The 72,089-nt window shown below is 37.6% G+C and overlaps 1 protein-coding gene across 9 annotated transcripts; it reads right to left on the bottom strand.

The window, feature by feature from the left end:
- Positions 1-16,963: 16,963 nt before the first annotated feature.
- VGLL3 (vestigial like family member 3) lies at positions 16,964-64,085 on the bottom strand. Of its 9 annotated transcripts, none has more exons than XR_006742101.1 (5): positions 63,280-64,023; positions 50,325-50,610; positions 40,769-41,302; positions 23,258-23,539; positions 16,964-21,927 (listed from the first exon to the last, which is right to left on the bottom strand). XR_006742101.1 is itself a non-coding variant. In XM_045584059.1 (5 exons), the coding sequence occupies exons 3-5, from the start codon at positions 50,584-50,586 to the stop codon at positions 21,884-21,886; spliced, it is 840 nt and encodes a 279-aa protein (XP_045440015.1). In that variant the 5' UTR covers positions 50,587-50,610; positions 61,415-61,490; positions 63,280-63,416; the 3' UTR covers positions 16,964-21,883. The 9 variants fall into 9 exon arrangements, 8 of the variants coding, with proteins under 8 accessions (XP_045440015.1, XP_045440010.1, XP_036301107.1 ...); XM_045584059.1 differs by lacking the exon at positions 23,258-23,539 and adding an exon at positions 61,415-61,490 and having other exon boundaries at positions 63,280-63,416; XM_045584054.1 differs by lacking the exon at positions 23,258-23,539 and having other exon boundaries at positions 50,325-50,442; positions 63,280-64,015.
- Positions 64,086-72,089: the final 8,004 nt, after the last annotated feature.

Genomic DNA, 72,089 nt, shown 5'->3' with positions numbered 1-72,089 from the left:
CTCTCAAACTATTCCAAAATATTCAACAGGAAGGAACATTTTCAAGCTCTTTTTACAAAGCCAACATGATCCTAATTCTAAATCCAGATAAAACACTTACAAAGAAAGAAAATTACAGGCCAATATTCCTGATATACACAGATGTTAAAATTGGATCTAGCAATGTATTAAAAAGATCATATGCCATGATGAGGTGGAATTTACAGAGATGTAAAGCAGTTACAATATTCACAAATCAGTAAACAAATTGAAAATAAAAATCACATGATTATATCAATAGATGCAGAAAAAGCATTCAAAAAAATACAGTAATCTCTCTCTCTCTCTTTCTCTCTCTCTCTCTCTCTCTCTCTCTCTCTCTATATATATATATATATATATATATATATATATATATATATATATATATAAGCATTCAAGTGGGAATAGAGACATCATACCTGAGCATAATAAAGGCCATCTATGACAAACCTACAGTCAACATAATACTCAGTGGGCAAAAACTAAAGTACTTTCTTTAAGAACAGGAATAAGAAAAAGATATACGCTTTCACCACTCTTATTCAGCCTACTACTGGAAGTTCTAGCCATAGCAATCAGACAAGAAGAGATAAAAGGCATCCAAATTGGAAAGAATGAAGTAAAACTCATTATTCACAGATGATATGATATTGTTCATAGCAAACCCTAAGACTCCACCAGGAAACCAGGAAACTACTAGTCTTAATAAATGAATTTGGCAAGGTAGCAGGATATAAAATCAACATCCACAAATCAATGGCATTTTTATACACCAATAATGAACTTTCAGAAAGAGAAACTGAAAAAACAATCCCATTTACCATTGTAAAAAAAAAAAAATACTTAGGAATAAACTTAACCAAGAAGATAAAAGACCTGTACTTGGAAAACTATAGGGATTGAAAAAAGAAATAGAGGAAGATACAAACAATTGGAAGCATATACCATGTTCAGGGATTGAAAGAATTAACATTACTAAAATGTCTATATTACCCAAAGCAATCTACAGAATCAATACAATCCCTGTTAAAATACTAATGGCATACTTCACAGAGCTAGAACAAGTACTCCAAAAATTTATATGGAACCATAAAAGAACTCGAATAGCTGCAGCAATCTAGAAAAACAAAGTTGGAGGGATCACAATTCTGAATATCAAGCTATACTACAAAGCTGTTATAACCAAAACAGCCTGGTACTGGCACAAGAATATGCATATAGACCAATGGATCAGAACAGAGTCCCCAAAAAATGGACCCAATCCTTTATGCTCAATAATATTTGACAAAGGAGGCAAAAGCAAACAATGGAGTAAAAACAGCCTCTTCAACAAATGGTGCTGGGAAAATTGACAGACATAGGCGCAAAGGTGAGACTATACCACCAACTTACACCATACATAAGAATAAACTTACGGTGGATAAAAGACTTAAATGTAAGGCATGAAACCATACAAATCTTAGAAGAGAACATAGTCAGAAAAATCTTAGCCATCTCAGGTAGCAATACATTTATGGATACATCTCCTACGGCAACTAAGGAGAAAATAAACAAATGGGACTCCATCAAAATAAAGCTTCTTCACGGCAAAACAAAACAAACAAACACCATCAAATTGAAAAGGGAATGCACTGAATGGGAGAACATATTTGCCAATGATACATCTGATAAGGGGTTAATATCCAAAATATATAAAGTACTCCTGCAACTCAACAAAAAGAAGATAATCCAATTAAAAATGGGCAGAATATCTGAATAGACTTTTCTCCAAAGAGGACATACAAATGGCTAAGAAACACATGAAAAAACAAACAAAACAAAAAAAAGCTCAAAGTCATTAATCATCAGAGAAATTCAAATTAAAACCACAATGAGATATCACCTCACACCTTTCTGAATGGCTGTCAGTGGAGAAAAGGTAACACTAGTTCACTGTTGGTGGCAATGCAGATTGGTACAGACACTATGGAAAACAGTATGGAGTTTCCTCAAAAAATTAAAAATTAAAATTCCAATTGATCCAGCAATCCCAGTTCTGGGAATATATCCTAAAAACCCAAAAACACCTATTAGAAAGCATATATGCACTCTTTTATTCATCACATTATTATTCATCAGCATTGTTTACCTAAGTGCCCATCAGTAGTGGAATGAATTAAAAAGCTGTGGGACATTTACACTATGACTATGCAGCTGTAAAAAAGATGGATCTTCTACCCTTGGGGTAGCATGGATGGACCTGGAAAATATTATGCTAATTGGAATAAGCTAAACTGAGAAAGACAAATATCACATGATTTCATGTATTTGTGGAATTTAATAAACAAATTTGTGGAATTGACCAACAAAATAAGACCAAAGCAGGGAGGCATGGAACAGATTGATATACCTCCTTGTGGGATGGGCTGGATAAGAACAGAGAAGCCAAGGGAGGGTGACCAGCAGAGCAATCGGGGAGAGGAGAGTGGTGGCACTGGCACCCACCTTAGCTGACCTGGGGGCAGCTCCTGTGTTGAGCATCTGCTCCCTGGTGGTCCGTAGGCATCATAGTGACCTGTTGTTCCATAGTCATTCCGTAAGTTGAATATTAGGCTCTTATTATATAAGATATGCATAGCCCCTGGACATGGGCAATTGAGTGGTGAAGACCTGGGTCAGGGGGTGAGTAGGGGCTGGGAGAAGGGGGCAAAAGGGGATGAAAATGGGAGATACCTGTAATACTATCAACAATTTAAAAAAATATTTGAAAAAATATATAGAGCCTTTCTTTTCATAGTGGTCAATACAGGCATCTGTCATTTTCTTAATCCAACTATGTAATCAGGAACTGGGAAAATAATCAAAGCATAGATCCATTGATCCTATAGCTCCACTGTGAGATAGACTTAAGCCCAAACTCCATTCACCAGTGAACTTCCATAAGCTGTAGTGAACCATAATGGCATTTCAGATCTACAGGGATCAGTGTCTGGGCTTTTCTCTTTCTCTAGTGCAGAGTCATGGGCAAAATGGCCACATGTCCCTTCAGAGGATGCTTGGAGGAAGATTTACAGTCTGTACGCACAATAGTGTTGTAGGAGCTTCCTCAAGGGGACCATGTCTCCCCTTCATTTAAGGAGTTCAGGTTTATGGACTAGTTTAGGGGAAGGTATTGGGTGAGAGGCCATGACTTCTTATACATGGCAACAACTCAAATATGATTTCTGCTCCCCAGATTAAGTTCATTCCCTGTAATATATATGAAGTAATATTTTATGATTGTTTATTTTGTTTATAGAACCCTATGACCAATTTGTCATGCCCAAGATCAATAGAGGCTAAAATACTCTGAATGGCAGTTCATCCTTACAGTCAGTTATGGTAATTGAGCCTTCTTATCACTGATATTTAAGTGCTGACATCTGCCCTCTGTCTTCCTGGAACCCTACAATTTCCATTAAAAGCATTTATACTCTGTCAAGAGTGGCAACTCCCACCATCATCCCCATTCTATAATCATAGCCAAACCAAGTTTTTAGAGATTTTGCTATTTTCTTCACAATATATTTCTCAATGCCCCAGGGATGGGAATGTTTTCTGTAACTTTCGGGCAACATTGTCCTAGGAAGAGAAAGCAAGTTGCACAAGGTAATTTTAGTTTAACATTACCAATGTTGTAAGTTTGTTGATTACTTCCTCTAAACAATTACAGGAAAGTTCTGGCATCTTGACCTTATTAACCATGGCCCTTTGTACAATCCAGGCTTTAGTCAGTCAAGCAAGTACCATGTTAGAGCCGTTTCTAGCTGATGAACTTGGTACATTAAATCCTGTATCCAACATACAGACAAACTCACTTTCTACCCCAACCCCTTAGTCTAACATATACATGCTCTCAAGTTCCAAATGATAAACATGAGCAAGTTCTTGCAATCCCTGTGTTGTGTAGGCTATCTTTGCCCAAGATAACTAGTGATTTCTCCCCTAGGTCTTAGTGGAATCTAACACTAGTTTTGTGTCAAAAACAATGTGGTGTGAAGTGGGTAGATGATGAAAAAAAGGCTAGTTTTCTCAGAAAGAGTAAGGGAATTGTTTCAACTGGCAAATAAATTTTGGAATTCAATTAGGGGTTTTGTTTAATTATTAATATGTGGATCCAGGGTTTCCAGCTTATCTAAGAACATTCTTATGTTTCTATCCATATCTAAGGGAATCATTCCTTCTTCACTAAGAAACTTGGCAAAGATGTCTGACCCATCTGCTTCACTATTCTCCGAACTCTACTATACAATTTCAGCCCTGCTCTTCAACCATGTCTACCCTGTCTCTTCAATGATTTTTTTTTCATTTAAAGGTTTCATGAAGTTCTCTGTTTTCCTACCTATATCCTAAGCTAATAATTCATAATCTTGAATTGATTCTTTAAAAAAAAAATTCAGTGCTGTCTCAAATAATTTCTAACCTCCACAATTCCTGTAACCATTACCACCCCCACAGCAGCCAAGTTCAGCAGATTACTTGGTGTCTCAGAGCCCTGACACACTTCAGGTGATTATGATGTCATTGCATACCATGAATTACTAAAATTATCCTTTCTGCCTTCTAGAGGGTCATTCCTACACTCAGGCTTTAACAAGTGAATGACTATGCCACAATCCATCTGGAGGGTTTGTTTCCTGGGACAATTCCTTATAGGCAAAAGATTATGTGCTACTTTCCAACCAGGTGAATGAAAACCACCTATAATTTCAGGTTCGGTGCAGCAAATTGGTGGCACAGTGACGACAAAGCTAAGGAGATGAAGGCGTTGGTGGTATAGATGAAGGTTGGTGAGCATAGCTGCCTTCCAAAGCTAAGGAGATGGTGAAGCAAACCAGATTAGCAACATCTGGGAGCCACTCCCAAATAAAAATGAAGAGCCGAGAGGGAGACAGAGGCCAAGAGTATCTGACAGGATCAGGAATTATGGCAGGAGCTGAGACCACAGAGAAACCTAGTCACTGCTGCAGACATGGCAGCTACTAGAAATACCCAAAGAAAAGGGAGAGTAAGAACAATATTTTGCTTTCTGCCTACCTCCCAGCCTCACAGGCCAATCTCTTCCCAGTGCCAAGGTTAATCTTCCAGTGCTACTGAGTATAACATTGGAAATTACAGGAAGAGCTCTGATAGCAAACAGTCCCCAGAGTTGCAAAGAAACAAATGTGGTTACCCTTTCCAGAAAAGAAAGGTTTACTCAGGATGATAAATAATTCCTCCCTCCACCTTGGGATAGACTGCTCTGGCACCTACCTGCATTCAGTGGAGAGGGCACCAGGCTCCATGTGCCAGTTGACCTATAATAAAACTATTAGGAAAGTGAGAACTGACCAGGAATTCATTAGGACAGCTGCCAGGAGGAAGAAATTGAGGAAAAACAGACATTTATGAGAGATGAAGAAAATCAAATTCATTTGGCAAAACTGTTAACAAAGACAACAGGATAGAAATCCTAACACATGCCATAGCCAGACCAAAGAGGTTGAGGATGCTTATAAGAGCTCAGGGATTGTATGTCTTTAACTTGTTTTATTCAACATGTGAGATGGCATCGCACGGAGGTGGCAAGTGATAAATTGTCTTGCTGATGGAAATGCGAAGGACTGTAAGCAATTAAATGAAACTTAGACACTCAGAAATTAAGTGCCAACCAATGTTCACTGATATTGAAATGTACTCAATTATTAGTTTCCCACATAGAAGTCATAGAAGGCAACATGGATTGTTAGATGAAGGACAAATCATGAGGATTTTGTTTTTAAAACCATGTAAAGTGAGTAGGGGTAAGGCTGTTATGTCTTTAATAGTACATGTCTGTTACTTTGTCTCCAGGGTTGAACATAATTAGTAATAGGAATGCTCTGTGTGTGTGTGTGTTTTTTTAATTCTACATTTCTATTTTCCACCACTGAGTAATTCAAACCAGCATGTGAAACACATGGGATGAGCAAAAAAGTCTAAATTATACACAGGTTTAAATATTGGCTCCTTGAGGAATAAACTGTGTTAAAAATACAAATTCCAGGGTTTCAAATTCCTAAGGGAATCGTGTGTCTTTTCCCCGCCTCCCTTCAGATTACATACATGGCATGGCATTTGCTGCAAAGAGATTCGTTGGAATTTTTCTTTGTTTCACTCTACAACATTGTCATTATTGAATGTTTATAGCTCAGACTTCCATAGACATCTGAACTTGTCAAATAATCTTGTCAATTATGTTCACCTTTCAAAGGTGTTGTAGCTCCAGGAAAATAGTAATTCTGATGTCTAAATTGTTTACAGTATTATTTTATTTAAAGAAAATACATGTATAATCAAGGAAAATTTAGAACTAGAAGGAGTCTTAGATGTTGTCTACTTTTATTGTCCCAAGTTTATAGATGAGAAACCCATAAAGGAAATTTAATAATTATTTTTTCCAGAAACACATAGGTTGTTAATGACAGAACTAGGTCAGTAATCCCCCCCCCCCCCAGATAATCTAAGAAAGCATTCTTTCAGAAATGCTTTAGTTATACAGTAAGACTTCATTCATGTGTTATAGTTCTGGTTTGAGGTCATAAATAGTTATAAACATCATATCTCCTTTTTATTCTTAAAAGGAATAAGACTGCTTTGTTTCTTTGCTTTATAACTCATACCTCACTGTTCCCAGCTTCAGGTTATTAGCACATAAATTTTTCAGTTCAGAGTCATCTTGCAAATTGTTTTTTCCTTGTTTGTCCCTATTGAATTCCTTCCAATTTTTTTTTCAGCTTTCCCTTCTGCCTCACTCTCTCAACTTGAAATCTTTTTAAATCTTGACTATTCAGTATGGAATTCTCTTATTATCTTTGGGTTTGTACTTTAAGGTACTGCAACAGATAGAAACCAGAAAATTAAAAATATAAGGCCACACACCAATGCTTTTGTAAGTAGGCCTTCCTTTTTTACTGTGGGCTTCCTTTTTTACATGTTTGAGTGCCTTGTGCATAGGTAGATCTGCACTGAACTAAGGAGACTAAAGCTTCAGGGTCCCTTAATTGCACAAACCCCTCCCAAAGTCTTGAAATAAATCCTAATATTCATATGGTTCAATAATTTTAACAAATGACCTACTTTAACTATAATAATGTAAGAACATTCTCTCTTTCACTCAGATGTTTCTTCCATCACACCTTCCCTTGTGCAGTGGTAGGAATTCAGCTAAGAAAAACTGAGTTGGTAGATGCATCTAGCTAGATTTATAACATTCTCAAACATGTCCAGGTATCCTATCTAATAAAATAGTAATATGCAAATTGACCATATATACACTATACCCACAAAGCCACACTCACCAACCAATCAGGAGTGAGTATGCAAATTAACCCAGCCAAGATGGCTGTGGCCACAGAGTGAGCAGGAGGCTTGGGTTTCCCTGGCAATGGAGGATGCCAAATTTCTCACCACCCTGGTTGGCCCAGGCCTCCACTCAAGGATACAATGTTTCAATTATAGAAGATAAATAAATCTGAAAAAAATGGTGTCAGTCATGGAACTGAAGAGAGCAGGAGGCTTGGGTTGCCCCCAGTGATAGAAGAGGCCAAGCTTCTTCAGCCCTGGGCGACCTTGGGCTCCTCTCAAGGCTACAAAGTTTTAATTATAGAAGATAAATAAATTCCAGATAACAGGGCCTCTGCTTGGGTTGCCAGGGGGCGTGGCTGGCCTGCAAACCACCACAAGCCCCTTGCCCAGGCCACACCACACCCCAAGGGAATCCCCACCCTCATCTGGGACACCCTTCAGGGAAAACCAGCTGGCTCCCACCCTGCACCAGGCCTCTATCCTATATAATAAAAGAGTATATGCAAATTGAGCATCACTCCAACATACAAGATGGCTACCCCCATGTGGTCAAAGATGGCTTCCCCCATGTGGACACAAGATGGTCACCACAAGATGGCCAGCAGGGGAGGGCAGTTGGGAGAGACCAGGCCTGTAAGGGAGAGCCATTGGGGGCAATCAATCCTGCAGGGAAGGGCAGTTAGTGGTGACCAGGCCAGCAGAGGAGGGAAGTTGGGGTAACCAGGCCTGCAGGGAAGGGCAGTTGGGGGGGACCCAGGCCTGCAGGGGAGGGCAGTTAGGGGCAAACAGGTTGGCAGGGGAAGAGTTAGGCATCAATCAGGCTGGCAGAGGAGTGGTTAGGTGGTGATCAGACTGGCAGGCAGAAGTGGTTAGGGGCAATCAGGAAGGCAGGCAGGCAAGCAGTTGGGACCCAGCAGTCCTGGATTATGAGAAGGATGTCCGACTGCCCATTTAGGCCTGATCCCAATAGGCACTCGAACATCCCTCCAGGAGTCCCAGATTGGAGAGGCTTTGCTGAGGGACACACACACACACTCCCCTGTATGAATTTCATGTACCTGGCCTCTAGTAATTAAATAATCATGTCCTAGTATATGACCAGCATCTGGAAATGTTTTGATCCCTCACTGAACTGATTTATATTACTCTCTGAACAGGTCCTATGAGTGTTCTACCAGCAAATGTAAGAGGATAGTGAAAAAGAAGCACATTGAACTGTTAAGACAGAAGTAAGCTGTTACATTATACATGTGTCTTAAGCAGATAATTCATATGGCTTTTGTGTTTACAGTATCCATCAACTTTTCCAAATTGTTAGTTCTGGTCTCTCATTCTTTTAAAAAAATATTTTAAAAATATATTTTATTGATTTCAGAGAGAAGGAAGAGGGAAAGGGAGAGAGAAACATCAATGTTGAAAGAGAATCATTGATTGGATGCCTCCTGTACATCCAGCCACAACCCAGGCATGTGCCCTTGACCAGAATCAAACCTGGAATCCTTCAGTCACAGACCAACACTCTATCCACTGAAATAAACCTGCTAGGGCTGATCTCTCATTCTAGATGGCCATCAGCAGATGATTGGATCAAAAAACTATGGTACATCTACCCAATGGAATATTATGCTGCCATAAAAAAGGAGGAATTCTCATCATTTGCAGCAATGTGGATGGATTTGGAGAACATCATGCTGAGTGAAATAAGCCAGTCAATGAAAGAGAAACACCACATGACCTCACTCATTTATGGATAATAAAGAACACTATAAACTGATGAACCAAAAGATAGATATAGAGACACTAAAGCAATAAGCAGACTGTCAAATTACAGCAGGGAGGGGAGAGAGATCTGGGGAAGATAAGAGATCAACCGAAGGACTTGTATACATGCATATAAGTACAACCAATGGACACAAAACTCTGGGGAGGGACGGCATGTATGGTAGAGGGAGGGCAATGGTATGTGTACACAGATAATAATTTAATTTTAAAAATTAAAATTAAAAATAAATAAAGATTTAGTTTTATACATAACAAGATTCATTTGTGTATTATTTTATTTATTTTTTGTTAATCCTAATCCAAGAATTGTTTTTTTAAGTTGTTTTTCTTTGTCTTTTATTGTTTGTTTTTGTGAGGGAGTGGAGGAGACATAGGGAAGAGGAAAGAAAGAGAGGAGAGAGAAACATTAATGAATGTGAGAGAGAGACACATTCACATAGATTGGTTGCTCCTGCACCTGCCCCAACCAGATCAGGGATTGAACCTGCAACCCCAGTATATGCCTTTAACCAGGAATCAAATCCAAGACCTGTCAGTGCACAAACCAATGCTCTAACCACTGGGAACACCAGCCACAGATGCATTCTTTTTCTCTTAAATACCCCTTCCCCCACAACTTTTATGAGTTTTAGGCCCAAACTCCCCTGGGTGATTAACTTTTCCAAAGTTATTTCTTCCAAGCTTCAGGCAGCCTGATCCAGGTTCATTCTAGGAGCCGGGGCTCAGCAGGACTGTACAGAAAAGACCTATTATGAGCAAAATGGGTAAATACCTCTTCTGGGCAGAGCAATTAAAAGATCAATATCAGAGATCTTAAAGGGATAATCATGGGGGCAGAAAAAAAGAAAAGTTTGGAAGCCTCACATGCCCAAACACACAGCAGAGAGCAAGAAGCAGTGTTTGCACCTAAGAATATTTCTATGAAAAAGCTGACATTTCCAAGACTTGCTTTATGAATGCCCACTGCCTAATAGTTTGTCTTATTTCAACTAGTCAGTAAAGACATCATATTGTCAAATTGTCAAAGGAAAGGATTTATTATTCATATGACTTCAAGACCACAGCCCTTAGGGATTTAAATCTCTATTTTAGTAATATTAGTACTGTTAGAATATACAGTTGACTTTGTAAGAAAACTAAATGGAGAGAAAAAATATGTTATACAAACACATACTTTAAGTTCTGGGGTTCTAAGAGCTGGGAGATTTCTCCTGCTTTATTTCCATGGAATTTGAAATAAGAGAAAGGGATTTCTCTATTCCACAAATTTATGATAACCTGATTTCTGAGGCAGAAATTGGACTAGATTTTCCAATTACTCATCATGATATCTTAGTCATAAAATTAATTGACTTGTAATTTAGTTCAGTGAGCATAGCTCATTAGTGGTATAAGAAGCTTAGATGCCAGGTATCCAATCACTCAGAGTAGGGTCTTTGTACTCTCACTGAAACTTCACATGGAATTGAGAGCAAACTGAATGTAGTCAATATTAATTGTTTAGTAGGTTGAAAGGCAACTTGTCACAGTGGAAAAGGCCATGAGCTTTGAAGTTACACAGACTGAGCATTCATTCCTGATTCTGATTTGGGAAAATCATTTAAAATCTCTACAACTCAGTTTTCTCATCTGTAATGTAGGAATAAGAAAGTCCCTATGGATAAGTCAATCAGAGAAAGATAAGCACCATGTGATTTCACATATATGTGGAATCTAATAAACAGAATAAGCTAATAAATAAAATAAAAACAGACTCATAGGTATAGTGAACAGACTGACAGCTGTCAAAAGGAGGGAGTAGAAGGGGTCTAGGTGAAAAAGATGAAGAGATTAAACAAAAAATATATATATTTTTTCTGTTTTTTCAAAATGTTGATTAATATAATATTACCTGTGAATTAAAGTTAAATTGTTAATAGAAAAATGAAAAACTCCCTTGGGAAATTGTGCTGAAGATTCAGTGAGGCAACTTTTGTATAGTTTCTTCTCATGGGTGCCTAACACACTGGGACCATTAGTAATTGCCATGTAAAATCCCAAGCTGCCCAAGAAGTCCAGCATTTAACAGACTTTGTACATAAAGTCACTTAATCTACATATCTATAATATAGGTATTACTATATATGTTTTATTAATGGAGAAGAGTCATTTTATTTACACTAAACAACTGACAAAGTGGGGGGGGGTAAGAAGATTAAAACCAAATATTTAAAAATATTTTTTATTGATTTTAGGGAGAAAGAAAGAGGGAAGGAGGGAGAAAAACATCAATGTGACCGAGAAACATCGAACCAACGACGTTTGGGTGCACATGATGACATTCAACCAACATTTATACAGACCAAATATTCTTTCAACATCTTAGCTTTCTGATAGGGAAGCTGTTCAGGATAATAAATTTTTTAAATGATTTATCACTTTTAGTCTAACTCCAACAAATGTTCAGGGTGTGTGAAATGAGGATACTTCACAAACATTACTATTATTATAAAAATAAATCAGAATTAAAATATAATTTTGATTTATTAAGCAGACAAAACAAGAAATCATCAGTGAAGATATTGGGTAGTTGACATTCTCAGATGAAAAAATAAGATGTCAAAACAAAATGTTATAATTCTTCCAACCTAATATTCATTGTTTGAAAGATATTTGAAGTTGACTGGAAAAATAACCATGATATCTCAGACCAGAATATGTTGAATTAGTTGATTCTGTAGCCAAAATTTATAAAGAATGTCTGAAATCGCAAAATCTGTCATAGCTCTATTTGGCTCATCTCAACCACATTACTCTTGCTCACTCTTCTAATGTTCCTTTCCCTTTCTGGCTACTGTCAGTTCCTCCAAGTGAGCATTAAAATATGTTCATAGAAAATACTTTCAGATGAACTATAGCAACAACTTTGGGGAAGGGGCATTATGATGTTCTAAGATTTTTGTGGGGTTTTTTGTTGTTGTTAAAATGATGGAATCTTGACTCTGTCACTTGTAGACTTGGGCAAGTGTTTGATGATTTCCTTGATACTCAAAATTACTAATAAAACAAGATTAATAAAATAGTATTAACTTAATGGTAAATAATTCATATACTTTAATACCATAACAACTCTATTAAGTAGTTACTTTAATATTTTTATTTTACAGGTGAACACACAGATTTTGAGAAGTTAAGAAAATCATTCAAGGACATACAGCTTCAAGTAGCATTGCTAAATCTCAAATCTTCTTTTTATGTTGCTAACTGCCTCTCAAATAATGCTATCTACATATTGCTATTGGTAAGAATTCTTTTAAGTTCATATAACGTTCATTGTATATAGATTTTGAATAAATGTCAGCTCCTATCTTTGTATCTATTTAGTAATTCCTGTTTTCTCAAAACAGCTGTTATTTATCATTATATATGATTTTTACCTGACAAATATGGAAACTGAGGAAATATGGGACTGAATAATATCAACAAATTACCAGAAGAACTGGTCTGAGGAACCAGGGTCTCTCTCCTCACATCTGCTTCTTTTTCCTCTACAAACCTGTCAAAGTCCTGCAAGAAGAGACTTTTCATTTTTCTCTTGAGTCCTTCCTTCTTTTTGGCTCTAGGCAGGAAGGCATATGCTTATTTTCATAAATGGATGAGCCTCTTTACATTACAGAACCTGATGCCGCACACTTAAAATGATTGTTCTATGACCTTTGGGATCATCATGGCAGAAGGCCACTCTCAACTAGACTGCTGCTCCCCTGCAATGACAAGCCCCGATGGAATCTGGCCTGCAGAGTGTCTGGGCTGTGTACGGGCTGGTGTCAGAGCAAGTGCAAGCAAGTTCCTCCAAGCTCAGCCTTTACTACATTGTGTAACTCACACATTCCTTCAGGACACAGCCCACCTTTTCCAGCGGGACCTGCTGCCCTGATTCCCTTGGAGGCAGTGTAGACATAGGGGGGAGGGAAAAGGAGGGGAAGTATGTGCTTTTGGAGGATATTGTGGAAGGGGAAGTGGGTGGAGACAAAAGGGATAGGGACTGACAAGCCAGGATGGAAAAAATAAGCACCACTGCCACCAAAATATTCTGCTCGAGGATGAGAGAGTACACCCTACAGCTGTTAGCAGTGTTCAGCATATTTTGCATATTTACATATACCAAGTATTTCCAAACAGCTTTGTGTTTGTTTTAAAATCCCACACAGAGATGTCTTGGTAAAGCTGTTACTGTGGAAAGTTTATTTTCTTGGTGGTATTTGCAAAACTGTTTTAAAATTTTGTATATACATCATAAGTGGAGCAGAAGAATCAGTCATTACCCACATTGTAGAGAAATCTGGATCAGTCCATCTACCACTCAGACAACATTCAGAGCAAAACACTTTTGTTCTAAGAAAAGAAGGCATCTTGTTGGTAAAATTCATTTTTTAATTTAATTTTTCCATCAGCATTTATCCCCTCTATGACCTCTTCCACCTCTATCCACCCACCCCTGCAATCACCACACTACTGTCCATGTCCATGAATTCTCACTTTCTTTTCTCTTTTTTATTCAATCTCTCCATCCTCCCCCCACCAACTTCCACCCCCACCCCTCAGAGCTGTCTGCCTGCTCTCTATCTTTAGTCTATGGCCATACCGCCCTGAACATGCCTGATCTTGTCTATCTTAAAATTGTTATTTTTGGTTCAATACAAAATGAAACAGAGATAATCATGCAGAGATCCTTGGTTATTCCTGAAGCCACCAAAGTATTGCTATTGACTCTCACCTTTGATTTATAACATTTTGTGTGTGGGTTTTGTTTTGTTTTGTTTTGCTTTGTTTTGTTTTTGATTAAAAAAAAAGTAACACTGGATAGAACCATTTTCCTTTGGAAATGTAAAACTCCATAAAACCACACAGAGTCCATTTGTAAAAGATTAGAAAACTTCCAGCAGAAGGAATGGGGTTGTTTAAAGCTATATTTTCCTTTTAGCAAGATCCACAAGAAAAGGATAGAGTGTCGTGCTTAAAAGGGAACAGATTTTGTATTTTTTGGCAAGATATTAAATCCTCTGGTTGCTATATTTGGCTCCCTGCAAACAGTCTCTTGTGCAAGTGCAAGGAAAAGATCAATGCTGGTGTTCATTCAGCCACAGCCAAAGTTGGTAGGGAAAGTAAAGCCGTTGTGCTTGAGTGTTGTTTTTAAGAGAGTCTAGCTCAAGTATTGATCAACAGCATTTTAGAGTACAGGCACCTACTTTACACATTCAATGGATCAAAACATGTTTGCTTTCCATAGCAGTTTTTCCACTGCTTAACTGATAACAGATGCAATGATTCAATCTAGACCGAAATATAAAAGCTTTACCATGTCAATGTGGTCATATATAGAGATATTTAGTCGAATGTGTATAAGCAAGTCAAATGAGATGCTTGGAGACTTAGAACATCACATAATGGGCATATGTTCCCCAAAAAGGAAGCAAAAACAATTAAATGGTAGTGATTGTCCCCAAAGAAAACACACTTCAGCTAGGAGGAATCTGCACCAGATGTCCTGCTCTCCACCCCCCTGAGTGCCTGTCTGAAATAAATACCACATAACCCTTTGAATCCCAAGGCGCTGTAATAACCACGTGGGATGTTTAATAAAGCACCAGGAATTTCCTTCATATGAAGTTATTTAATTGAAGATGAATCTTGCACAAATGACCATTGAAAACGTGGAACAAGCCTTGCTAGTTCCAGTGATACAGTAAATTCCCAAAACTGATGAAAAAAATTATTGAAATCTGTAAACATGTTGCCTAGCATTTAAGGACTTTGTAGGTGGAATTAAGTCAAGGACTCTGAAATGGGGAGATTATTCTGGGTTATCCAGGTAAAGCCAATATAATTACAAAAGTCCATAAATGTGTAAGAAGGCAGAAGAGGGTCAGAGCGATACCGTATTAGAAGGGCTTGACCAGAGATTGCTGGCTTTGAAGATGGAGGAAGGGGGCCATTAGCCAAGGACTTGAGATCCTAAAAAACAGCACCAAAACAGATTCTTACTTGGAATAGCCAGAAGGAATTCAGCTGACACTTTCACTTTAGCTTTAGTGCCAAATGTCTGACCTATAGAGCCAGAAGATAACACATGTTTTAAGCCATTGAATTTGTGGTAATTTTTATAGCATCCTTAGAAAACCTATGACACTAGTCTAGTCTAAAAATATGCAGACTGTTAAAAAGACTGTGCCAAGTTATTTCACCTGTAATCCTGGAGGCATTACTGATTTCAATATTGATTTTCAAACTTTGCACTTTCACGTTTAGTACTCATTTAATAAGGAAACAGAAGTCTCAGGTAGGGAAATTCTAGCTTCCTTTAAAAATATCAGGTCTTGTACTTCCTTCTAGGTACATTTCAAAGAATTGTTGGGTTTGGGAAAGTTTGGTTTCTTTTTCCACACTGCTCATCTGTATCAACAAATGTAAAAAAATAAAATGAAATAAAATAAATGCCTTCTCCCAAAGAGTCTATCTATAACTTTAGAAATATTGTATTAAGATATTCATAAGCTTCCCAAGATTATGTAATACAGCCCATTTCACTTGCTGGTCCATTATTGACAATGGTTTTATAACCTATTTCCTCTCTGTAATATATTTCTTGGCTCTAAAAATTAACTAAACCTCATTAAAAAAAAACCTATGATATTTTAATTTCCAAATATATTTATAAGTTGCTTATTAAATAAAAAGAAAAAAGCTTTAGTTAAGAATCAAGAAATACAAATGAAACCAAAATGCTACATTAAATATAAACATTGAGTTCACATTAAATTATTTATTGAACAAATTGAAGATGACATTTATTTTTATTACAAAGTCCTCCATTATCTTACATCATCAACACATAGCCATGAGACCTGCATTTGAAAAGTGAATAGAAATATGAAACGCCTCTCTCCACAACCCCAAGAAAAACAGGGGGAAAATATGATTTTATAATTAGTTTTAAAGCACAAAGTTTTATGAATTATATCTAGTTTTTGTAAATAATGACAACATAGCTAAGATTCATTTGTCTTGCTGGAATTGTAAAATTAAGATAGCATAAAATTGCTCATAAAACTAACAAATCTGGAATTTCACTGTATTTCAAGACTGTGAGATATTTCTAGCATTAATTTTCAGGTTACCTAACCAAATAACAAATATAAGTTTCACATACTATGTATTTTTTTATAAAAGTACATCTTACTTAGATTTATATGATGAAAACAAAGCAAATCTGTGTTTTCCTTTCAATATGCACTTTAAAATGATACAAATAATTCACATGAAAACCTTTCCCTATGTTGTTAATCTGTTAAAATATATGGAATAGTATTTTAAGTCAAATATAATATCCAAGATTGTAAATATCCTAAGAAATTAAATCAAGTATGTAAATAATCATTAATTTTTGCCCTTGCCACAGCATAGGAAAAAATGTACATCTCTATTAGTATAAAGAGATATCATTTAAAAAGTTCACATCTTATGCACATACCAAAAAAGCTAAATAAAGAATCGTGAGTAGTAAAAGAATTATCCTTAAGTCGAAATTTAGTAGTCCAGAAACAGTTTGAAAGAAAGCTAATTAATGGCGACCTGCACTTTTCTAGAAAGTGTGGTTGTTTACTTATACAATGGAATTGGCAAATTACACTTACTATTTCTTGGAATTTTAAAAAGGTGATAGACCAATTTATTGGACTAAATTCATTTGCAATTTCAGGATAAATAGTTTTATCAATTATTTGGAACTATAAAAATATTTTTCACACAAACAAAAAAAGCACAATGGACAATATAAGAAATAAGAAAAGTATGATAGTTGAATAATAATGACTATTTCTATACTTTGGAAAAGTGTACATGGAGATATTCCCAGAGAGCACTAAAAGAAAGGAAAGCCTACAGGAAAATTCTGAAAGTCTGTTCTGTGACCACATTACTAAGATGACGTGTTGTGGCTATTGAGACTGAGGTCTCTCTCCTTGCAGGCCCACAGGTACCCTAATCTCAGAGTCATCCACCTTTGTATCATTTTGAGATTCACCTACAATATACATCATTGAACAAAAACTTTAACCTAACTTTTCTAAAACAACTTTAATAATAGTTTTAATGCATTAATACTAGATTTAAAGGGTTCTTGGGCCATGATTTTAGGAAATACATTTTTATTTCTCTCTCAAACAAGGCTTACATTTTCTCAAGGATGTGTTTTTTATTCTAGATAAAAGAATAAAACAAAACAAAACTGCATCCTTGGGCGCTGCCTATTAAAATTGGCAGGCTGATTTCAGTCTCAGTCTCAAAGTTTCTGCTTTCTGCTGTCCTTCTGTCTGTGGTGAAGGTGATCAATCACAGGAATTCTAACTGCCATCAATACCCCTTTGTAACTGCGATGGTTCAACTGAACTCTTTCCATCTTCAATAACCGACACAGTGTCAACAGCTGCTTCCAATAAAGTTGTTTCTTTTTTTCTCAAGCAGAGTAAATCTGCTGACTGAGATCTTAAAGTGTTCTGCATTTTATTTTTTTCTCCCTTTTACATGCAGACCATTTTTTTCCACCATATCTTGCAGTTTTTCCTCCATGGCAAGAAGGGAAAAAAAATGAATAATGTCAAAAAAGATGTTTTTATTCCAGGTACTAAGGAAGCCCCAAATATAACTGAAAAATATTAACGTTGGTGATTTAATAAACCTGTTGCCTTAATTTTGGAGAAGAAAATACACAGGGTCCTGGATGAATCCAATTTTGGAATATATAAGAAAACTCAGAGTTGAACAGAGATACCATTGAGAGGTTATTTTCCTTCATAAATGGTACACTCCAATAATAGGGATAACTAAGAATTTTACATTTTATCTTCAACACCTAGTAGAAGGCAAAGATTCTTTTGCATTAATTTGTTATGGAAAAGCATGATGATATATCTACTGCTACAGAGATGGCTATAGGAAGTAAAGAGAGAGGACATTTGGGAACTCAGTTTTATGACCTACTCACTCAACTGATAGACATGTATGGTAGCTGTTATTTATTAAACATTACTATGACCTGATGATGGATTTTATATACATATGTATGATTTTCACCCTTCACAGCCTGCCAGTAGGTATTATTATCCCATTTATTCATGAGATAAATAAATAAATCCCCAAATCACATCTATATAATTGTGGCTAAGCCAGAAGTCAGAGAATAACTTAATGCCCAACACAATGCTCTTTTCCATTAATTCGTTCTACTTTTCAATTAATATCCTCATTAGAACTCTAACATAGATTCTTTCCTTTTCTACCAGTTAATGCCACTGTCCCATTGACTTAATTCAGCATATATTATCTAACAAAGGGATGCTCAGTAAGAAATATAATGCAGTTCCTTGAAATACAGTTTCTGATTGCCCCTTTAAATTACAAATGTAATATTAAACCAGAGAGTAAATGTAAAAGTGAGATGGGTTCTGTCATGTATTCTATAGGTCTCACTTAGAGTAGGAATGGGCAAATACTATGTGCATAATGAATAATGAATTTCTTAACAACACATTTTAAGCTAGTACCTGGAATGTGTTGTTTTTAAAGTTTCTTATGAAGTTAAAGAAATTAATTCTTCAACTCCTAATTTGTCATCCACTAGTTCTCATTCGCAAAATTCAAAATAATAGCGGCCACTTTTGCTTAAAATAATATTGTAAGGTAATTTTAAGAGGAAAGAGAAATAAGAGAAAATAGGAGTGGATGGTTAACCTTCTTAAGAAGAAACACTGTTGTTGTTTTTTTTGAAGTTTAGTACTCTTTTCAAATAAACAATGAGGGGCCAATAACCAGTTAGGATCGACTTGTCACTATTAGGTTGTTTCTTAGCTCATGATAGTTTAGGTGGAAGCATAGATTAGATGCCAACTAAATCAGGTCATTTTCTAGGGGCTAGCTCACAGATCTTTAGAAAACTTGAATAATTTGTAAAATAGTCAAAGATAGAGTGGTTCCATGTGAAGTTGAGGAGGGAGGGGGCAGCCCTCAGTAAAGCAGTTTGGAAGTTCAACCAAATCATTTTGATGTTAGCAAACCAGACCCAGAGTGTGCTAGCATTTTAAACCTAAAATAAATTCAGAACACTGTGCTAAATTACAACTGATCCCTTTTTATAACCTCTGCTGGTAATGATAATGTCATCATAGTAAGGGGTGCCAGACAATTATAGACATGCACTCATTCTCTTTTCACGTAGACTGGGTCCACTCCTTGCATATGCAAAAATCTAACACTTGCTGTTCCAACAACACCTAAGCCCTTTCTCACTTACAAATCTTTCCTGTATACAGCAGAATTTAGGTCCCTAACTTTTCTTAGGCCCCCAGAACCAAGAAATATTTTATCCTATAGTTGCCAGGAGTGACACAGAACACAGTCTCAATTTAGAGTGAAGCTATCTAATTGCTCTCTCTCCTTCAATTCAATTCAGCGGAGAATAAGGAAAAGAGCAGAGGGTTAACACTTTTCTTCTCTTAACTGGAAAAATCCAATTGAACGATTTAAATGGCTTGATGCACTATACCATTCTCAGAGACACTGAAAAGGAAGTTAATAGGTCCAAGGGAAGAAGAGAAAAATAAATAATCCCCAGTGAGTCTTCCCATGGGAATACCAAATACTTGTCTTTGAAAACTCAGGAGGATACAAATGAAACCAATTTTATCGATACATTCAATTCTGTGCTCCACAGACTTTGGCAAAATTACTTACTGTAATACATCAAATTATAAATCAAAATGTAGATCATTTACCTGAGCCAGGCCCTAAAAATATAAGTTCATGTCATTAGTAAGTGGCAGATACCTTAAGTTTGGGCCTCAAATTAGGTAACAATGTGCATACTGTGCTAAGGAGAGTCTGGCTAAGAAGAAGCAATGTATGGAGTGATAAGAATACCACAAGACAGCCTATTCCTCATGAGATGCTCCAGACAAGAAAATTAATACATGAAATACAGGTAAGGAACATATTTGAGAATTACCTGTGAGAACTCTGCCTAGCTAAGTAGAGGTTTCTTATTCTTATATCTAAAATGTTCACATACATAATATACACAATTTATGATGAAAAATGGTCTTTCACTAAACATTGTATTCCATATGGGTGAAGAGAGGGATGGAAAAAATTTGAGAAATTGTTTTACCAAACAAAAAAACTTCTCTATAACATTAACTTTTTAACATGACCCATTTCTGAAAAGACCCAGAAAAAAGAATGGACTTTGCATTAAAAGTCCTTTAACTATCATTAACTGCTACTTTCATAATATTTTTCTAAAAGGCTCTTAATAATTCCAGCTTTACCTTATTTACATTATGATGGTCAGTCAACTTGAATTGGGGTTTCCAAAAATAAATTTTAAATAACAAATTGTCAAATTCTTAATCCAATTTCAGTAATTGTGGTATAAATTCAAACTAAAATTTCATTTTTCTCTAAGTGTCTTTCTTATAAAGAATTAAATCACCTAAACTCAGATTAAAAACAAAAAACTCGCAAAATCCTATGTTTAAAATATTGCACATGCACTATATTAGTTTTCAATTCACAATGATAGGTAACATGATCAGAAAGAGTCATGGAATTAAAGGCTTTGTAATATGTCTTGTAATTTCCCAAAGAGTATCTCTTCAAACTATGTCAAGGAAAAGAACTCCACTTAAAATATGACCTTAAAAATTGCCATGAATGAGAAAAATAAGTAACTGGCACTCAAAGGTAGCACGGTTAAATGCAATTTGTTTCCAGTAGTTGGATATCACCTCAGATTCCACTTATCAAACTCAGATGGACTACAAAGAGAATTACATATTCTATGCAAATTCTTCATTTGATTGCAGGTTTATGCAAAACTTTTTAAATCAACCTACAAGTACTCATTGGGAGAAATCAAAGTAATCAAATATTCTTTCTCTAGTGTGTTCATTAAAAAACTTCCTTTTCAAGCTATACATATTACTCAAAGCAAAGTAAGGTAGCACGGAATTCAATCTTCACTGAGATTTAATGTAATGCAACACTATATTGGCTTGGCTATGGTGCTACTTCTGTAAAAAGGGGTAAACTATCAAACACTTGAGGTAACCTAGAAAGCACAGAGCATATCACAGACATCTTAAAAGACAAGCATTTTAAACATTTTTTTTTTGCCAGTGCTTCTCTAAGAGCAAGTTCTTTAAACAGAACTTAATGATTTTTTACAATATTAAAAAAAATACATCCCTCAAAAATAGCCCATCAATGCTAAATCAAACTTTCTGTATTTCTACAAAAATAGATACACATAGAGCTATAAAATTTTATTCCTGAAAGAATGAGCATATTCATTTGTGATTCATCTTTTCCTGACAAGGTGGTTGGCTAAAAAGGAAATCAAAATGAAACAAAAATTAAACCATGTATTGAGATAAAAGCAAGACTGAAAAAAGAAAAAAAAAAAGAGTTGCACAGTTGGCAAAGGCTCAGATGAGGGGGAAAATAAACAAAAATGCTTTTCTTCATTGTCTAGGACCCACTGTGCTTTCTCGATAAAAGGCTCCAATGCAAAGTCAGCTGGCTGGCACTCCTCTTCTCCTCCATGTCTATTGTGTCCAATCGCAGAGTGGAAAATCCTAGAAGCATCTATTCCCAGTGGGCCCGAGGACTCAAGCTCCAATTGGACTTATTAATACCATGCATTTCAGTACCATGGTGATTCCTTGCTCTTGTCTTGGTGCTGTAGACCTAGAAAACGTGACAATGAGATCAATGAAAACCATTAATATATGTCACACTAAAAGAATAGGCATCATCTACAATGCACAAGATACAGGAACCAAAAAGACAATGTTGGCTGTGAGGTCAGAACACCTGATCTCTAAGGAAAGTCAGTGCTTGAGCTCATAGTTTTACAAATATCAACCAACAGGTGACAAGAACTCTTGACCAGAGAGTAGTGCTATTTGGACAGTACAAATTCTTTAGTGTTTTTTATTTATTTATTTTTTAATCTCCTGAGATTATGAGTGAATAAAACAATAAAATAAACCATTTTATTTCTAATTTCAAAGGGAGCTGAAATGGGGGCGGGGAGAGAAATGACATAACAAATCTTCAGTATATTTAGGCAGCACTTTTTAATAAAAAAAAAACTTGCAGGTAAATTTAAAAGAATAGTGACAAAAGAAAAATATGTGAACATGTATGAATTACAACACGTAGCTAAATTACTTAGGAAGAATTTTATCAAACAGGAAATGAAACAAAAAAGTAACTCTGATTTGGTACCCATATAGTCAATGGACTAATTTCTGATATGGGAAATTGGTATAACTCCTTCAACTTATACCCACTTGATGCAATTTTCTTCAGTTTCCATTATTTTTTGTCCTGGGGCATAAATATTTAGAAGAGTAAAGATCCAGAATAATGGTTGCTCTTAATTTTTTTTTAAACCAAATACCAAAACATGAAGTTAAGGCTATTACACAAGGGTAGAATGCAGCTGATTTGCTTTTTGTGGGTGCTGGGATCACAGGCTAGCTTCTTGATTCTTGATCTAAAACTGCTGAAGTCTAGGTTGGATGTCGGCAATAGAATGGTTAAATTAACCAGCATGGTTTTCAACTGCAATTGTTACTAAACCAGATGCAGGGATTCATTTCTTGTCTCTCCAACTTGTCAAAGAATTTTATAAAACAATGGTTATCATTACAAAATGGACAAAGTTAGCTTGTCATTGATGGGAGGCATTAAGACAGTCTCAAAACAATCTACACAAAGGAAGAGAAACAAATAGGAAACAAGCAACTCACAGAACCACAAGTCACTGTATTCTGTAGCATTTGTGGAGAAAATAACATTCCTGAAGAAAGTTTAGTCTCATCTTATTTTTCTCATATTGTGTTTAGATACAGAGTCTACAGCCCCCTACCACTACCCCCATTTCAAAGGAGGAATAGGAGGAGAAAGAGGGGGGGGGGGGAGAGATAAAAGGAGTTGGGATATACCAATTCACTCTGTTTGCTTTACTCATTTTCAAATGATTGTGTGGTTAGAATAATTTACAACATACCCTAGTCTCTGTTGGGTGACTCTTATAATCGAAACCACCTTAACTGACAATCTGCTGACTGCTAAATATTTTTTTTCATTATTAAAACGTCTCATCTTCTGTATGACTCAGTATTTCCACACTTGAAGACGCCATCAATCTATAGAATGTCAGCACCGCAAGTCATGAATAGTGTTGGAATCATCAAGTGGTTTGAGTGTCTATTTTCCCCCTTAAATAAAGGCAATCCCTAGTTTGCTTTGCCAAGACATACGACTCCTTCAAAATCATGTTAGCCTTTTTCTGTGGACAAGAATTGAATTACTTAACATAGCCCTAAATTTTCCAACCAGAATAGCAGAAGGCATTCTCTTGTTATAACTTCATCTCTTCAATTTTTGTTGTTGTTGTCAAGTCTTTCCATTACCTTAAAAAAATCAATTCAATTCACCTATGACCTGAAATGCATTAAATATCTAATGTGGTGAAGGCACATAAATCAAACCTTTTCTTTAATGGCTAGATAGTCATACCTGTAAATTTCAAAATAGGCATAAGCAAAGCACAAGAAAATGAACCACAAGCAACAGAGCCTACTACTAATAAGTTGCAACAGAGAAGTGTGGCTATAATTTTTCCTGTTATACAGTTGATGAGGCTAGATGAGGACATTAAAAAGCTATGCAGTGCATTTAGTTTTCTCAATAAGGGTTAAAGAAGACAGAATCATTAATCCACATGAACTTTATGTGGTCTGCATATATCATTAACTTATCATTCTTATGTGATCTACATATATTGAGGATTTTCCTAAATTATTTACCAGAACATAAAACTCACTGCTATGATTTTGTTCTTATTCAAGCCTTTGTTTTCTTCTCTCTTCCCTAACTTAAACCATATTAAATATAAAATAAGTTTATAATGTATCCTGAAATCTCCCCACTGGCTGTCTGAAATCACCCATATTTATCTTCTATACTTGTAACCACATTTGCTTTATCATCTAGTCAATGAGATTGTCAGTAGAAAGGAAAATAAACAGCATAAAATTATGTTAATGAGCATTTTCTTGGGGCTGAATGTGCCAGGCACTGTGCTAAGTGCTTTACATATAGTAAAATATCTCACTTAATGCCACCCACCATGCTATAGTAGTATCCATTTTACAAGTGAGAAATTGAAACTAAGAGAAGTTATGCAGCTATCAAGCAGTAGAGCTAGGATTGAAGATGAGATGGTCTGATGGCAGAGCCTGGCGTCTCCTGTATGATCTATGTAGGCTGTAGGCTGTGACACTAGCTTATACACCCTAACTTCCCAAGTCAAAATTCTTTCATAAATCAATTCAAGGAATTGCTAATGCATTTTTATATTATTTTTTTCACTGTTTAGAAACACTTAAATGGAACTGATATCAGGATTAACAAAATAGCTGTCTTAGTGATTTTTTTTAAAACTATACATCTGCAATGTTTTTCCTAAGATGTGATAAGTGATTACTATTTGTTATACTTTAAATGAAGACTATGTACTTTAATAATGCAATAGGCTATGTCATATTGACGGAAATGCTTTTTGATATAGATAACCACCTCCCCCAGAACTTCCCCAGTGTGAACATTGAAGAATGAGGTAGCCATTTGGCCTACAATGTTGTCATAAGAAATGGACCTGGAGACAAAGACATCACACCGTTGGCTTCGCAGTTGGGAGTCTGAGACGCAGAAGAAAAACTGAAAAGGAAATCTGAGCCCACAGACCCAGTTCCTCTCTCCATTTTTATCACCACCACCACCACCTGACCACCAAAAGAAAAGGGGAAAACTAAACCCAGGAAAAGCGTGTAAAAAGTATGAACACAGAAAGTAAATTTAGGGTAATTAGGAATAAGCGAGAAATCTTGATCAAGGATGATGATAATATGATATCCCTTTAAAATTTGAAAAATCTGTTGAATAGGCACCATAACTCATTTTTCTCATTTTCTAGCTGAGATTTTGCTTCATAGATTCAATTTTTGTAAAAGACACTGGGGATAAGGCAGTAGAAATAGCAAGCATGAAGAATTCCCCTCCTTAGTCCTCAGTTCTCCCTGGGCTCTCCAAGAAGGATACATTGGCTCAGAAAGTATTATGGGGAGTCTGCCAGTTATGTTCCATAACTATCATGTGGGCACCCCGTGGCAGGAGAAATGACATGGGCCACACCATCTGAGCATGTGGGAGGATCACAAGCACTAAGAGGTCAAACTCAAGTGAAATAGTTCATTATCAGGGGAGCCCGGTACAGAGAATGCAGAGAGAGGAAGAGCGCAGGAGGGACTATGCTTGGAAACAAAGGCCAGGATAGGCCTGAAATGACAGGACCAAACATCTAACAGCAACAACTTAATTGACAATTTTTGAAATGTGACTAACTTTAGGAGTAGAGAGACAATTCTAGGGAGAAAGTGAGGGAAGGACAAATATGAGAAGAGGTTTTATCTCAAAATGGGAAAATCTTTTATTTATTGATTGATGAGAGAGAGAGAGAGAGAGAGAGAGAGAGAGAGAGAGAGAGAGAGAGAGAGAGAGAGAGAGAGAGAGAGAAACATCATTTGTTGTTCCACTTATTTACACATTCATTATTGATACAAATGTGCCCTGACCAGAATCAAAGCCACGACTTTGGCATATTGGAACGGTACTGAGCCCTGGGCCAGCTCTGAAAAGTTGTTTCAAACTAAACACATTGGAGATATCATTATGTTGAACTAAGAATACACTTAGTGAGGTTAAATTTTCTGCTACTGAGTAGAAAAAAATAATAAATAACAAAAATAGTTACTGAAAAGCTGACACTCTGGTGCACCTGAGATTTAGGCAATGTTTGTTAGTCACATCCATTAGAAAATCACGTCTTACTTCCAAAGAAGCATAATGGCTTAACAATACTTAAATAAGTAGAATATGTTTTTAATTAATTTTATTGCTGGAGATAATAAAAGTATTGTGGTAAACATACACTAGTGGTACATGCTATTGATATAAAGAGAAGAAAAAGTAAAATATAAAACCTGGAAGTGTGGCTAGAATACTTTATGGCCTAAAAGTAAATACTTAAATGAATAAATATAAATTTTTCATTTCACCCTATCTAAGAAAAAAGGAATAAGCTAATTGACCATCACATCCTCACAAAGATGGCAGCACACACAGCCAATAAGGAGGGAATATGTTAATTGACTGTCACACCCTCAAAGATGGTGGATCCCACAGCCACAGATGGTGGTGCCCAGTCCCTTCAGCCCCACCAGGGTGCTTGCCTCTGGAGTCCCCCAGTCCCCTTAACCCCCCAGCCACCCAGGCCAGCCCAAGGCACAGGCAAGCCTCAGATGGTGGCTGCCCAGCCACCCAGGGCTGCCTGAGGCTCAGGTTACCAGGGCCGGCTGAGGCTTGAGCTGCCAACAGTAGCAGCAGCAGGGGTATAATGAGGCATCACCTTCCCCTGATCACCGGGTCGCCTCCTGCCCCTGAGGGCTCCTAGACTGTGAGAGGGGGCAAGCCAAGCTGAGGGACACCCCCCTAAGGCATGAATTTTCATGCACCACGCCTCTAGTAGATAATGAGTCTAGAAATCCTTTTAAATCAGAATGCTTACTCTTAGATAAGTTGGCAGCTTATTCTTAATTAAAAAATACAAGATGAATCCCTGCTTTAATAAGATATGCCATATTCATTATAAATATAAATATATACAACACTGTATTAGATGCTTTATCAAAATATCCAACCTTCACCTCTAACACTGACACAATGAGAAATGATCACAAATAAAGTGATGCTAGAGACAATCATATTGTCTTCTCCTACTTTATAAAATTATCACTGGTAATGATCATACAACCACATTTGTTTGTCTGAGCCCTGGGACAATTGGTTTACATGCTAGTTAAGAATTTCCAAATAAGATCTGTGTGGAGGTAGCACCTTAACTCTAATGGAGCGGGGTGTGTGTGTGTGTGTGTGTGTGTGTGTGTGTGTGTGATAAGAGTGAGAGCGACCCAGTTTGGGAGCTCTCATTTTGTTTCAGGAGCATATCAAAATAGATGGTGTTTAACCACCATGGAGTCCCCCTTTATTCTTTCCTTTAATTTCAAAACATCACAGATTTCTTGTTTGAAAATCAAGCTATGGAGTGTTTAGAAAGTAAAAGTTATGCATAATATCCCACTCAGTATACTTTGGATGTACTCACACCTCTATTTATACTGTGCTTTCAAACAAGCAATATTATCTTGGAAAGCCATTCAATGCCAGAAGATGTAGATAAACCCTTTGGAAGGGCTGTACAATATCCATTGCACCTCATACCATAAATTGCACAGTTCTCTATAGATCTACATCATTTGGATATACACACCTACAAATAGGTGAATATACATTACTTGAATACTTTAGTGGATAAGATATTTCTGAAAATGTGCTTGCTGAACCCAAACATTGTGTTCACTTACATTTGCATATTTCATTTGCTGGTGTTAAATGTTTCAGGAAGTCTGTACAATCATAATTTATTTCCTATTTATTATTATTATTATTATTATTATTATAGATTAAAAGTATCTAATTGTTTCATTTTGCAGTTTTTACAGCATTAGTGAAGCTGAACATCATTTGATTATGGCATTTTTCTGTGTTTTATCTTTGGCAAATTTTCTAAGCTTCTAAGAAAGTAATTTCCTCATAGATTTCTAAGTATTTTTGTATATTAGGCATATTAACTTTTTTCTCATATATTACAAATATTTTGCCAGTTTGATGAGTACTAAGTACCTCCACACTTAGTACTTAAATGTTGAACAATAGTTCTTTTTAAAGTCATTCCAAATAAGATATACTTTAAAAAAAATTACCTTTATTGTTGAAAGTGTTATAAATGACCCGTTTTATTCCTAATTGACCCCCTCCATCTCACTCCTGTTACTCCCTGCCCCAGGCCTTCACCATGTTTATGCATATAAGCTCTTTGGTTAATCTCTCCCAGCCCACTCCCTGAAAAAAAGATTAAATATATTATGACATTTGGATTACAGTTACCTTCTTATCATTACATCTCTCACACACTAAAGCCATGGTAAAAGACTCCTAAAGATGACAGTGTAATCATTTATTAGCAGAGGGAGGCTTTCTGCGTATGAAGATGTTTCCTCCAGGCACATTTAGAATTGATTTTAAATCTCCATCTAGTAGTGCTGTCAGAATCAATGAGGTGAAAACTGTCTGAACTTGTCAAAATGTCTTTAAATTCGGATTTAAAAGAGTAGAAATGTAAAACCCAGTAGACCATCATTCACTATGTTATTATAAGGAGCACAGCGCCTGCACACCTGAGGCAAACTCTGCAGGCGGCCAGCAGTTAGTGCCGAGGTGTTTTCCCAGACCCAGCACCTATTCTGTCTGCTCTCTCAGAACCTTATCCCTCCAGAATCACAAACCCTCCCAAGCACAGCATCTTCAGCCTTTGCCTTTAGCGACATCCATTTTCTCAGACACGTGTATGTTAAAAATGACCTGCTGGAAGGGAAACTGGCAAATTGGGATATGGAGGTACACATCTGAATCAGTCATTTAAAAACGGACCTTGCATACGATATAAAATAAAATGAAAACCACAGAGTTACATAGTGTTTGATCATAGTGGAAATTTACCATGCTCAAAATTTGAATGTCAGTGTGAAAACCTCTTGGGTAAAAGCACTTTGGGATCATGGGGTGCAATATGGAATGCAGACATTGCTCACCAATCCAGTGACCTCAATTTCAAAAGCAGATACAAAGGAACTTTGAAGACAGAGACAAAGAATAAAGAGAAAAGGGAGTGGGGAGGAGTGAAATGGAACACCCTCTGTAATTTCTTCTACAGATTTTCTCCCAGAACTGGAGAGGAGCAAATCCAAAAAATGCTTGGATCACTTATTGTAACTGAAACCACAAGTTATAGTACTCTCAAGAGATTCTAAGTATCCAGACATCTGTTGGATAACAAATGCAGCCAAACATGCATCTTTTAAAAGGTTTCTAGGTTATGCAGTGACAGCTTTATGATCCAGAAAATAGATAATCCAACCAGAGGAAGAGCTAATCTGGATTCCTTGCTTCTCCATAAAACCATAATTAGGGACACAACACTGACAGGGGAGACACTTTACCTGTGAGTATTGATGAGTTAAAGATATGAGATTTAAAAAATTACTTTAGAACTGCAGAAATACAAACCTGTTTTTATGACTATTTGGTTTAATCAATCTCTCCATTAAATCAAAACACATTAGGAAAGAATAAGAATGAGATATGTTACATACATATATGTATTTTTTTCTATATTGGCATAAGTAATTTTTCACAAGCTTGCTCTCTGACATTTTCCAGAAAAATCTATCTAATATAAAAAAAACACAAATAGAGCTTCAATTATTATGAGGATGCTAAGCATAATCTGATACTGCTCAAACAAAGCAGCTATGAAAACATGTATTATATATAACACCCACTGTGGTTGACAAAAATCATGAAGTTAAATCTCCAGTATGTCAGGCTGTATTAAAAAAAATTTTTTTTAAGCAGCTTATTTTGTTTTGCATTGGTTTCTTGCAAGAGTGTTTTTGGTCATCTTTTTGCCTAGGAATTCAGAACATGTTGGCCACAGACAACTGTTTGTGAAACCTTATATTGTTGATAAATAGAACAATAAGGGAAGAGTTGGGCAGCCCAAAAGAGAATAAAAGGATGTGTAAATTCCACAAGCCATATAGAATTTTTGTATATAATCATTGCAACCTGTCTGAAAGCTAATGTAAAATTGTCTGGGAACAAGTTCTGAAACAGATTTCTTCTTTTGAGCTGTTTCTTTTAGATGTACCCTCATATGTGATATGAGAAATATCAAAGTATTATTGAAAAGATACTTTGCTGATACAAAAGAGCCTGACCCCTGAAACAAGCCTTTTATCTTTGAGTGATTCTCCATTTGGATTCATGCTAGAATTACCCAGGAGTTTCTTTCAACCTCTATAGGTCTCCTTGCAGGTGAGCAACATATGTTTCTCTTGGGAAGACATGACAGTTGGAAAAAGTCCCCAATCCCAACCATAGCTAGTTGGTGACAACTCATTTAAGAACAATCTAAGGATTATGACATTATCTAACATTGCTTGCAATTTAAAAAGCAAAAGGAAAACATTTCAGAGAGCTATCTATAAAAACTTGTGTACAAAATTAATACTTGAGTAGAAAATGAATTCATTGTGTGTGTGTGTGTGTGTGCATATGTGTGTGTGTGGTGTTGTGTGTGTGTGTGTATTTTAGTTAACAGTCTTTACAAATTAGCAAGTATTAATAGAGTGCGGGTAGTTTAACTATATGCAATGTGGGTAGTTGAATCAATAAGTGATCCAAGTCCTTATTCTGCACATAAAATTTCACTTGCACCTTCATGAGTGACAAGAATAAACATCTCAGCAACAAATAAGCACAATGGGATAAGATGTCTTTTCTCTTATTACCCTCTCATTCCATGTGGCTCAGTGTTTGTTCTAGAGAGATAAAATTGTTTAAAAATGTCTTAAAGTTATACATACCAATAACTCCTCAAACCCTTACCTTTACTCTTTATCCCACTTCTCCAATTGTGTGCCCACTCAAGAAAATGCACCTTTTTTTACTGTGTAATACCAGTAAACACCACTACTACAACATTTAACTCCAAAAGATACAGTCAGGAAGTGGCAGAGGTGTTTAAAGTTTGCATCTCCATTAGTCATATGTCATTATGATCTCCAGTGTGAACTTCTTTTTCTGTTTGTAATGCACCATGTTTATTAAGAATAATGAGAGCTTTAGTTCTGCATCATGTGTCAACATCTAAAAAAATCAAGCATGGGCATTCGTTCATTGTTATCTCCCTCCCAGTTGTGTCAAAGGACATATCATTTTCCTTTTGCATCTGAGGAAGAGGTTATGAGAGTTATTCAACCTACCGTAATATACCTGAAGAGGTGATATTGGTCCTAAAATCTATTTTTTGGTTCTTTGCTTTTCCCATACATATCTCTGGCAATCATTTTTATGGCCCCCTAAGTGATTTTAGGGTGAGAATAAATTATCAACAAAATTAATATCTATTGCCCTGACTGGTTTGGCTCAGTGGCTAGAGCGTCAGCCTGTGGACTGAAAGGTTCCAGGTTAGATTCCAGTCAAGGGCATGTACCTTGGCTGTGGGCACATCTCCAGTGGGGGCTGTGCAGGAGGCAGCTGGTCAATGTTTCTCCCATTGATGTTTCTAACTCTCTACCCCTCTCCCTTTGTCTGCAAAAAATCAATAAAAAATATTTTTTTTAATTTAATATCTATTTCCTCTGTTTCTGGAGGAAACATACATATTCATATACACACATACATATATATACAGTATATATACAGTATATATATAGTGTATATATATATATATGCAGTGTATATATACAGTATATACAGTGTGTGTGTATATATATATATTTTTGTTGTTGTTGTTGTTGTTCTATATTCTTCTCCTTCTCTCCTCATTAAATTCAAATTAGTGACTACAAAACCTGCAGCCCTAAAAGGAAACACATGTTGACCAACTAGTTTTCTCTACTTTCATTGAATTACATATACATGCACACACCACACAGACTCACATACATCCAGGATTTCTTGTCATCCATTTTTTACAATCAGTGCATATGTATGTTCTGCTGTAGCTTTTATTTTTTTAGTCATCAAAACCACATAGAACATATTTCACTCCTAGATACCCTTCCTCATGGCAGACACGTGATTCCAGTATTTTACTACTGTGAACATTGTCACAATAAACAATTTGTACATACATCTTCAAATGCCATTGCTTATATTTATGTGGCATAGACTCACAGGGCCAAAGTCTATGAGTATTTTAAATTATAACACATTTTCTAGTATTTTAAAAGCTTATAACTTTTCAATTTTCTGCGAGCGATGTATGAGAAATAGCATTATTCCTAAACCAAACTGTAGTTAGCAAGGATTCAAACTGATCACACACACACACACACACACACACACACACTTTTATTTGCATGCGTGGTTATTTGTATTATTAAGCAGATGAATCCTAAAACATGCAGGTTTCTCTCAGAAAGCCTCTGCACTCACTCTGTGAGGTAGAAGGATCGTGAGAGAAAACCCCATGCTTTGTGCAGTGTGACACATGGCACCATTCAGTGGATGGAGGCCCAGAAGAGAGCCTGGACAAGATCGGCACAGCTCTGGGACCGCAGAGGAATTTCATTAAGGTCCTGCAGAATCCAGCCATGGAGACAGCACTGACAGCAGTGCTCTGGAATGCATTTCCCCCTCTGATTCACCATCTAGGTCCTGTTCATGCAGATCTAACTCTCTGGCTGGGATCGCCTGTTGTTTTGCATGCATCTCAGAGATGGTTCCCATTACCATTCTGGTCATGAAATTGCCATTCTGGACATGTGCCCTGTACAACTAATGCCATTCAAGAGTGCAAAAAAATTTAACACACTTTTGGTGATCTTTCTTTTTTCCTCAGTGAAAAATAGACTTATGACATAAGTCCATGAAGAAGAAAAGTTTTGTGAAAGTGTGAAGCAATTGATTGTTAATTACTAGAGTATTGCAACCATAGCATAATACACATTTTTTAAAAGTCCAGAGAAAGTATTGGTTTGTAAACATTCTGACTAGTGTTTTTTTGTTTTTTTTTCAATCAGCAGCTACTGCCTTGTGACATTTTAACTAACTATATTCATATAATACCCCCAAGGTAAGTACCCAAAAATCTATAAACTTTCATTGAACAGCACAACTGCCACTGAGAGATCAGAGTCCTGGATCTGGCTTCTCTAAAATGCCATTTAATGTGTCTCCCTGCTGAAGTAAAATGATTAGAAGTAAACTTCTATGCCTATTCTATCTTACAAAACCATTAGAGACAATTTCCCTATCATTTATAAAAATCACTGTTAATATTAGGATAGACATCAATGCATCACTAACTCCATAATCTTCAGAGTTGCAACAACAAATATATATGCTCCATGAGAAGAGGAGATATGGGAGGGAAACTGTTTAAGCTACTATGGCTCTCTGATTATTTCTCTCTCTCATTATAAAATTTGGAATGGAAGTATTAAAATATGAAGCAAATATTAAAATCCCTTAGGTTGGTAACTCTTGGTTTATTTCAGTCTTTTTTTTGCAAATGTATATGTTCAGAAAGGGAAATACTTTTCTAAGAGGTTCCTGGATATAAAGCTGTGTGTGTGTGTGTGTGTGTGTGTGTGTGTGTGTGTGTGTTTTATAATTTTTTAAATATATATTATTGATTTTTTACAGAGAGGAAGAGAGAGAGTGATAGAGAGTTAGAAAAATGAGAGAGAAACATCGATCAGCTGCCTCTTGCACACCCCACTACTGGGGTTGTGCCCGCACCAAGATACATGCCCTTGACCAGAATCGAACCTGGGACCCTTCGGCCCACAGGCCAACACTCTATCCACTGAGCCAAACCGGTTTTGGCTAAAGCTCTATGTTTTTAATTCCATTACTGTCCTCAGTAACATTTAAAAATTAATAATATGTTAAAAGGGGATGTTAAAATAGTTTATCATCATTATTCTGAGAATTTTCACACAATCACAATCTTTTTTGCCTACACTTGTCAGCAATAGACCACCTCCAACAAGGCATGGGTCTTGAGATGGGATCTAGTGAGATGGCACGCTTACAGGTTGGGTCGAAAAGCAAGATGTAACTTGATGTCCATCCCTCCTTCCTGGAGAGAAACTTCTTTTCCATTTGCTGCTCTAGGGCATAGCTATTTTTCACTTTGCTATTTTGTTTGCTGTACTTGATAAAACAAAAATATATTTGTTTCTACTAATGAAGACCATGTAAGACTTCTGCATAGTATTGAGTAGGACTGATCACCAGTACCTTAACCACTGCAATAGTTTAATTCACCTATTTTAAAGTAAACACTATATAACAATTTTGGGCAATAATAACTACAAATTAAATCTAATTAAAATATAATCTTACTAAAGGCCTGGTGCACAAAATTCGTGCATGGGGGGGATGGTGTCCATCAGCCCAGCCTGCACCCTCTCCAATCTGGGACCCTTGAGGGATGTCCCACTGCTCGTTTAGGCATGATCCTGGTAGGATTGGGCCTAAACGGGCAGTTGGACATCCCTTTCACAATCCAGGACTGCTGACTTCCAAATGCTTGCCTGTCTGCCTTCCTGATTGCCTCTAACTGCTTCTTCCTGTCAGCCTGATCACCCCCTAACCACTTCCATCAGCCTGATTAATGTCTAACTGCTCCCCTGCCAGCCTGTTTGCCCCCAACTTCCCTCCTCTGCAGGCCTGGTCACCCCTAACTGTTCTCCCTTGCAGGCTTGATCACCCCCAACTGTCCTCCCTTGCAGGCCTGTTCCTTCCCAACTTCCCTCCCCTGCTGACCATCTTGTGATGGCCATCTTGTGTCCTCATGGAGACAGGATCTTTGACCACATGGGGGCAGCCATCTTTGTGTGTTGGAGTGATGATCAATCTGCACATTACTCTTTTATTATATAGGAATATTTGTAAATGAGGGCCCTTTCACAAAATATTCAGATGAAAAGATTCAGATTAAGTCAGAATTTTTAAGGTGGTTTACAGGCCTCACACTATAAAAAAATTCAGAAAGCCGCTTAAGGTGACTTAACTTTTATGATTTCATCAGACAAAAAGTGCTTATGAAAGATCAATAAGAAGGATGTTGGTATACTCCAATCTTCCCCTGGGTGCCCAGTTTTCCCTATCTATTATTGAACTTTGTTCTCAACATTTTATCCAGGTTTCTCATCAGAATAATTCTATCCACAGGTATATCAAGCCCATTGGTAGAAAAGTCTCTTCAGAAACAATTCAGTTTATGCTTCAACACCTGAGAGAAACTAGAAACATAGCTTCCTGTGTATGGAAATTTTCACCATGTGCACTGAGTAAGTCATTTGCAGGGCTAGTAGCTATTGTGGTATTGTTTTTCTCTGTCTAGAAAAAATAAATGTCACATGCAATGATACATAATCTTGAGTTCACTGCATAGCTGAAAACATATTCATTAGTGAGAGAGGAACCAGATAGTGTTTAATAGCTGGCTCTAGCCATCAGTTGGGGTGGAGTCATTCAGTCATAAAATCTACTAGTTCTGCAAATGTCTAGCTAATGTTTACAAGAAAAAATTGTTTTGAGAAGCCAGAGGTACAGCAACGTATTAAATCCCGTTTACCTCTAATTTCCTGAACTTGTGCAATAACACACAATGTTATTGGGGGGGGGGGGTGATTTTAGCCTACCTAAATACATCTTAGCAAAGTAATATATGTACACAACTCTATGATATTTATGTATATTTTATATTGATTAATTATGACATTCCTCAACATAAAAAATAACTTTATAACAAAATAATAGATAAAATAGCATGAGGGATCTTAAGAAAAATATCTGTGGATCTAGAGATGAAAACAATCTCAAGCCATAGCAGCATGGATTTATAAAGAAAAAGTCATACCACAAAGCACAATTGCTTTTCCTTTTGCTAAATTTAAAAACAGTGGTTAAAGTGGAAGTTATAAATAAAGTCAACTATGTATTTTAGTAAAAATACTTCATTAAGAAATATTTACTTAAAAAATTAATTCAAACTGGTGGGGATATGAAACATTGTATATCTTATTTTAGGTGAATTGTTGGTAATAACAGAAAATAAGAATGTCAGCATTTCGGTAAAATGCATTGTATGGTTATGGCCACTGAAAGATGAATAGTGGTCAGAATTTACTTAATGTCATTACACACAAAAATATGTACTTGATTGGAAGAGATGTAGTCTTGCACTTGCACATGCCTATCTAATACTATGTTGTCTTACAATCACAATTCTGTCCACATGTAACTCTCTTTTTCCTGACACAACAGGACCTAGTACAATACTCTGAGCTTACTGAAGTTAGTCCTCCATATCCTAGACTCTCCCTTCCTCATCTTACCCTTCTAGGTATTTATCTTTGGCTCTAGCTACCATTCTTAATCTTCCTCTCTACAGTAGCTTAAAGAAAGGTGAAAGTCACTGATTAAAATTGAAATCTGTAGCTTTTATTGTGGGATAAAAGCTAAGCTCAATAGCATTCACAAAGAGCCTTACATGAAAAGTTAATAAGTATGCTAAAAACAAAATGTGCCCATAAGAAAATCAGAGTGGAAAATCTCCTATTAAATTTTAACATGTTTCTTTACTAAAGGATGTATGATTGTGATTTCAAAGACAGGTATGTGGTAGCAATGTTAACTAAATCAGCTCACTATGGACCTTTTATTTTTTCAGTTAAGCTCTTATTATCACATGCCAAAACTACTGTTCCCATGAAACCCTATCTGAGACTGTTAAAGAGAATGAGCAAAGCCTAATATGGGATTTGAGATAACAGTGTTTTGTAAAGATAGGTATTTTCATGAGGAAGACAGCTGTGTTATGATGTATATCAATCCTTTCTAATAAATATGGCATGAGGGTCAATATGCTAATTGACCCTCATGCCATCACAAAGAAGGCAGTGCCCACAGCCCATAAGGAGGGACTATGCTAACTGACTGCCACGCCCTCTAAGATGGAGATGCACACAGCCACAAGATTGTGGTTGGTGCCCAGTCCCCTCAGCCCCACTGGGCAGCAGATGCAGGGCCTAGGTGGGCCCAGCCATTCTACCCGCCTGCCTCCGGAGTCCCCCAGGGCCGCCTGAGGCTCAGGTTACCAGGATTGGTTGAGGCTTGAGCTGCTAACAATAGCAGCAGCAGAAATGTGATGGGGGCATCACCTTCCCCTGATTGCCAGGTTACCTCCCACCCCTGAGGGCTCCTGGACTATGAGAGGGAGCAGGATGGGCTGAGGTACCCCCCTCCCCAAGTGCATGAATTTTCATGCTCTGGACCTCGTGTGTGTGTGTGTGTGTGTGTGTGTGTGTGTGTGTGTGTGTATAAAAGGCTAACATGCAAAGTGTCCCATCAGGAGTTGGACCAGGAGACCAGGAGTTCTATCACTCACTATGAGGTATGCTGACCAACAGGAGGCAGGACAGAACAAAGAAAGGCTCTGGCTGGCATTCTATATGTTTTATGTCATTAGCCCATTTAATCCTCAAAACAATCCAGAGGTATTTTGTAAAGATAAATTGAGGCATCTAGGGGCTATGTAATTTGCCCAAAACCCTATAACCCTTTCGTTAGTGAGTGCCAGAGGTGGGCTTATAAAATATGCCTTGTCTTCACAGCTCAGGATGCCTACTAATTACTTATAAGCAATCAATACAAGTGGGGGCATATACTTCCAGATAATTTTAATTATGGAAGTGCAGGTGCAAATGTGTGTGTGTGTGCACGCTTGAGTGCATAAATAAAAATTGCACATATGAGATTATATAGGGTCAGAAAGCTACAGCTCATAAGCTAAATCAGGCCCATTCCTGTTTATATACATAGCCCATGAGCTAAGTATGGAAAAATTGTTTATATATATTTTTAAATGATTGAGAAAACAGGGAATCAAAAGGAGTAGTATTTGAAGACACATGAAAATTATGTAAAATTCAAATTTCGGTGTCAATATAAGTTTTATTGGAATACAGCCATCCTCATTTAGTTAAGTCTCTGTGGCTGCTTCAACACTATAAAAGCAAAGTTGAGTAGTGGTGACAGACAGTATGATCATATGAAGTAATTGGATATTTCTATCAGGCCCTTTACAGAAATTTTTTGCTGACCTTTGGGTTTTATCATACATGATACTCTGAAATTTTCTTTAGTCATTGAGCTTTATATTATGCTCAACCTTCCAGGTTTCCTACAGATGGCTGCAAAATAAAAATGCACCTAGCATTATTAAACCTTTCCCCGACTGTTGAAAATGTCATATCCATAACCAAATTGCTTTCAAAATGGTTGCATTAATTTATTTCCTAATGGAATGTACCTGGGTTGTGAGAAGTTTCACAGCTGTCTCACCTGAATGCAGGCTGTTCCCTCAGCTGCTGGGTAGCCACCCAACACTGATGCTAAGATCTGAGCTGAGCCACTATTTTGGGTCAGTGTTTCATAGATTGGATAGAGGAAGCTATGTCTCATTCTTCTCAGCTAACCTACTTCCCTAGCCTGGGCCTATTATGCAGAAACTTCTGTTATTTAATAAGGAGCGAGAAAAGTGGGAGGAGAGCTACTACTCTTTTGTTGTTCCCCTATAGTGGATTTTGTGGTGGGCCACTGATCCTTCCCCATTCCATGTTAAAACATTCATTTCCCCACTGTTGGCAGCTCATCAACTGTTTCTCTCTTTGGGAATTACCTTCAGCTGAATAAAGCCATCTTGCCTAATGGCATTTCCTTTTTAATAGGCAAATCCATGCAATAACCAGTCAATGAAGGAATGAAAAAAGCCCATCCACCTCAACTTAAGGCAGGACAATCATAAAAAGCCATCTGGGCTCCAGAGATCCCTGTAGAATCAACTATGACCCAGTTCAACATAATCATAGTGAGACTTCTACCCGATTCTTCTCACAACCCAAAGTTGATAACTAGAAAAATAGGTAACAGGTAACAAAGAATTAGAAATGGAGAGCAACAAGCAATCACACCCATTTGCGGTCTTTATGTTATAGAATACACAGAGGGAATATTTTTGACCGAATGTCTTTGTCCCCCTAAAATTCATAGGTTAAATCCTAATGACCAGTGTGATAGTATTAGAAGATGGGGGCTTTGTAGGTGATTAGGACATTAGGGCCGAACCCTCGTGAATGCAATCAGTACCCTTATAAGAGATTTCAGAGAGCTCTCTTGTCTCCTATGCCTTCTGGGGACACATTGAGAAGACAGAGTCTATGAACCAGAAAGTGGGCCCTCACCAGACATTGAAAGTACCAGAATTTTGACCTTGAACTTTCCAGCTTCCAGAACTATGAAAACTAAATGTTTGCTGTTTAAGTCATGCAATGAAAGGTACTCTATCATAGCAGCCCAAAGTCACTGAGAAAGGAGAAAACACCCTTTTTGCCTACTGAAGGCATACAGTGTGGCCATGCCGGTACCATGGAAGGACAATAAGAAAGAGCCTCCAGGATAGCAACTACCAAACTGGAACTCTACTCAGATCTGGCCCCAGGCATCCAACAACTCAAGAGCTGCCTTCATTCTGAGGCTAAGAAAGAAGGGGAGCCTGTAGTTAGCCCCACCACATTCTCTTCTCCTAGAGAGAAAACCAAGTCCCCTGACAGTTTCTTAGAAAAGCAGTTTGAACCAGAGACTCACTAGGAATCTGAACTAGATGAGGCCAGGCACGGACCAACTTGGAAAGCTCAGCACAGAAGCAATAACCAAGATAAGGCTATTCCACTTCTGTCAGAGTGAATGCCACTTGATGTTGGGCATGCATTTCTCTGGGGAGGTCTTTCCTGTGTACCAGCACTCAGGTTAAAGGCTCTGCACACTACAGAAAAACCAAGGAAATGGTGACTCTCTAAACTTCTGAAAGAAAGTGTCGTCAAATGTTCCAGGGAAAGAACCTGGGCTGGAGGTGAAATGGATGCCTTTGGAATGTAGACTCTGGGGATGTAATCGCTGACTTGATGGGTCTTTTTTAGCTTCTAGAGCCTGTGATTTTGTTAACCTGGGAACTATTAATGCCATTAATACGACAGTCTGGTCCAAAAACCAAGCTCACACATTTAATACTATGACCTTCAGAACCAGTGAATTCCAGAGGAGCTGAATATTCTATGGATAAATATTTCTCTTACCATTTTTAAAAAATCTGTCGAACATAAACTTTATAGTAGTTTTATGAAGTCTGGTATTATTTAAAACAAAGAGAGAGAGGGAGAGAAAGAAATAAAGGAAAGTGAGGAGGAGAAAGGGGGGTAGATAAAAGGGCAAAGAAAGGGAAGAAAAATACAGTTTTTTAAAAAAATACATTCCCTAGTCTTTTTCAAAGAGTAGACCGTGGACTACATTCCAGGAGGCAATTTGTTTTGTTTTAACCATAAATAAGACTTAACAAAAAAAGAAGAGAAATAAAAATGACTGAAACATACTATTTATGATTCTATTAGGCATTGCACAGAGCACAGAGACAAGGGAGATTTAGAGAATATGTTCAATATACTTTACAAGCACAAAGCACCAAAGATTCCAGCCCAAAGGGACAGATAGCTAGCTTCCTCCGACTGTACTCCATGAATTACTCACACCAGTTTCTGCAGGAATTATTGCACACGGTTAGGTTCCATAAACATATTGGCGAAGCTTAACTTTACACATAAGGGTAAAAAAATATTTCAAGGTACTTAGAACATCCCCTCTTTAAAAGATTTACTTCTTAGCTTTTTCTCTTATGGAAAGGGGGAGTTCCCCAGCTCACCTGCATCAAACCCCACGCTTGGCACTATGTCCACAGTTCCATGGAAGGCTCCAGCCCACGCTGAGGTAGCAGTGCTGACTGTGGTTGGGTCTGTCTTTGTGATGTCACACTGGGGAGCAGAAATCCTGGCTGCTCGCACTGATGGCATCAGCAGGGGCCGGTAGGACGAATCCAGGGCGGAGCCAGCAGAAGGGTGGTGGTGGTGGTGGTGGTGATGGTGGTGCCGGTGGTGCATGTGAGCATGGGGGTGGTGGTGCCGCAAGTACACATCATGCATGTGGCTGTAGGACGGGCTCACCTGAGATGCCAAAGGGTAGTGCCAGGACTCAGACACAGGAGGGGGAGGGGCTGGGCCAGTCTGGTGCAGGCTGTGTCCTGGCCAGGGACTGGGGTCGGCTGCACTAAAGGTGCCAGGGGGCGCAGTGACCTGGAAGTCAGGGTGAACTCCCCCCAAGCAGGGTGCAGGGGGCTGGTAAGAGCTGGTCCAAAAGGAAGTTGGGAAGCTACTCCTCTGACTTGCGAGAGCTGAGCTGTCTGAGAAAAGAGAAAAATAAATTATTTACGTAAGATTCCATCCTAGGAGAGACTTGCCTCCACACGTCCACTATTTTATAGCAGGCTGATTAGGATGCACTTCCTGCCTCCACACAGCAGTGAGCTGAGGCTAAGTGAGTCTCCAGGCCACGTCAATGTGCAGGGTTCACGGTGCTGGGTCCCCTGCCCTAGTCTGTGCAGTTTATTCAGTCACAATCTGTATTGAGGTCTCCAAGTTGGGGTTGAAACGCTTCCTTTCCTCCTGAGTGACTTGCTGCTACCAAGTCTGAGCAAAGGTCCTAAGTCCCTAGTCCCAGGAAAAGAAAACGTATGGTATAGATGGGGTTCAAGTAGGTTGGAAATGATGATGCTTACTTACTTCCTTTAAATGCAAATATAATTTTCATTCAAACTAAACATTTTTAAAATATATTTTATTGATTTTTTTTTACAGAGAGAAAGTGAGAGAGATAGAGAGTTAGAAACATTGATGAGAGAGAAACATGGACCAGCTGCCTCATGCACACTCCCTACTGGGGATGTGCCTGCAACCAAGGTACATGCCCTTGGCCAGAATCGAATCTGGGACCTTTCAGTCCACAATCTGACGCTCTATCCACTGAGCCAAACCAGTTTTGGCCAAACTAAACATTTTAATGCTGAAAGAAACAAATGGAAACAAGGTTGCATTTAATCATGCTCATCAACACTCATTTTCCATCAGAAAGAGTATTCTAGGCTTCCCCCCCCCCCCCCCTGTGGAGTTCTGGGAGTCTATAAGAATAATAGTTAACACTTAATGATATTGACCAAATGCCCAATAGTTTCCACAGATGATCTTATTGAATCCTCCCTTCAGGTAGTTACTGTTATTTTTTTGTTACTGTTATTCCCATTTTATCCATGTGGAAATAGAGGCAGGGAAGAAGCCCAAGATGTCACAGCTGGCCAGTAGGAAAATGAGCTTTGAAACAGGTAGCCTGCTTCCTGGATGGCCAGCAGTCTTCACAACTGTGCCACAAGAGGGCACACTTGTCACTATAACTTGAACATTAAATTTTGGCGAAGATCCTGTGGAAATCAAGAGATTTAAGTACGAGTGATGGATTTGAGAAGGTGTTTGGGAAAAGGAAATAAGAGAGAGAACCTTCCCCGACTGCTTCAATTCACTTTCTCCACTCAATCTTAGTAACACATTTATATTATAGACCTACTATGTACCAAACACAGATGGTCAAGAGATGTCATTTTTAATCACAACCTGACAGAGGACAGACAATAAATTGCACATGACATGGTAGGTGCTCTCATAAAGAAAAACACAGAAGCCGAAGAAAGAGACAGCTAAATTGAAAGAGTCAGGCTAGCCTTGGGAAGAAGTAGTGAAGAGTGTTTTAAGCAAATAAAAAAGTATGTGAAAAAGACCAAAAATTACACACACACACACACACACACACACACACACACGCACACACATACCTTATACATGCAAAGTACCATTTGAAGTATCAAAAAGAGTTCTGTGGGCAAACGGTGGCAAAACTTTACAAGAGGGTTCAAGAAGGGCACAGGTGGGTATGACCTTGCCAACCATGTACTGAATATGGGTGCTGTCCTGAGAAATCTCTGAGCTTGAAAGGTTTTCATCTGGAGACTGAAATAGTCAGATCTCCAATTAGGAAGACTTATACCACCAGTGAGAGCCTGTGGCCATGATGTGGTGGAAATGAGTGAGCACTGGACTGGGAGTCTAGAAAGCTCAGTCAAAAAACTAGCACCCAGTTCTTATCCTATATGATTTCATTTGTTTTTGTTGTTGTTCATTCTCAACTGGTGATAGTTTTTTCCCATTGATTTTTAGAGAGAGTGGAAAGGAAGGGGGGAGACAGAGAGAAAAACATGGATGTGACAGAGACACATGGATTGGTTGCCTCCTGAATGTGCCCCTACTGGGATCAAGGAATAAGCCTATAACTGAGGCATGTGCCCTTGACTAGAATTGAACCCAAGACACAAATAGCTAGATCTTCCCATTGTATAAAGGACATCCTAAATAGTACTATGAAATAAAAGCATTCAAAAGTCTGACATATCCATGTCCATGTTCTCACTTCATAAATTTCCAGGCCAGTTGTTTGTTTGTTTATTTGTTTAGCTTCAGGGAAAGCTTGTGTAGTGTGAATCAACCACCACATCTGTAATTTGACTAATATAATTAGGATATCACTGTGGTGTTCAAACATTTCCTTTCCCTAGCCTCCCTAAAAGCTGTGGCACTAGCACGGCGAACTTTCCCACTCTTCCCGCCTGCCCAGAGCGCTCATCATTCACTCTATTCGTTCTATGGATGGACCGCGAGTCCTGTCTCATAATCAAGACCTCCCCCAAAGAATCTCTGTGGACCTCAACCCCCTTGGGAAACCTAGGAAGTATTAGTCTTCCAAAGGCAAAGGATAGAAGCGGACACCATTCTTCAAATCTTCAAACAGTCCTGACATACTCTTCATTGAATGAATTTTTTTCGTCACAATCACAATTCATCAGAAAATAGCACTTGAAATCAAACTTACTGGCACTGGAGCACATACGTTTTATTTAAGAATGGTCTTCCTTTGACATATGAAAAATAGCTGCTAATGACAAGAAAGAAAATTGCATAAACTGTGAGAAGAAAATTCAATTTGCCTTAAGTGATGCTCATTATGGAATATTTCTGTCACACCCACAATGGAATCTGTCAATGTGCACAGTTCAAAACCCAAACAAGGAGTTTATAGAGGCTCCTTACATCATACAGTGCGGCTTTGCCACCACCAATCTGCCATTTTGCTTTCATAGATCCAATCTTTGGTGCCAAATCCTTCATTCTATGCATAACTGTCATCTCCCAGTGAGGCCAACATCCTGTTATAAACATTGCTGAACCCAATCGGCGGGTGTGTGCCAGAGATACGGAGTTCCTCAGTAAAAGCCACCATTAAAATATCAAAAATGCAGCGAGTACATGTCATTTCTCTGGCTGCTTTCCTTTTATTTATTTTCATTTATATGTATTTGGACCCAATTTTATTTTATAGATGCCTCAGCATTTTGGATATGCATGTACAAAAGTGAATAATGAACAAATTCCTTACCAAAAATATTGTCCTATTTAGGAAGTATTGTATTGGGATTAGTGAACACATTGTCATTGAAACTGAAACTCTATTTTTAAAAATGCACTTCATAAAGTCTGAACAAAGCTTTAAAATGCCTTAGGGAAACATAAAATTAGAAGCAACTTAGTCTTTTCCCAGTTGGTATGTCTCCTGAGATTAGTATAATATGCAGTCGTTTCAAAAACAATGTTACATTTGACAAGCAAATGAAATGATACTGAATAGAAAATATATTTCAGGACAAGTCTAAACTTCAAAACCACTATTTGGTATCTTGATTGTTAAGAAAAAAATCTTGATACAGAGAAACAGATGATATGCTTTTATTTCATGCTTGGGAATCAGTGTACTTATTTCATATGTATGTAAATTTTTTTCATTACATAACTCTTTGCTCACAAGAACTTAATCATAGCCACATTTGCTGGATGAAAAAGCATATGAGAAACTGTATGAGCCATTTCCATGCAATATTACTTTTCAGGTTGGTGGAGGCACTTCAGACTGAACAACGTTAACTCTCCAGTGTTGTTACAAGGCAGTTGGATGATGTTAACGCTGACAATCTGACACATACAGAAGATCGATACATTGATTCAGCTTGCATTTGGGATTGAAAAATATTATATACTCACACACCCTTATTCCTAAACAACAAAATGACAAAATTGAAACATTATCCATTACAACCCACCCAAAATATTCCCACTAATTTCACTGTGTGATTTGCACTTGAAATAAATCTTAGATATATAGAAGAATTTAGCATGAGCCATCAAATGATTCTTTAAATTCATAGTAGCTGGGGGACTTTTTATATTAACTGTAAATATCTCTAAGAAAACATATAAGGGAAAACAATATAAGCAATAGAAAATTCAACATTTATTTTTTAATTAAGTGCTGTATCACTTAACTTTGGGGGAAAAAATTATATTAAGAGGAAAAATTAGACAATAAACTTCTATAGAACCACTATAAAATTATCTTAAAAACATTTGAAAACATTCTTAGAACAAATATTGACTTAAAACAGCAATGTTAAAAGATAACATTTATCTTTTTAGTAAACTCGGTGGGGGAAAAAATTGCTACCGTATTTTTAACCTAAAAGGTCCATACTATAATTTAATTCCCATCCTCTTGTTCTGCTTCCCATGAAAATAAATAGTTGGGTCAGAGGTGAAAAGATATGTGTTCCAACGCTTTCTGTCAGGCAGGAATTGGGCATTACCATTATCTTCAAAGATTGCCCTTTGTCTACTTTGTTCTAGAGTTGCTCAAAATGGGTCTTGTAACTCTAAAATGAGAAATTCAAAGGGCGACAGCAGATGCCCACACTCTTTGGGGGCAGGATACTGAGGTACCTCAGACCTCATTTTCTTCCAGGTGCCTGCTCTAAAAGTCTCAGCAGAGCCTCCTGGAGATCCTTTTGCTGTTTTAGGTTACTACTCCCCTCTCCCTTTTGCTGTTTTAGGTTACTACTCATTTAGAGAGGTCTTTCCGGCCAGAATAAATTGCTCAAAGCACACATTACTAGATCAATCAAGCAACAATTGCTTTGCCGCTACAGTAAGAAAAAATGTCAGTAAATATGTTACTATTCAGCATGATTTTTCTTTTTTTAATATATTTTTATTGTTTTCAGAGAGGAAGGGAGAGGAAGAAATAGAAACATCAGAGATGAGAGAAAATCATCCATTTTTCTGCCTCCTGCACACCCCCTACTGGGGATTGAGCCCACAACCCAGGCATGTGCCCTGACTGGGGATTGAACTATGATGTCCTGTTTCATAAGTCAACGCTGAACCACTAAGCCACACTGGCTGGGCTTAGCATGGTTTTTAAGTCAGTGATTTTTTTTTTTGTGGCTCATCTTAACGACTCCCTTTTCCTACACACACACACACACACACACACACCACACACACTTTCTGTAATATTTGGGAGCTGAGATCAATACATAGACATATTTGAAACTGATGTTTCTATTTGGATGGGGATAAGGGGACAAAAGGATTAATTAGATTTTCTTAACTGAGAAGCCTTATTCAATCTCTGCTAGAATGTGTAGTGAAATATGAGAGAATTGATATTATATCATGTCGAACAAAATACAAATATTGCTTGTCACTTGTTTGCCTAACAGCTGCAAAACACCTGAAAAGGACTTTCCTCAAACTATCAAAATACACAAAGCATGACCATTAGTCCATTATTAGCTGACATTCTATTCTTGTCTAAAGATTTACTGTGTAAATATATTCTGCAATCAAACATAATTCAATTTTAAATTCCTTTATAGCACTATAGCACTTGTGTGGCACTGTAAAAACCCCATGCCCTAAATTAGACCCTTTAATTCAATACAACTGGTCAGCAGATCCTGCATAAAATATTACTACGATGGCCATCAATGCAGTCAATAGCCTTGTTACCTACTATGTCCAAGACACCTTGTTTCTGCCAGAAATACAAACTTCTAGACACAATGTTTCTGTAAAAAGACCCAAGGTTTGTGTTTTATGTGTAAAATGAGTGGACACAAGAAAAAGAGGAAATGCATCTGACCTTCAATTAGTACCTTGCATCAAGCCCTATACCAAATTCTCCACTCACATTATTAAAAACTATCTATTATAACCCTAGGAAATTGCTATCAATAAACACATATGATATAGGCAAAGTTGAGCCCAGATAGATTTTAAGTAATTAATTCCAAATCACATTGCAACCAGACAGTAAGAAGGCCCAAACTTGAACTCAAAATAAACAGAACCCAAAGACTGCATTAACCAAACCTGTATGACTTTGGCAACTAATACAAAACTCCCCATAACTCTATTTGCTAGACATGGGGTCTCAATTCATTATACCTCTTTTTAAGATGTTATTTTCTAAATCTTTATTTCGTGAATCTATTAATTATATCCAAGTTATGTTTGGTTTGTCTAAAAATGCTGATTCACAACTAGAAACAGCTATGGCAGAGTTCTATTTACAAATGGGAAGTAAACAATATATTTGAAATCACAGAACTTTACAGAGAAAAGATTTCAATGATCACTTAATTCAACCCCCTTATTTTACAAATAACAAAACTGTAATCAATGATTTTATACAAGGTATTGCTAATAAATTCTCCATTGAGGACACTTGTTTTCTAATCTGGGATACATGGTATGAACTTGGTTTATCTAAGTCAGTACCTTAATCATTCAATTCATATTTATTCCAGATCTTCCTTATAGGAATGCATTATCCCAAGTATTAAGGAAAATAATTAATGGGAGATGGAGAAACGGAAATCGAAGAGCCCACTGTGTTTGCCTGTGCTGCTCTGGTAAACTAAACTGACTTAAACAACTCCAAAGATTCTTGTTTCTACCTCTGACTTTTCATTGCATTCCACACCCACCAGCATTTCTATTTCACATTAAACATTCCAAATCCAGTCTTTACTTAGGGTCTTTGCACTGGATGTTCTCTCTGCCTCAAATAATCTTCTTCTGGATATTCATGTGCTGAAGAGCACTCTTTCTCCCTTCAGATCTATGCACAAATATAATGGTTTCAGAGAGAACAACTATTATTACCCTAAGTGAATGGTCCCTTGGTTCCACTGCACATTTGTTACCTGTCTCTTTCTCTAAAAAGCTCCATGAGTGTAGAGCCTTAGACTCTCCTGCGCACTGATACAGTCCTTCTACCTAGAACACAGTAGGACCCTGAGAAAGATGTGCGGTGTAAGTCAATGAATAAGAGGAAGTAGATTTGAAGGCCAAATTTAAGATAATGCCAAGAAAATTATAACAATAGTTACTAAAACATTACCTTATTTACCTTCTTTGTACTGAAATTTGATATCTGTCCAAATGTCTTCTCTATTCAGTCATGCATATTATAGAAAAAACACTGAACTGCAGATTTTTTACATACATGCAATACCTCACTTAAAACTATTCTAATTGTGATACTATGGACAATCACGCTCACATATAGCTATAATTAGGGCTCTTGTTTCTTCATTCCAGGTTAAATGATTACTAGGGTTGCCAATGCCAGTATTCTAAAAGAAATAGGCATTGTATTTTTTACTCTGCAGTAAAAAATACAATATATATATGTGTTGATAACAGCCCCAGATAAATGGTTATCAAATAAGAGCCTGCATCTGAATTACTGGGAGGCCCTGGCCAAAACACAAACTACCCCTGAGTTTCTGGCTCCGAAGGTGTGGAGTGTTGTCCAGGAACCTGCTTTTCCAACAAGATATATATATCTTGATAGGATCTATTATTGATGTAACAAACTATTAAAGTCAGCTGATTCATTAGTTTTCTTTATTTTTACCTTTTCCAAGTTATTAAGTGTATACACCATGTACTATCAAATAGGACATTGGTTGGTTACATAACATTCTCAATCCTTTGGGAAGTCTGTAATATGTATTAATCAAATAAGCAGTTATGATTCCCAATCCATCTCTGTCAAGGCTCAACTCACTTGAGTTTGTATTCCTCCTTCTCATTATAGTCACTGCTTATCTTAATATTCTTATTTACTGGAAGGAAGGGAGAGAGGGAGGAAGGGAGGATGGGAGAGAGGGAGGGAGGATGAAAAGAACAGAGAGAGGGAGAGAGGGAGGGAGGGGCCATCCTATCTACAGATCAGACCCAGCAATTTCAAAGATTTGTAGAATCTCCCCTACAAAGGAGCAGAACCATCCCTCTGATGCTGAGAGGAGACTGACCACTCATCACCTCTCATCTGCCCCCAACCACTGGTAGCCTTTCCTCACCATAGGATCACCTGCAGCACTTGTTCAAGTGTGATTCCCAGAGCCTCCCTTTAGAAACACCGATTCAGTAGGACTGAGTTAGGTGGCCTGAAATCTGTGTTGATAACAGCCCCAGATAAATGGTTATCAAATAAGAGCCTGCATCTGAATTACTGGGAGGCCCTGGCCAAAACACAAACTACCCCTGAGTTTCTGGCTCCAAAAGTGTGGAGTGTTGTCCAGGAACCTGCTTTTCCAACAAGCTCCCATGTGAGACCCATGTTCCTCCTTCTGGAAACCACCCTCTGCGAACCATTTGCCTAAATGCTTCAAACAACCTAGTGAGTTCAGAAAAGAAGTCCATAACACATTTCTCTAAAACTACCATTGGAATGATGTGTGTGTGTGTGTGCTTTCTCTAGCCTTGTAATTATCATGTCATCCAACAATTTTCAGTGAGCTAACAACCAGATTCAAACAAACTCTGTGACCTCTACATAGATAGGAATAAAGAAGAGAATGCCCAGTCTACTGTTTTACTTCACCGAGGTCCAACCCTGTACATATAGTCAGTAGTGTCTGGATTGTACAGGACAAAGAGTTAATACACAGCAAAGTAGGACAGGGAAAGCTATCGAGAGAACAGAGATGGCTTTCAAAGCTGGTATTCCCGGGCCAGACTCCGATCTCTGCTATGTCACCACGTAGCACCTAGTGGAATGAGCGAGAGCTAATTTTTAAAAGCTGATCCAGGCACGCCTGTTATTTAGACATCCAAATTGGGCCATGGGGGCTTGAGGAATGGTGCCTTGCAGCTAGATCTGGCCACTATAAACTCCGGCTGGTTGCATCACTACTTTCCATGAGGAATTTAAGGGGTGTGACTGCATCTTTTCCAACCCTGCATTCCACATGTGACAAAACTGATCCAGCTGTTTGTCTGAAAGAAATTCCTTGCTGTCCTTAAAAATTAAAAAGCAAGTGGATATCCGTCCTTCAGGGGCAACTCTCCAGCTGGAAACTGGTACAGGCAGTTGCGAAACAGAGACAGGGCCCTGGAGAGCATCTGCTTTTGAATTCTTACCTCGCCATAGGGGGGTTAGCCCCATCTTGCTTTTTGTAATGGCAGATTCTGGATGGAGGGTGCTGGCTTGGCCCAAAGCTCTTGAGAAGTGTTCATCCACTACTGACCCAATGTCTCCCTGGAAATAAGTGAAAAGGACACAGCGAGAGTTAAGGTACTCCATCTCGGCAGGCTGGTCTTTCTCCTCCTCCTCCTCCTCATCCTCCTCCTCCTCCTCCTCCTCTTGTTTGCTGGGAAGGGTGACTTCCAGAGAGTCCTGCATCTTGCTGTATACCGCTAACTTTTTCTGGGATGGAATAAACAAAACACAGTATCAAAGACAGTTTGTAAAAAAGCATTAACTATTTAACTTTTCAATTTAAATATATGATATATATAATAACATATGTTCTTAAGCTGATTCTTCTTCTGCTTTACCCCACCTTTCCCTTCCCCAAACCAGCCTTCTCCTTCCCACCCTCAAAAAATATATATTTATGTCAAATTTAGAAGAAAAATTAAAGACCTTTATCAAATTGTATATTTCCAGAGTGTGAAAGATTTTTGTTAATCTAGATATACCAAAAGAAGGATGACTTTGCAAAAAACCAAACAGACCAAAAAAAGACAGATTTCTTCCCCACTTTTCTTCCACTTTTTATTTTAAACATTTAACATATGGCAACTCTATAGTTTGAGACATGGAGAAATGGGGGATGGAGGCCTAATTATTTGAGGGTAGGGTGGAGGAGAAAAGTGCGTTCCATAAACGAAATAAACTAAAATAAAAACAGGAATGTAGCATCTTATAAAAGGATTTGGCAGGTGTGCCTAACTCATTTCTCAAAAATCAAACTAAAATGACAAACTAAGTCTGTGTGAAGATCCATTTTGCATGGAACATATTTTTCAGATGTTCCACTTACCACTATTATCATAAAGAAAAGGGGTATTGTTGTGGCTTACAGAAAATAAAACAAGAATCTAGCCATGGCTAGTGTGTCTTTCAAATAAAAATGAGAACATTTAGATGATTTTAAAAACATTTTTAAACATATGGGAATAGTGATATTAATAGTTAATACATTATGCCAGACACTTACAAAACTTTATACTTATTAATTGCCCCACAGATTATTACGATTCTATAATGCAGTTATTGTTATCCTCTATATTTTGAACATGAAGAAACAAAGGCACAGATAAGTGAAGAAACTGCCAAAGTTCACACAGCATGTAAGTGGTGGAGTCAGAATGTGTAATAAAAATATGCAGGTTTACATATATGTGTACATGTATGTGATGGAGAAGAGCAGGGGAGGAGTAGCTACTGTGGAAATAAAAATTGCCAAAGTGTATTTTATATTGTTTTTCTGTCTGGTAAGTTTTTGTTGTTATTTTCTTATTCTTGCTTTTTAGTATTTCCAAATATTTATCATCAAACACACATTACTTTTATTATCAATAACTTTAATGTTAACTAGATATAAGGATAATGCTGGAGATTATAAAATTCATTATCCTAAAGACAGAATGAACATTCTATTATCTATATACCTGTAAAACTTAATCCTTTGTCATATCATGTTTTTAATTTCAGAGGAAAAATGCATGCTGGAAAATGAATGAGTAGAAAAAAACGAATCATTATAGAATACTCAGTAATCACATAATTTTGCAAATGTTATCAAAATACATAACTCCAACTCTTATGTTTCTAAGCTTCAAAACCTGTAGCCACAAATTATAAATGTTTCATTCAATAAACTAAACTCTTTCCCCTAGCAGTGACTATGTCGTTCTTGTGTGAGGTGAGTCCTGAAATGTTCAGGTATATTATGAGCAATTGCATTTTATTTTGGGGCCGCTATTTATAAATATTTGTATTGACTTTTTTGTTTAAAATGTGTATCAATGTAATTAGCACTTTGATTATCTATTCACAAATAGATAATTCATTCCTGTGAGTGTGTATGTTTGATGGTGAATAGATGGTTTTAACAATTGAGTGGTTATATTTCTTATAGTCTCTTTGCACAAATTTGAACATATTTATAGTTAATTTCATTAGTAAAAACACCATGGTAGCATTAGTTATATATAAAATGAGGGAACTGATGATCCACTATGCCAAGGACTGCCAAGGTTACAGGTTCAGTCCTCTGTCAGGGAGCATGTAAGAAGCAACCAATGAATGCAGAAGTAGGTGGAACAATAAATTGATCTTTCTCTCTCTTCTCTCTCTAAAATCAATCAATAAGTAAAAATTTTTAAATGAGAGGATTGATCTAAATGACCTCTAAAGTTACTCCTAACTTTAAATTCTGTTATAAAAGTAAATGAATATTATGATTTGTTAGTTTAAAAACAGTCCTGTTTCTCTGGGGACATGGGAATTTACTTGAAGTCATACCATGTTAAGCATATGCACACTCTCTTTGCTTAATACTCTGGCATATTAGAAAGAAGCAGTTTTTATATGGGAAGGAAATTAAAACTAATCTACAGAGTAGCTCCACTGTCCACAAGAGTTCATTACTATCTATGAAACTGATTTTAATTTTCTGTTAATGTCTAATTCAGCATTAGTTTGTGAGAATTGAGTTTCACAGCTATTGTTTCATTTGTTTTCAATGTAATCCTGACTGTGTTCACAAAGAAGGCGATGAGTTATTTTATCTCAATTAGCAATCAATTATGAAATGAAATAAAACTAAATTTTTATATTTTAAGCTGCAAATCCTGATATAAATGTAGTGGAGTATTATGACCTATACCAATAATATATTTTTTTAATTTTTAATTGATAGTAGTTGAATTTGTGTATGCATTTACTATTTATTTAAGATGATAGAATTTGATCATTGCAAACTAATTTTGTTTTTCTTTTTAAACCATTGTTGAATGGCTTGATACAAAAAAAATAAATCTAAATATTACACACTTTTCAATATAAAATGGGGAAATGGAGCACAACTGCTATTGTATCATAATGCCTTTTATTAATCTATTTTCTAAAAATAATTCTTTTGTCGATGGACACATTGATTCCCTATATTCTTTATATAGCATATAAATGTAATATGTCTGCCTATGCACATAAGCATTCATGTGAATATATATTAATATAGTATTTCTTTTGATATGCAAACACATGTGATTCTACTAAACTGTCTATATTGACCTTCTATGTAAATAAAAATGTTTGGAACTATTATAAAATATACTTCTTTTTTTATGTCATTGTTCTCACAACTCTTTAAGGCAGGTCTACTAATTAAATAAATTTGGCTGGAGACTATCAAAGAAATAAAATGAAAATGGAGCCTATGACATATTTACCAATGAGGAGTAAAAAAGGCATATCTATCATTCATTCCCTCTATATATTATCAGATTAAGTTGGGGCAATTTTTCACAAATTAGAGTGAATCAATTTAAACATTTACATTTACAACACACACACACACACACACACACACACACACACACACACACACACTTATAGCCTTACCACCAACATCAATGTTTAAAGGGAAAATTCTAAAGTAGCCAAATGGCCTTAATAGCTACCTAAAATGCTAACATTTAATTTGCATACATTTTCAAACACTGAGTCTGAGCATGAAGAAAATAGAACACAGAATGTAAACAGCAATTCATCAATATGCTGACATTCACAGCATCCTAATATTCTTCTCTATGGACTCCAGTCTCAGCTACTTTCCATGACCTGTGCTTTAGAGTCTAAGTTAGACAGTAAACCAATGTTTTGCCCTTTTTAAAAACTATGTTACTCGTGTGCACTTTTCTGTATCACCTTGGTGTTTGTTCCCTGGAATGAAACTTCCTTAGTGTTACCTTCTTTCTTGAGAATATAGGAAGTTCAAAATGTTGAGAATAAATCTCAAATCATCAAAACCTAAATTTCTTGAAACAACATTGAAAAGCAATCTAGTTCATATTTTTTCTCAAAATGCACACTCATTCCCTAAAAAAGAGTCAAATCTCTCAGAAATGTTCTTGCTTTTCTTATGAAACCCTGAAGAGTCATTAGCAAAAATAAAGAACCCATCCAAAGGGACCTCAAAAACTACAAGTTGATTTATTTAATACACATTAACTGGTCCGTTTCCATTTCATAGTAACGGCTTTTGTCCAGGTAAATGATATTCAAGTAAAGAGAAACAATGAACAAGTGATTAGCCACAGAGCTCGGACCGCCTCAGGAAGAGGTTAAAGGAGCGAGGGGTGTGCGGAAGGCCGCTGGCCAGTGCAAACCCTACCCAGCCACCTCGCAGCCTGCCATCAGGCGCAACAGAACAAACTTGCACAGGAATGTGCAGGGAAAAGGGTTTGTCTGACAAGAGAAAGACTTCCATGTCAGGAGCCAAATACCACTAACTCCCCAAGGCTTAAGCCTAAGAAAAGCCAAATGATTACTGTGCATATGTGGAAACTTTTTTCCTAAGGAAACAAAAGTATTTTAATGAATCATTGGATATTTTGAAACAGCTTTTTGCTTCTTTCTTTTTTTTTTTTTTCTCTTTCGACTATCTTCTCTAAATGCAACAATTGTATGTCCAAAATATGCTTTACTATAATACTAGCCAGAAGTAACTATTTCAAAATTGTAAAGTCTATAGAAATAGCACATTGCTCTTTGATCATATTTTTTCTGAATTCATTTGAATAACAGATTTAAAAAATAACCCAGACAGACATGAAATTTTGATCCTTAGCCTATTTGGAAGAGGAGAAATCAGGTTATGGGAGGGCGAACAGGAGAAAGAAGATATGCCACACATTTCCTATTTTTTATTAACTCTCTCAACTACATTTTTAATAATTATTCACAATTTACATATGCAAAAACTGAATTATTTGGCTAGGGTCATCTAACTACTAATAGCAGCATTAGAACTAGAACCTACTTCTAACTAGCTACCTACAAGCATGTACAGAGAAAACAGATGGCGTCTTTATAGGATATTTATTTTAATTGAATAGGCAGATGCCCAGAGTCAGCATGGCATCACATGCTAAGTAAGGGGAGTCTAAAGTTATCTATAACATTAATACAATTAGTAAACATATATCGGAAGTATGACTATTAAGAAATGCAGTATTCTTCATTTATGTATATTGGTAAAACTGAACTTCTGTATCTAAACATGTATTGTCCCCTTGACCAGTCAGATACATAATGCAATTGCTTACCATTTTTCTGGAAATCTTTTTGGGAACAGTGAGCTGAGTCAGTTTGTGAAGCCCAGTCACACCTTGAGATTTGTTTGCTATTTTTAATTTGTTTTGTTCTTAACAGTTTTAAGAAGCAAACCAAAAATAATATTAACATGATCAGCTATTTTCAATGATTCTGGTCATGAAAAAAAATCAAACCCTTTTTCTTTTCAAGCCCATCTCCTCCAAGGATGAACATTTTCAAGTTTTGAGGATGTTCAAAAAAATATGCCACAGGCTTAGAGAGAATTTCAAAAGTTTCATTCCCAAAATTGTCTAAGCAACAATCATGAAATAAAAGTATGTGTTCTCTCTCAAACTGACTGCTATGAATGAAACACTAGTTCCGATGTATAAATTTCTGGTATATTTGCATAAACCTATTACAAGACTTCAGGGCATGATTTCAGTTTTTAAAGATGTATCTGTTATTCATTGAATTGTCTATTAATTTCTATTTTGTGTCAGTAATTATGCATAGACTTGGAGCCACAAAGATCACAGTCATAGCCTACCTCTAAACTTGTAGTTGGGAAAGCATTGTAAGGGCAATAAAAAGTAAAGGAAATCTTGTGGTTTATCTATTGGCTAATTGTTTATACTTCTTCAAGAAGCTAATGCTCAAAAATTTTAAAATAAGAAAAATAATCAGGTAATGTTAGGGAAGTTACTAATTGTTTTCTTGTTTCTAAGGAAAGCTAGATGGGAAGGGAACACAATAGGAAGGACTGCAATAGGAGAAAGGATTTAACCAAAACTTGTCCATGAGTCTGGGTAACCCTCTGGCCCTCAACTTCCTCTTCTGAAAATGAGGAATTTTGACTTGATTATATTATAGGTCTGGTCCAATTCTATATCCTAATAAGCAACATGCTGGAGCTCTAGAAAAATTCACACTTCATTTGTTTCTTCCATTGGCTGTCTCATCTGATTTTGCAGGACACTAGCCAAAAACACCCTACAGACCATTGAAGACTAATTCATTTCCAGACATGGGTCATCTAGCCTGATTCCCAGGAATTAGTTTCGGTACTTCTTTTATCTGTCTTCACAGTAACAAGAAATACTGCATCTTTTGAGGCCCCAGACTAAATCCCACATGGACAAGTGTTTTGGAATACTAAAATAATATACTTTTAAGAGCACTAAAGACACCTGTTTACTTTAGGTCATTCTCTTTTTCCTATATTAAAATAAGAAATAAGTGAAAAATAGTTCAGTTATCCCAGTTAAGACCACACTTGTAAATTACTGGCATAAATCTGGTATCCACTGAACTATCTATAAATATGGCATTAATGACTTGTTTCTAGCAGCAGATGTTTGGGTCCAATGGTTCAAGGCACTCTTAGGGTCTTCCTAAATGAATAGTTAAAGCAGAAAATCAGCTGCTTAAGGAAATGTGTTTTGAAAGATTCAAGGCACAGGTCTGCCCCTCCCCAAGTATTTCCTTTGCTTGTATTTGCCAGAGACTCGTATTCAAGTATCAGAGAGCTTTGTTTGTTTCTCTTTTCTCTTTAAAGTAATATTTGTTATTTTCCAACCATAGTTTACATTCAATACCATTCCACACCAGTTTCAGAAAACTATGTACTCTAAGATCGGTCCCCCTGCTGCCCCAAGCACCTACCTGGCCCTATACCCAGTTATTTCAACATTATTGACTATATTCTTCATGCTGCAATCCACATTTCTGTGGCTATTCTGCAACTACTAATTTGTACTGCTTAATCCCTTCACCTTTTTGACCCAGCCCCCCAACCCCTTTCCCTCTGAAAACTGTCAATCCAGTCTCTGTATCTTTGAGTCTATGTCTATTCTTTGTTGTTGTTTATTTTATCCCTTAGATTCCACATATAAATGAAATCATATGGTACTTGCACTTAGCATAAAACCCTCTAGGTCCATCCATGCTGTCATAAAAGGTAAGATTATCCTTCTTTTTTATGGCCAAGTAGTATTCTATTGTATAAATGTACCATGGCTTTTTAATCTACTCATCAACTGGTGGGAAACTGAGCTGCTTCCAAATCTTGGCTATGTAAATAACACTCTAATGAGCATAAAGATGCATATATTCTTTCAAATTAGTATTTTGGGTTTCTTTGGATATATTCCCAGAAGTGGAATCGCTGGGTTATAAGACAATATTTTTCTGAAAATAATATCTTAAGTTATTTTCCATTACTAGATGTATTAGTTATGATTTATTATTTTTTTAGAGAGAGGAAAAGGAAGGGAGAGGAATGGATAGAAACATCAATGAGAAAGAACCATCATTGACTGGCTGCCTCCTGCACATCCCCTCCTGGGGATTATGCCTGCAAACCAGGCATGTGCCCTGCCCGGGAATCAAATCAGCACCCTCTTGGTTCATTGGTGTGCTCAACCAATAGATAGCTGAGGCAGACCAGCCAGACTGGGTTTTTGTGTTTCATTTTTTACAATAACTGGAAACAGGATCTGTGGGAATTTTATCCAGGTTAAGCACCCAAGTTTTAGAATGATAGTCATCTAAATCACAAATTTGTTTTAGGATCTGTCTTAAGCATTCTGAGTATAATATTTTTAGTCTCACGGAAAATTCCCTTTGCAGAGAAACATAAGACAGAAATATGCATACTGCCTATTGGGTTAAGCTCAGTATCTTTTCTGTAATAGCCCAACAAGTCAGTGGACAGGTTGGTTCTGAACACTCTCATTTCTTTTGGTATGGGGCATACCCCTGCCATCCCCAACATTATGAGACTTAGTATGTGCTTGGTGAAGTGGGGCTTCCTTGCATTTATCAAAAAAAAAAACCCTCAAATTTTCAAAGAGTGTTACCTTGTCCTGAAATTTGGTTTCCATCACTCAGAATGATTTTATAGATTTCAAGCCTGCCTTTACTATCATTCTTGTCATCTTCATTCTGGTTGACTGCCGGAGACAACAGTTCAGATAGTTATTTTAAAGTTTAATTTTCATTCCTAGCTTTGAATTTTCTGGCTGCAAAGTTATTGGAAGCATAAAACTGTGAGGTACATTAAGCGCCTAAGTCTCTGCAGTCAAGTAAATTTGTGTGGTGTGGAATTATAAGGGCTGTTTTTTCTCAAAGAAAGTCCTGGATGAATTCTTATAAACCCACTTAAGTCCTTGTTTACAGTTGCAAAAAAATTAGGTCCTGCACCATAAATAAGTGGACTGTGTATTGAAACTACCTAAGATATAATTGTATTCTTTCTTCTTCATGAATCTAAACTTATGTTAGAATAGCAATGAAATATGAGGCACTTAAAGCTGACTGTTAATACCACTTCTCGCATACTGTTTTAAATAAATAAATGTTCATTTGCTAAGTGGATAGCCTACTTCATCAACAAAGGATGCAACATGGATAGCAAAAGTCATTAGCATAATACAAATGCTTGCAAAAGGACTTTGGAATGCCTAAACTAAAAAAGTACACTACCAAGGACTTGGAAAGAATTTCAAGTTCCAAGGCCAAAGAATCTACTGCATATTAATCTTCTTTATCAAGAAGTTGATTTGGAGTGTGAAAGACAAGAATAAGCTTATTGTGCAATAACAAAAAAATATATATTTATCTTGGGATTCTGCATGGCATGGTAGAAAGATGCTACATTGGGGAGCAAGGGATTCTGAAGGTTCTAATTTGGTCACCAATTAGCTTTGAGATATTTGGCCAGGCATCGGAGTCCTAAGACTATCCATGTTCCTGTTTGTAAGCGGAGGTCCTGAGGCATGTTTTTCCAGTTTTTTCCTCTGACAAACAGAATCTCAGAGAGGTTTTATGACCTAACCGAGGTAGCAGAATCCAGAAAGAGTTTAAACTTTTACAAATTTATAACTGGAGTTATGTCCCCTAAGGGCATTGAATTCTTTCAAGTGAAAGATGCAATCAGCGACTGTCATCTTTGAAGAGGACAGCGTAAACGTGCACTTACTTGAAGCCCAAAGTATGATTGTTAAAAAGTCCTACGTCCAATTAGAAAACTAGCTATTGTTCTCAGCTTTCACTACCCCATCGACAAACTATACAATTCTAAAAGTTTTGCTTTAAGCATCTTCCTGAGATTAACATTATTATTATAGAGGGCAGGGCGGGGTCAGAGAACAACGGACTGTCTGCACTTAAGATGAGAAATCCACTGGGTATGAAGAGAATCATTTCCCTCAATGTTTCCTGACACATATTTTGAATTTTTTTCTTGGTTCCTACTGTCACTGTTAGAATACAAGTGCATTCCTCTCTACACACGTTCTGCAGTGTCATCATGCCTTCAGAGCATGTGCTGGAAGACGAGTTCTCATGAGATGTCAGGGGCTGATGTAGTAAGGCTACAATGAGATGGTGGGCCAGGGAGTTTAGCATCCCTTGGCAAATCCTGACTCTACAGAGAACACTGCAAGATTCATGCATAGCCATGCAATTCCTGGGAATTAACACTAGGGCCTACAAAATTAACCCAGACATATTTGCATATTACTTGGATTCATTTAATCTACTGTATACCTAGGTAACACATTGCAGTTATCTATGGCTTTAAAGTACTAACCTATTACTCACCTACAACACATATGTTCAATAAAAACCTTAGCTTAAAAATGTAAGTGCATATTTGTGCTGTGAGGAAAAACTTGAAAACTACACATATCTGGAGTATGAAGTTCTAGTGTTCCAAAAATTTTTTAAACTATATGATCATAGATTAAGAGGACAAATATACCTATGTTTAAAAATCCATCATAATGAACCATTTTAAAGTATACAACAATTTACAAGAACTTCAGAGCTATATAGGTTTGAGAAAAAAATCAGTTCAAAGATACACTACTACAATTGAATACAGAAGTCATATAAAACTTTAGTACTGTGTTTTCTAACATTCTATTAATAACCGTTACACTTTATTAATAATTTTATCATTTTTTTCCTGCTTTTACCCTCTTTTTTTTCTCCTCAACAAATCAAATGTTTAAATGTGGTAGAAGATGTAGCCCTTATTTTTGTCTCTCAGGCAAGATGTTATTAGGGGTCACTTCCCATGTTCAGAGAAAATGATCTTCATGGATAATAATGATAAAACCTTATGGAATGCAAAAACAACCAAAATATGTATTCTCAGATGACTACATTAGGGCCAAGTCAGTATCAGTCCCACTTCACCCACGCACCACACAGTCTAAAAAACGCTGTCAGCCTGATAAGAATTTCCTGGTTTGGTCTTTTTTTCCAATAGAAAATATAGGTCATCAAAATAAACTCCTGACAGTAAAGGAACAATCGTTATACTAGCAAGTCTCTTTTTCATTTGTTAGCCAATTATAGGCAAATAGTTTCTTTACTTGACTAAAAATAAAATAAAATAAAATAATCTTGAACAAACCATTTTGGTAAAAGCAACATACAAATTTGCAAGCACATCTCTCAACTAACTTATTTAGGTCAACTCCACCACACATCTATTCAAACAAAATCTACAGAATTCCAAGGTACAGAGAAGATGTCCATTATTTACTAACATGTGCCTCTTGCCAATGTTGACAAGTCAGGCAACGGAGAGAGCTCATTCTTCCGTTTATTGATGGTCTTAGCAAAAGAATGAGATTTTGGGATGGAGTCTAAGGGCTATTGCAAATGTTAGGTAAAGGACTGGAGTTGTTTTTTACTGAAAGCTAAATGCTGTGGCTTGTAATTTATAATGTTTCTGATATTAAATTTTATACTCTAGCCCAAAGAAGTATTATAGTTCTAACACCGGTCACAGATCCTTCATATTTTAATGGAATTATTTTCACAACTCTAGAAAATAAAACCTTATCCACATCTACTAGCTTAAGGTATTTTTTAGGAGGAAAAATACCTTGCTGAATGTTCAGTAAAGTTTGAGTCTGTTGCACATCCACATTCCAACTGATAATTGAGGGCCTCTACTGTCTCTGCGATGGAAGCAAGGAGAGGAGGAAAGGGTGTGTCAACTGGGACAGTGTTTATTAAACACAGAAACTGATACCCAGCACCTCTTTGCCTCACTCCCTAACTTGTTCTAAATAGTTTTCTTCATTATTTATATATTTTATATTTAAAGCCAAAAAAAGACAAACAGCATAACCAAAATGTTTCACTCTGTCACCCTTGACCACAAATTACAAAATGTTTTCCCATCCTCCTCCCTAAAAGTAATCTTTTCTGAGATGCTGAACTTGCTGCATATTAAATAATAAAAATGATAACAAGAAAACGGTGTTCCTTCCTTGTTGGTCTTAGTCGGTCCTTGCTAACCTCACTGTGTGGCAGAAAAATCTGAGGCATGCACCCTTTCCGAGTCAGATGAATTTCACAGTCCCTTAATTCTAAACAGAAGTTATGATTTCTTCCCAAAGAGTAGCACCACAAATCTAGCAAAGAGACAGAGGAAAAGAAAAATATAGAAATTAAAAGGCCAGATTAACTAAGGAGCCAACATTTTAAGACTACCATAAAACATAGTTCTAGAAAAACTTAAAACAGATCAGTAAATTCAGTAGATTATAATTTTCTAACCTTTTCTAGTTCCCTCATAAGTGTGTTTTTTAAGTCTCACCAAATCAACCCACTCTAATCCCTAGGGTCTGAGGACCCTGCTTTGGTATAACCGGGAGCCAGCACTCACATGTGTCCTGCGCAGCACTAACTAAGCCTTGGCACACTGTGCTGGTGTCCGGAGAGAAGTAGCCAGGGGTACTGAGTGCCAACTTCCCCAGAATCGGACTCTCTCTTCTGAAGAACTATATCATCTCCCTGGGTCCTGAATCCCTTTCATTAACAGCATTCTCAGTCACTCTTGACATGGGAGAGAACCCTGATCCAAGGCCACCTCTTGGCCAGAAGAGGACACACACACACACACACACACACACACACACACACACACACACACTACTTCCAACAGGCTGAACTCTAACACCTCAATCCTTTGGTGGAATGCAGGATGAATGCGGGTGGGGTGAGGGCACAGGGGTAGACTATATGGTGACAAGAGACTAGCCTTGGGTGGTGAGCACACAAAGCAATATACAGAGGATGTATCAAAGAATTGTACAGCTGAGACATTTAACTTTAAGAAATCATAGTTGCCCAAATAAATTTAATCTTATAAAAAAAAAAAAAAAGTGAATGAGGAACTTGGGGATTAATCCCTGTCCCCTATAGTGGTAGTCATAAGAAGACACACTCTGCAAAGAAGTTATGGTAGCGTTTGATAGACATTACCGTTTTCTACCTTAAAAACCCCCATTCCCTGAGCTCCCGGTCCAGGTAAGGCAAGTCCCCTAAGTCAGGGACACATTTCATCCCCTCAATCAAGAAAACCCTGAAACACTCCTCCACCTTTCCAAAAGAAACAAAATATTTGGTTGAAGGGAAGTTTACTCACATACTCCTAGGACAGATGCCTTTGGTGAGCTCCAGAGAACTGAGCCCTAGGCGCTAGGCTGGCTAGGAGGGGCGCCTCTGAGTGCCGGCGACCACACTCCCGGAGCCCCCGGCCAGGTAGAGCCTCCCTCCCAGCCCCGCCGCCCGCCCGCCCCGCCGCGCTCCCCGTCCGCAGCCTCGCCTCCTCCCTCCCGAGCCATGTCTGCCCCGGGCGCTCCCGTCGGTCCCGGAGCATCCTCCGCGCCACGGGCCCCACGCTCCGGGCGCCCCCGGCCCCCGCCCCGCCCCCGGCCGGCTGCCTGGCCCATGACTCACCTGCTGGCCAGGTTGGGGCGACGGGTGGTAGCAGGCTGTGGGGCAGGTTGCGGCTGCCACTGGGTTGGGCAGACACTGGGGCGCTCCATACGGCTGGGGGTGATACATCACCTCCGCACAACTCATGGCAGCCGGGGCAGCGGCGGTCCCTGAGCTGCCGCCGCCGCCACCGCCGCCGCCGATCGGGGCGCTCGCTCCGCGGGCGCAGCCGCCGCCGCCTCTGTCGCTGCTCCAGCTGCAGCTGCTGCTGCGGCGGCGGCGCAGGCGGGTCCCCCGCGGCCGAGGGCTCCGTGCGGGGCGCGGGCTGGGCAGGGCTGGGCGGTGAGCGGGAGCCCGTGCGCGGGCACCTTCATCTTCAGCCCCCGCGCAGGTCCCCTCGCCCGCGCTCACACAGCGGCCCGGGCACCCAGCGGGGGCATGGCAGCGCGGGTCCGGGAGGGCAGCGGCTCCCAGGCAGCGCCCGCTGCAGCCCTTAGCCCGGGCGGCGCGGCTCCGGTTTGCAGACACGCGATGTGCGGGGGCCGGCTGCCCTGTCCCTGCCCTCCGGGCTGGGGGGCAGGGGTGGAGAGAGTGGGGGTGCTGGGGCGGGGGGAGCGCTCGTCCTCCCTGGACTGGGGCGCTGAGCGCCTGAAAAGTTCCTCCAACTCTGTCCGCGGGCGGGTCACTGGCGGGGGGACCTCGGAAGGGCCGGCTGCGGATTGGAGCGGAGTTTGCAGCCTCTCCGCCTCCGGGCCCCGGGACGGGGTGGGAGGGGAATGGCATGCAGAGGCTCCGCGCCCTCGGAGCTCCGCGGTTCCCACCCCGTCTCCGTCCCAGCCACCTGGCTGCCGGCGAGGTCTGCCCTCCCCAAGGAGCTTTCTCCTGGAGCCAGAGGGAGAGGCCAGGGCCTGAGGGAAGCTGAGAGCGCAGAGGAAAAGCAGAGCGGGCTCAAAGGAAACCGGGATATCCCCTCCATTCACTATAACCATAAGTGAAAGTTAACTTTATTACAAGTGCGCGCATGCCAGGAATGAAACACAGTGCTCAACAAGCAATCTCCGCTCTACGTTTGCACCTTGGTGGTATGCCATTCTTGGCGGATGGCAACCCTTTCTGGCTTGTCCAGCCTGGTTTCCATAGAGCAATGTGGAGTAACAATCTATGTTACTCATTCAGCTACTCTTAAAGGGTTTATCTATGGGCGAGTGACTTACAGCCTTCCCTAAAAGGAAAAAGAAAATCTGTTGTAGAAATTGCTATACAATCAGATAAAGCAGAAAATAATTATTTACTTTATAAATAAGTAAACTCTACCCCTGAACTTTAACAGAAAGATCCCGGCCCCCGCCCTACGCCCCCCCCCCAAGCCCCCATCCATAGGTATCATGTTTTGACATAGCAAGTTCTTTTGTTTCCACAGAGACTATCCTTTGTCAGAGAAAGCCCTTCTGGATGTCAAGTGTACTGAACTGTGGACTGAACTGTGGCCCACCCCCAAATCCATAAATTGAAGCCCTAAGCCCCATGTGACTAGTTAGAAACAGGGCCAATAAGGAGGAAATTAAGGTTCATCTAGAGTCATCTTCCTGTTCCACGGGTATGGGACGAGTTTGGTGGGGGTACGCGTTGCACCGGAGTTTGGTGGGGATATGCACTGCACCATGCTTAGCTGCGCGCCTAATTCTACGTTCTCATGAGTACAGGGGTACTCAGCGTTACGAAAATTATAGAAGGGGTACACATATATCAAAAGTTTGGGATACACTGAATTCTAGACCATGGGGTGGGGTCCTAACCTAGGACTGGTGACCTTAGAAGAAAAACACACCCCTTATCTTTCTCTGTGCTGACAGGGGAAGGGTCTTGTGAGGACTCAGTGAGAAGGCACAGGTTACCAGCCAGGAAGAGTGGTCTCACCAACAAGTAATCCTGAGAGCATCTTGATCTTGGACTTTTAGTCTCCAAAACTGTGAGAGTATAAGTTTCTGTTGTTTAAGCCTCCTAGTCTTGGTATTCAAGATGGCCATCATGTCAGATGTCAGACTAGTGCAGATATATAGCACCAATATATATTATTAATTTTATATAGGTGCGTATGTATAACAACACAGACACATACATTCATATACAGTTACACATACACAAACTCATAGACTTAAACAAACTATAAAAATTGTATAGGAACTTTTAGCTTCTCATACAGCTCTCATTCACTCACCCATTCTTTCATTCGTCGAATGTTAAAAATATGTTAAGGGCTTAAACAGTTTGGGCTAAAATGTGTTCTTTGTAGTGGAGCAATTTTCCTATCAATTAGTTGTATAAGAATTTTCCCTGCCCAGTGTGGCTCAGTTGGTTGAGTGTCATCCCATACACCAAAAGGTCACCAGTTTGATCCCCTGTCAGGACACTTGCCCAAGTTGCACCTTTAATGGGAGGCAACTGATTTGTGTATTTCTCTCACATCGATCTTTCTCTCTATATCCCTTTTCCTTCCTCTCTCTCTAAAATCAATGAAAGCATATAAAAAGATATACAAGAATTTCTTTAAATGTTTATTACTGCCTTTTCTCAAATTGACATTCCCTGTTCACACCCTTTTCCTATATTCCTGATTAATCTCTTCAGCTTTATGTCTGGATGGCTATCCATAGATATTCCATAGGAACCTCAGTCATGGCAGCACTAGTAGTTTCTCCACTCCCACAGAGTGACCCTCTTCTTCATTCTGCTCCTCAGGTATTGAACTCCCACTCACCAATTGCTAAGCTAGAATTCTGGGAGTTAATCAATACTCCTCCCTTTTTTAAAGTCCACTTGATCCCAACTTTGTTATTTCAACTGATTCTCTCTCCTCAACGTTCTTTATTTTATTTTATTTTATTTATTTTATTTTATTGTTTAAAGTATTACAAATAGTAGTATATAAGTCTCTTCCCCCAACCCCTCCATTGGCCTTCCCCCAGCCTCCTCTACCACCTGGTGCATGCCCTCATCCCACTACCCACCCCCAGTGTCTTGTGACCATTGTTTGTGCTTATATGCATGCACACAAGTCCTTTGGTTGATCTATATCCCCCCTCCTCCCTAACACTCTCCAGCCTTCCTGCTGTAATTTGACCATCTGTTTGTTGCTTCACTGCCTCTGCATCTATCTTCTTATTCATCAAGTTATAATGTTCTTTATTTTCCATAAATGAGTGAGGTCATGTGGTAATTTTCTTTCATTGCCTGGATTATTTCACTTAGCATAATGCTCTCCAGTTCCAACTACGCTGCTGCAAATGGTAAGAATTCCTTCTCTTTTACAGCAGTGTAGTATTCCATTGTGTAGATGTACCATAGTTTTCTAATCCATTCATCTGCTAATGGGCATTTAGGCTGTTTCCAAATATTAGCTATGGTGAATTGTGCTGCTATGAACATAGGGGTGCATTTATCCTTTCTGACTGGTGTTACCAGTTTCTTAGGATATATTCCTAGAAGTGGGATTACTAGTTCAAATGAAAGTTCCATTTTTTAGTTTTTTGAGCAAACTCCATACTGTTTTCCAAGTACCTCACCAGTTTGCATTCCCATTAGCAGTGCACAAGGGTTCTTTTTAGTCCCTCCGCATCCCCTCCAGCTCTTATTTGTTGATTAGTTGATGATAGCCATTCTGACAGTTGTAAGATGGTACCACATTGTAGTTTTGATTTGCATCTTTCATATAATTAGTGACTTTGAGCATGTTTTCATGTTTCTTGGCTTTCCTTTGGTCTTCTTTCGAAAAGTACCTATTTAAGTCTATTGCCCAATGATTTATTGGATTGTTTATCTTCCTTTGTTAAGTTGTATGAGTTCCCTGTAAGTGTTGGAGATTAAACCCTTATCAGTGATGACATTGCAAATATGTTCTCCCATGCAGTGGGCTTTCTTGTTGTTTTGTTGATGATCTCTTTGGCTGTACAAAAGCTTTTTATTTTGATGTAGTCCCATTTGTTTATTTTCTCTTTATTTTCCATTGCCCTAGGTGCTGTATTAGTGAAGAAATTGCTTCAGCATATGTCTGAGATTTTGCTGCCTATGGATTCCTCTAGTATTTTTATGGTTTCCTGTCTTAAGTTTAAGTCCTTTATCCATTTTGAGTTTATTTTTGTGTACGGTGTAAGTTGGTGGTCTAGTTTCATTTTTTTGCATGTGTCTGCCCAATTTTCCCAACACCATTTATAAAAGAAACTGTCTTGACTCTATCGTCTATTCATGACTCCTTTGACAAATATTAATTGAGCATAGTGGTTTGGGTCATTTTCTGGGTTCTTTATTCTATTCTATTGGTCTATATATCTGTTCTTGTGCAAGTACCAGATGGTTTTGAGAACAGTGGCTTTGTAATATAGCTTGAAATCTGGTATTGAGATCCCACCTACTTTGTTTTTCTTTTTCAGGATTGCTGCAGCTATTATTTCACTTAGCATAATGCTCTCCAGTTCCATCCAAGCTTTTTTTTAATTATTATTATTGTTAGAGATGGATTTTTGAAGAGTTCTTTCTAGGTTTGTGAAATATGCCCTTGGTATTTTAATGAGGAGTGCATTGAATCTATAGATTGCTTTGTGTAATATGGATATTTTAATGATGTTGATTCTACCAATCCATGAACATGGTATGTTCTTTCATCTGTTTATGTCCTCCTCTATCTCTTTTTTCAGTGTCCTGTAGTTTTCTGCAAAAAGATCTTTTAACTTCTTAGTTAAGTTTATTCCTAGGTATTATAATAATTTTGGTGTGATAATAAATTAGATTTCTTTTTTTAGTCTCTCTTTCTGTAAGTTCACTATTGGTGTATAGAAATGCCATAGATTTCTTGGCATTAATTTTGTATCCTGCTACATTTATTAAGTCTAATAATTTTTATGGAGTCTTTAGGGTTTTTTATGTACAATATCATGTCATCTGTAAATAAGGACAGTTTTACTTATTCTTTTTCAATTTGGGTGCCTTTCATTTCTTCTTCTTGTCTAATCGCTATGGCTAATACTTCCAGTACTATGTTGAACAGGAGTGGTGAGAATGGGCATCCCTGCCTTATTCCTGTTCTTAGGGGAAATGGTTTTACTTTTTGCCCATTTAGTATGATGTTGGCTGTGGGTTTGTCATATATGGCTTTTATTATGTTGAGGTCTGGTCCTTCTATTCCCACCTTATTAAGAGTTTTATCAAGAAAAGTTGTTGTATTTTGTCAAATGCATTTTCTGCATCAATTGATATGACTGTGTGATTTTTATCTCTCATTTTTTATGTGATGTTTCACATATATTTATTTATGGATATTGAATCATACTTCTATTGCTGGGATAAATCCTACTTGGTCATGGTATATGATCTTTCTGATATACTACTGGATCCAATTTGCTAGGTTGTTGTTGAGGATTTTGGCATCTATGTTCATGAGGGATATTGGCCTGTAATTCTCTTTCATTGTGTTGTTTTATCTAGTTTTGGTATTAGAGTGATGCTGACTTCAAAGAATGAGCTTGGAAGTGTTCCTTCAACTTGGATTTTTTGGAATAGTCTGAAGAGGATAGGTTTTAGTTCTTCCTTGAATGTTCAGTAAAAATCCCCTGTGAAACCATCTAGCCCTGGGCTTTTGTTTGCTGGAAGCTTTTTGATGACTACTTCAATTTCTTCCATAGTTGTTAACCTATTAAGATTTTTAGATTTTTCCTTATTGAGTTTCAGAAGGTTGTCCTGTTTGTTGGAATAGAGTTGTTCATAGTAATTTTTAACAATCCTTTGTCTTCCTGTGGGATCTGTTGTTATTTCTCTTCTTTTATTTCTAATTTTGTTTACTTGGGTCCTCTCTCTTTCCTGCTTGGTGAGCCTGGCTAGAGGTTCATCAGTCTTGTTTATCCTTTCCAGAAAAGAGCTCTTGGTTTTGTTGATCTTTTAAATTATTGTTTGTTTGTTGTCGTTCTTTGTCTCTATGTCATTTATCTCTGCTCTGATCTTTCTTATTTCCTTCCTTCTGCTTACACTGGTCTTTTCTTGTTGCTTTCTTTCTAACTCTTTGAGTTGTAGGGTTAGGTAATTTATTACCATTGTTCCTTGTTTTTTGTAATAGGCTTGTAGAGCTATGAACTCTCATGACAGCTTTCACTGTGTCCGATAGATTTTGGATTGTTCTGTTTACATTGTCATTTGTTACCATGATTTTTTTTTATTTCTTCTTTGATCTCTCTGATAACTCAGTCATTACTTAATAGCATGCTATTTAGCCTTCAGGTGTTTGATTGTTTTTATTATACTTGATTTCCAGTTTTTGCCATTGGATCTTGAGAAGATGCTGGATATGATTTCTAACTTCTTGAATTTGAAGAAATTTTGACTGTGACCCAATATTTATGGTCTATCTTTGAAAATGACCCATATGCACTTGAGAAGAATGTATATTCTGTGGCTGTGGGGTGAAATGTTCTGAAAATGTCAATTAATTCCATCTGGTCTAGTAAGTCATTTCAGATTGATGTGTCTTTGTTGATTTTTTGTTTAGAGGATTTGTCCAATAGTGAGAGTTGGGTATTAAATTATCCTACTATGATTGTATTGCTGTCAACCTCTCCCTTGATATCCTCCTGAAGTTTTTTGTTTGTTTGTTTGTTTGTTTGTTTTTTGTTTGTTTTTATGTATTTGGGTGCAATTGTATTGGGTGTGTCTATGTTTACCATAGTTATTTCTTCTTATTGGATTGCTCCCTTTAGTATTATGAAATGGCCTTCCTTATCTCTTATTATGTCCTTTACTTTGAGATCTAATTTGACAGATATAAATATTGCTACCCCAGCTTTTCTTTCATTTGCTTTCCTTTCATTTGTAAAACCTTTTTCCATTCCTTCACCATCAGTCTGAGTGTGTCTTTTATTCTGAGGTGGGTTTCCTGTAGACAGCAGATATATGAGTCATGTTTTCTTATCCCATTACCTTATGTTTTTTTTTTTTTTTATTGGAGCATTTAATCCATTTACATTTAAAGTTATTATTGATAGGAACTTGTTTGTCACCACTTTTATTCTTTATCCCTGTGATCCTTCTTCACTTCTTCACTTTTTTTTTCTTTTCCTTTTTTTTTTTTTTTTTTTTTTTTTTTTTTTTTTTTTTTTTTTTTTTTTTTTTTTTTTTTTTTTTTTTTTTTTTTTTTTTTTTTTAAAGCAGACCCTTAAACATTTCTTGCATTGCCGGTTTGGTAGTAATAAACTCCCTTAGTCATTTTTTTTTTCTTTGAAGCTCCTGATTTCACCCTCAATTTTGATTGATAGTCTTGCTGGGTATAGTATTCTTGGATTCAGACCCTTCCTTTGCATGATTTTTTATATTTCATTCCATTCCCTTCAGGCCTGATATGTTTCTTTTGGGAAATTAGTTGCTAGTCTGATGGGAGATCCTTAGTAGGTAACTTTCTGTTTTTCTATGGCCACCTTTTAAGATTCTTACTTTGTCATTGGTGTTTTTGCCAATTTAATTATAATGTGCCTTGGCGTTGGTCATTTGTGTTCATTTTGTTTGAGACTTTGTGAGCTCCTTGAATTTGTATGAGTTTTTTCTTCCCTATATCAGGGAATTTTTCTGTCATTATTTCTTCAAATAAGTTTTCTATTCCTTCCTTAGTTTTCTCTCCTTCAGGCATCTCTATTATGTGGATGTTGTTTTCTTTTGTGTTGTCCCAAAGTTTCCTTAGGCTCTCCTCCTGTTTTTTATTTATTTATTTTCTAGATGCTGCTCTGCTTGGGTATTTTTTCCTACCTTATCTTCTAGCTCACTTATGTGGTCCTCTGCTTCTTCTAGTCTACTGTTGATGCTTTCTATTGGTTTATAGCAGCGATTTCATTTTTCATTACTTCTTGGTTCTTCTTCATTTCCTCTTGGTTCTTACACACATTGTTGAATTTGTCTTCCATTCTGTTTAGGCACCTTATAACTATTTTTGTGAATTCTTTCTCTAACAGGTTATTTGCCTCCATTTCGTTTACTTCCTTTTCTGGTGATGCCTCATTTTCTTTCATAAGCGGGCTATTTTTTTGTCTTCCCATGATCTCTCTTCTCCAGGTGTTTGGTTATGTAGTTCTCTCTTTCTTGCATTGGTTTAAAGGCACAAAATACAGCACAACAAGGCACAATGCACAAGGCACTGAACACCAATGTATTCAGGATTGAGAAAAGGAAAAGATAATAAGGGAGAAAATAAAGAGGATATAAAAGAAGAGGGGGAAAAACTATTTATATAGGGAGAAAACTCTAACAGCCACTAATGCCAACAATTACAAGCAACAAATACCTAGAGATGAATACAAAATGAAAACAACAACTAATATCAAGTAAGGTGAGGAAAAACAGAAGCAAAAAAAAAAAAAAAAGAAAGAAAAACAATCTCACAAATAAGCATTAAAAAAAACTATATAATCTACAATAAGCAAACATCCACAAAAGGACAGAGAGGGAGAAAAATGTTGGATAGCAGAGAAAGAGAAGAAAGAGGTATGTATGGACTTAGAACAGGGAATTGGAAATTAGATATATAAGTAGGATGAATTTTTAACATGGGGTAAAATGAAGGAATAAGGAAAATCTAAATCTATAGAGTAAGAGAAACAGGACAACAAAAGGGGGAAAGTGAGGAAGATAGTGTTAGCATAAAGATAAAGTTGAGATAGAGTAAAACGATGCTAAAGGAAAGATGAAAATAGAATGTAGAACACTAATCCCAAAATAAAATAAAGAGAAAATAAAATGACACTTAAAAAAAAAAGGTAACATAGTAGTTGTAATAATACTAGTTGAAAATAAAATGTAATAAT

Source organism: Pipistrellus kuhlii, unplaced genomic scaffold (genome assembly GCF_014108245.1).
Source record: "Pipistrellus kuhlii isolate mPipKuh1 unplaced genomic scaffold, mPipKuh1.p scaffold_m20_p_2, whole genome shotgun sequence".
In the NCBI taxonomy this organism is placed as follows: Eukaryota; Metazoa; Chordata; class Mammalia; order Chiroptera; family Vespertilionidae; genus Pipistrellus; species Pipistrellus kuhlii.
This window is presented reverse-complemented; position numbering and strand designations above follow the sequence as displayed.

Bases quoted from the DNA above. Each gene is read 5' to 3' on its own strand.
- VGLL3 (XM_045584055.1), bottom strand. From the start codon at position 64,041: ATGCCATTCCCCTCCCACCCCGTCCCGGGGCCCGGAGGCGGAGAGGCT. The intron at 50,611-63,279 runs GTGAGTCATGGG...ATTCCATCCCAG, and splicing joins CGCCCCAACCTGGCCAGCAG to AAAAAGTTAGCGGTATACAG. The intron at 21,928-50,324 runs GTAAGAATTCAA...CACGTTTTCTAG, and splicing joins GCTAACCCCCCTATGGCGAG to GTCTACAGCACCAAGACAAG.